General features: G+C 44.0%; 1 protein-coding gene across 1 annotated transcript; it reads left to right on the top strand.

Annotated features, from left to right (window-relative positions):
- The first annotated feature begins 9,069 nt into the window (after positions 1–9,069).
- Positions 9,070–36,148, top strand: UBE2D2 (ubiquitin conjugating enzyme E2 D2). The gene is made up of 7 exons (XM_063130162.1): positions 9,070–9,248; positions 20,399–20,462; positions 23,035–23,066; positions 23,145–23,222; positions 23,316–23,421; positions 33,929–34,022; positions 35,271–36,148. Exons 1-7 carry the CDS (start codon positions 9,225–9,227, stop codon positions 35,314–35,316), a joined length of 444 nt encoding a protein of 147 aa, XP_062986232.1. The 5' UTR covers positions 9,070–9,224; the 3' UTR covers positions 35,317–36,148.
- The last annotated feature ends 30,985 nt before the right edge of the window (positions 36,149–67,133 follow it).

Below are 67,133 nucleotides of genomic sequence, written 5' to 3'. Positions count from 1 at the left end.
TGTATATGCTACTTACATTAGTGCAGAATGCTGCAGCTCGGCTGTTGTCTGGAGCTGCCCCTTTCCAGCATGTAACTCCTCTGCTGAGGGAACTGCACTGGCTGCCTATTCGCTACCGGGCCAGGTTTAAGGTTCTTGTACTTGTGTACAAAGCCCTAAACAACTTGGGACCAGGATACCTGAGAGAACGCCTTCTTCCCTTTCAACCTGCCCGGTCACTGAGGTCATCCAAGGGCCTGCTCCTGGTGGTTCCACATAGATCCATCCTCCGATTGGAATCCACCAGGGGAAGAGCCTTCAGCATGGTGGCGCCCTTCCTGTGGAATTCCCTGCCTCTGGAGGTCAGGCAGGTGCCAACCTTGTACTCCTTTCGGCGCCTCCTGAAAACATCTTTATTCCAAGAAGCCTTTCTTTAACATGCAGCCTTGGATTACTGTTTTTGCTTCTTTTAAATTTTGTTTTAACTGTTTTAGTCTGTTTTTATTTTCATTTTACCTTGTACACCGCTCAGAAATTTTTCAATGGGGAGCGGTATATAAATATTCTAAATAATAATAATAATAATAATAATAATAATAATAATAATAATACAAACAGTGATTGCTTACTCACCTCTCTGGTTATCTCTGGGTCTCTTCCTCAAATATTTATATTATACTATGAAATTGTTAGTGTCCTGCTTTCTTCCTTTCAATCTTTAAAATCTCCTGTAAAGCACATCTCTCCAAAAGCTTTCCACTGCTTGTTCCCATATAATTGAAACATGGATCTTACATTTATTCCTAAAATATGGTAAAAGCATGCTTAAAAGCCTTCATAGCTGCAGCTAATGCAAACAGGCTATAAATCAAGCAGCTATCTTGTCATAATTACACATTTGGGTGAAGGCTGTTAACTATGATATGAATGTCAAAACTGGGTTCTTTGCTTGCTTGTTTGCTTGCTTGCTTGCTTGCTTGTTGTATGCTGCCTTTCGGGGCTAACCCTCCTAAGACAGCATACATCACATTAAAACATAAAAGAATGAAGTATTGCTTTAAAACAATTATACTCCAAAACAACAACAAACCAAAAATAAATCTTCCAGGATCTTTTCAGTTTTGTTTTATGCAACTGAAGCCTTGCTTTCCGCCCCCAGTCAGTTTCTGACTGTATTTAAAGTGAAGTATGGCTATTCTTTGCATGTGTGCGCTTGTCTGGGTTGAGGGTCTGGAGCCAAGCGGGTACCTGAAGCAAGCAGCCGGTACCTGAATAATGAGCTGGTAATTTTAAGGAGTTGGCTCAGAGTCAGGAGCATTACAAGGCTTACGGGTGGGTTGGCAATGTGTGGGCTTGGGGCCTCGCTCCCCACCACATATATCTCTCTGCAGTGGTTTCCTCTCTACAGTGGAAATTAGAAACCCCTAATTTCTTTGGGGTTTTCTTTTTTCTCTTCTTGCAGCATAGTGGTGGGTATGCAGCCCGCAGCTGGTCTGGTGTGGGGTGGGTGGGATTGTCCCCCTGACTACCTGAAGTTGCCTACCCTGGACTAGATGGAACTTGACCCCTTCTAAACTGATAGCTGCAGTGACACACTCTTGTCATCTACAGTGGTGTGGCTAAGATACAAGAACAGGCCAGAAGTTCTGTCCTGCTGGAGCTCGTGGTTTGAGATCCCTGGCACCTTATAGCACCCTTCCTCACTGACATGCCCTTCAACTAACTGTTTCCCAGGGTCGTTCACATCACAGCAAAAAATGCAAAATCAGAATAAAATGAAATATATATATATATATACACACACACACACACACACACACCTGAGCACAATATATAGCATGAGATGTCTGCCATAACCTCTGCTCATTTAAGCCATAACATAATAAAAAAGGGGAAATTCCTGCATTGCTATTGCCTTACCCTATAGCACGGTCTGTTACAGGAGTCTTGTTCTCCTTTTTTAAATTTTGTAACTATTAAGGTCTTTGTGTACTTATTCTCTGCAGCTATAGCAAATGGATCCAACTGTTAAAGGGAGCAAACAAGAACACTTCGCCTTCTTGCAACAATTGCTCCTTTGAAGACAGTCACAACACAGTTACAGCACTACAACCTTTTCCTAGTTTATACTGCCATCTTGTGGACTTTTTTGGGGGAAAGTGTATTTATTTTAAGTAGTTATTCTATTGCCATTAAACTGGTAATACTATGACCTTTCCTATATGAGGCATTTATTGTGCACTTGTAATTCCTTACTCATGGTTGCTTACAGTTCTTAAGATGACATTACGATCCTCCAGTTTCACTTTTTTCCTGTTCTTTTGTAGAGCAGGGAAAATGGGGTATTGAGCTTTTCTTCATAGGGCTGTTGATTGCTGGTTAATCCACTGTATCTACTTGCATTTCCATCACAGAATTGAGACCCACGCACTACACAAGAGCATTTCCTTTCCTGCTTTTCTGCTACATAACCTTCAGGTGGCACTGTGGTATAGCAAAAATAGTGCAAATACACAACTGAAAAGCTATTTCTTTAGCTTTCACAATTAAATGCTGCATTTTCCCTGCTCTCAAAAATTTCCCAAAGTATTTGTTAGATACAGAAGTAAAACTGGAGGGTCATGACATCATCTACAGAACCTGTAAATAACCATGAGTAGGAATGATGAATGCAAGATGCCTTGTGTAGAAAACTTCATTATTTCTGAAAACAAAAGAAAATGTAGCTTCCTACCTGTACATTTGTGCTGTTCTACTATTGCACAGTGCCATCTAGAGGTGATGTAGTGGAAAAGTAGGAAAGGAAAAGCTCTGTGTAGCGTTCTGATCTCAATTCTGAGATGAAACATCAGGTTAACAGCCTCATGTAGAAAAGCTCTGTGTATCAGTCATGTTTATAAATGGTTTGAGAGTTATATATGTAATAACTGAAGTAAATTAGCATCAGTATAAATGAATAATTCCTGTTATAATACTGAGAGGCACTTCAAAATGTTTCCCACTTTCGTAGAAAAATGCTTATTCTAGGAACACAATAAAAAGAGTCTTGTGGCAACCTTAAAGGCTAACTCATTTTTAAGGACTAACGTCTATTTCAACAGATGCATGGCACATTTTCCTTAGTTGGCACATACATATATACATAGGTATATATGTATGTGCCAATATATACACATACGTGTGTGTGTGTGTGTGTGTATGTATACACAATATACACACATATATACAATACATATATACTATGTATGTGTGTATATACACACATACATAGGTATATATGTATGTATACCTATATATACATAGGTATAAAGAAAAAAAATGTGAATAGTGGATGTAATTTGTGACTAGCAGCTCTAGCTTCTATCCACAGTGAATTGTTTTACCAGCACTCTCCAGCGCCAGTGCTGTGTGGAAGGGATGCTGAAGTAATTTATTGTAGGGCTGATCCAATGTTCAATGCACACTTCAAATTCTCCTATGAGTAGATATGTTAAAAGAGGTTTGGAGGGATACTGTGCATTGCATGCTTGCTTGGATAATGTTGAACATTCAAGACCTCCTGCCTCTACCTCTTTATGTTCCATATCTATCATTCATCCCCTGTCCTATTGCATGTCCTGTGGCTTTGGTGCCACCTGAGCGGAAAACAAATTTCTTAAACTGTTTTTCATACATCATAACTCCTTAAACCATATACTTATCATTCTGAAAATTTCCCAGTTTCTTGCCTAGGGACACTTCCATGACACAAGTCATTTTAATACAAATTGCAAAAACAAACAAACCATAAAAGGGATAATGGAGAATGAATCACTCCCACCCCATGAAATCTGAACTCTCCCTTAGAATCATAGAATAGTAGAGTTGGAAGGGGCCTACAAGGCCATCAAGTCCAACCCCCTGCTCAATGCAGGAATCTACCTTAAAGCATTCCTGACAGAAGGTTGTCCAGCTGCCTCTTGAAAGCTTCTAGTGTGGGAGAGCCCACAACCTCCCTAGGTAACTGATTCCATTGTCGTACTGCTCTAACAGTCAGGAAGTTTTTCCTGATGTCCAGCTGGAATCTGGCTTCCTTTAACTTGAGCCTGTTATTCCGTGTTCTGCACTCTGGGAGGATTGAGAAGAGATCCTGGCCCTCCTGTGTGTGACAACCTTTTAAGTATTTGAAGAGTGCTATCATGTCTCCCCTCAATCTTCTCTTCTCCAGGCTAAACATGCCCAGTTCTTTCAGTCTCTCTTCATAGGGCATTGTTTCCAGACCCCCGATCATCCTGGTTGCCCTCCTCTGAACACGCTCCAGCTTGTCTGCGTCCTTCTTGAATTGTGGAGCCCAGAACTGGACGCAATACTCTAGATGAGGCCTAACCAGGGCTGAATAGAGAGGAACCAGTACCTCATGTGATTTGGAAGCTATACTTCTATTAATGCAGCCCAAAATAGCATTTGCCTTTTTTTGCAGCCAAATTGCACTGTTGGCTCATATTCAGCTTGTGATCTACCACAATTCCAAGATCCTTCTCATTTGTAGTATTGCTGAGCCAAGTATCCCCTTTTCTCAAAACACTGCTGCACCTATCCTTCTGAAATTTTGCAGGTTTCTTAACTAGGGCCATATCTGTGCTGTATGTCATGTTTATAGCAATTGCCCACAAAAAAATGTAGAGGAAAAGCACATCCTTTTCTGGAAACCCCCAAATTGTCATACTGCTCTTGCACAAAACTCCTTGAACCTATTTATCTGAAACTTTACAGGCTTGATCCACTCTGAGAGTGCAAAAATAATTGCAAATATCATCTAATTCTGCTAAGAAATAAAGACCTTACTAGAAATTCCTTTTTTTTTAAAATAAAAATGCAAAGTTGTGCAGCTCATCCCCCTACACCCCCATCTATTTGTCTGAAATTTGACAGGTGTAGTCTTATATAAGGGACTATTAAGTCTGCAATGTCTGCAAATGTCATTCAATTCTGACAAACAGACAGTTACAGTCATTTGTTGATTTGCAATGATAGTAAATGGAGGCATGAAGATTTGGATTTCTGAATCGAGATTTGGATTTGGACCCAAGTTGAAGTTGGTGCCCTCTGAATTGGTATAAGATAGATCAGGACAAACTGAACTTTGCAGCTGGTCAAACCCCTAATTTCCACCCCTCCTTCAAACATTTACCATACCAGTACCACTTATTTCCTTGCTATAATGCTCCACCAAAGCATTATATTTTTACGTATATTTACCTGCAGTTAAACCACATAGGAGACCTTCACTGGCTAACAATGCTTTCCCAATACCATCACTGCCAGTGGTGGGCAATGGGGGTTACAACAGTGTTTCCCTGGTGACTGGGTATAACTCAGATTGTCTGGGATAGCCCCCAGCTTCCAAATAAAGGCCAAATGAATGGGCAATGCTCTGTACAGTCCACAAACTCGTGTGGGACTGAATCTCTGGCCTTGGTTGGGTGATGGAAACACCGTGGCTAGCATCCAATCACTAAAGTAGGGGCTCATGATGTATTCCTGTATATGGATGCCTCTAGGATTTTTTTAGTTGTCCTAAAGAGCACACAACTAAAAAAATTAAATAACTGAACTCTAATATGCATCCAAAAGTCGTATAATTTTTTTTATATATCATACACAGAATAAGATCCAAATATCTTATTCTGGATCTTAGGGTGGATTCCTGCATTCAGCAGGGGGTTGGACTCGATGGCCTTGTAGGCCCCTTCCAACTCTGCTATTCTATGATTCTATATAATGCTTGAAGTTTAACAAATAGTAAACCTGACTGAATGATCGAACAATTAAAATATACAAATGTGAAAACATGTAAAATGTTGGAATGAAAGACACCAAGTTCCTAATTCCTGAACAGGCAAGACACCTGCCTACAAATTTAATAGCAGGTGAAATGTTGACATGTATAGGATCCATGTTGCTGCGGAAGCACTTGCAGAATCAATTTTGTGTCCGTCAGCCAAAAATCAGAACAACATGTACATCTTCCTCTAGGCAGGAATGACATGGATTGGGAATTCAAGCCAAGATAAGACAACCCATCAGGAAATGACAGCCAATTTATCCTGTCATTAACGTTTCAAGCCATTTGTGTACCTCTAGATGATTGCTTATATTTGTTGACAGGTGAATCAGGTGAGGTATTCAAAGCAGAGTCTTATACCATTTTGTTGAACGAGTTTCAGTTGGTACAGGTAGAGCAGTGGTTCCCAAAGTGGGTGGTACCAACCCCTTGGAGTGGGTGGGATTGCATAGGGGGCTGTAAAGAGGCAAGGGGGCAGCTGGGGGGCACTAAAAGGCAAAGGGGTGGCAGGGGGGTGCTCGAGGTGGTCTTTTCCAAGAAGGTCTTAAAACCCAGGAACATTTTTATGGGAGAAGGTAGTTTTGTCCCAAGCCATATAGGGGAAGAATACACACATGTACTAATAGTATACTGTTTAAGAAGAGTCCTTTTAACGGTGAATTGAAATGTTTCAAAAGCACCAAAACACTAATGAAGAGACATACGCTGCTTGGTGTGCCCCGCCACACTGGCTGCAAGGCATTCGCTCTCTTTTCCTTCCCTCCCCCAGCAAACCTGCTGTGGATGCTTCCCATTTAAAGGGTCCAAATGAACTACAAAATGTCATTGAGCTGAAGCCAAAGTTTAAGAAATCAAACATGGAGTTTTGGTTACAGAAGGAAATTTCTGATCGCTATCCTCCACTATGGAGAGTGGTTCAGAAGCTCCTTGTTGCATTTACATCATATTTGGTGGAATGTGGTTTTAGTGTGGTCTGCCTACTTCTCTCCAAGCAAAGAAATCAACTCCAGATTACTAAACATGGTGATTTAAGACTCATGTTAAGTGACTTTAAACCAGACATTGGGAAAATGGTATCACTTCATCAAGCCCATCCATCACATTAAGAATTTACAGAATAGCAAGGTACTCTACCCTAGTTACTAAATGTGATGTCTAAAATTCTTGCTAAATGACTATCAGACTTTGAAAAGATGATATCACTGGATCAAGTTCATCAATTATGTTTAATTGAATAAACTAAAAAAATGTAATTGGATTTTGAATAAATGTTCAATTAATTGTTACTGTTTTGAATTTTATTGTCATTATCTTCCTTAGTGGGTCGTTGAAAACCGCTATTCTGAATAATGATTTTTATAGTGTAGGGTAGGGGGCACTGGGCATGAGTTTGTGGGATCAAGGGGGCGGTTACCTGAAAAAGTTTGGGAACCACTGAGGTAGAGGATGTGCTTGGACAGTTTCATATGACCATTTCCACATTGGAATCTTGTAGGGAGGAAACAGTCAGCTGGGCCAGGGAAGTGATTAATACCTCTTTGTGAGGGGGAATGATCCTCAGCCACCTGAATCATAGAATCATAGAATAGCAGAGTTGGAAGGGGCCTACAAGGCCATCGAGTCCAACCCCCTGCTCAATGCAGGAATCCACCCTAAAGCATCCCTGACAGATGGTTGTCCAGCTGCCTCTTGAATGCCTCTAGTGTGGGAGAGCCCACAACCTCCCTAGGTAGCTAAACATGGTGGCAGTAAGACCACTCCTGAAGAACTCTTTCCTGGAACCAGAAAATCTCAGCAACTTTAGGCCAATGGTAAATATTCTTTTTCTGAGCAAGATCCTTGAGCAGATGGTTGACAACTACCTCCAGACTCTTGGATAAGACTGATTATCTGGCACCAATTCAGTTGGGGTTCAGACCAGGTTTTGCCACAGAAACAGACTTGGCCACCCTATATGATGTTCTGTGCTAGGAGAGAGACAGGGGAGTGTGATCCTGTTGATTATCCATGATCTATTAAGAGGTGTTTGATACCATTGATCAGGATATCCTTTTGGGGCAATTGTTTTGAGTTGGCAGTGAGAGGTACTGCATTACTGTGATTTCACTCCTATTTGGTTGGTCAGGTCCAGAAGATGATGTTTGGGGGATATTGCTCGGTCCCATCCCATAGATTCTCCAGTATGGTGTTCCACAGAGGTCAGGTTTTGTCCCCCATGCTATTTAGCATCTACATGAAATTTTTATAGTGTAGGGGGGGAGGGGCTGGGCACGAGTTTGTGGGACCAAGGGGGCGGTGACCTGAAAAAGTTTGGGAACCACTGCTCTAGACGAGGCCTCACAAGGGCCGAATAGAGAGGAACCAGCACCTCACGCGATTGGAAGCTATGCTTCCATGTAGGAGCCCGCCGGACCTGTTTCACGTGAGTGGGTGAAGACTCAAAATACGCTACGACGCGATATCTGAAGCAAAACAGACGCAGCAGCAGCCACCACCTAGACCAGCCTTCCTCAACCTGGGGCGCTCCAGATGTGTTGGACTACAACTCCCAGAATGCCCCAGCCTGGGGCATTCTGGGAGATGCAGTACAACACATCTGGAGCGCCCCAGGTTGAGGAAGGCTGACCTAGACGGATCCACAGCCCTCCCCTTCTATTTAAAGTGTGAGGAGGCTCCCTAGTCAGTGTAGGGTCGGCGGCGAGCGCCTGCTGCTCAGGGAAGGCGCCGCAGGAGGCTCCCGGCGTCCGCGTCCGGCCCACCTTCCTCCCACCTGGCGCAGCTCAGCCAGTTCCTAGAATCTTTTCCGCAACGTCTCTTCTCGCGATAACAGGTTTAGGCTTCCCTCACAGAAAGGAATATCCTTCCGCCTACCTCCATACGCTGGGGAAAGTACCCGCCAGCATAAGAAGGCGGTGGTTCGGACCCCGGGAGCCCCTTCCGTGGATCGGGTGGCTTCTGCCCGCCGACCGCTCGCGTAACCACGACGCCGCTTCGCACATCATTCCTGGCCCGGCGCGCATGCGCGTCCCAGGTGGCTCGACTCTGCGTGGCGGAGGAATCCTATTAACCTCACGACGCTGTAGCGTCATAAAGAACTTCTCGTGGGTGTGATGCGGCCACAGCAGCCGCAGCGCTGAGAGGCAGGCAGGCAGGGGAGGAGGGAGCTAGTGCGGGTGGGGGGCGCGCCGCCGCCGGGAGGGGGGGCAGTGCCGCTGAGGAGACCGAAGAGCCCCGCAGCGGGGGAGAGCGGGAGCAGCCGCCGAAGGGAGGGTGGAAGAGGACGCCGGGCCTCCCGCAAGGCCGGCGCCTCCGCCCGCTTCCGCCGAGCAGCCTCCGCGCTTCCTCCGCGGCCGGAAAGTAATCCCCCCTTCCTGCCTGCCTGCCTGCTCGCGCGCCGCCCTCCACAGGCTCCGCCGCCGCGATGGCGCTGAAGAGAATCCACAAGGTAAGAAGAGCCCCGCAGGCGGAGCCCGACCCGGAAGGCCCTCCGCGCCCAGGGCCGGGCCGGCCACAGCTTCCTCTCGCCCACCCTTTTAGGCCGCCGCCGGGCTGGAGGCCCGAGTCGTGGTGATGGTGATGAAGATGGTGGTGGTGTTGGCGGCGGCGGCCTCCTCCTCCGCAGTGGCCCTTCGCCGTCGCCGCCTTACATAAGCGGCTCCTCCCCCAGGAACTCCTGCCTCCCTGGCGAGGCCTGAGAGGCGTCTCTCTGCCCGAGGGCTGCTGTTTCCCCTCGCCGAGCCATCGTCCGCCTCCTTGCGCACCGGCCGGCGCCTTCTCCCACCCAATCCCGGGCTCCAGCCGGGCCCTCAACCCAGGCCGGTAGGCGTTTCCTGGCGCGCCCCACCCCACCCCCCGAACAGGGCGCGCTCAGTTTCATGCGCCTTTTGCCCCTTTTCCCCCTCTCTCGATGGGAAAAGGGGCATCCTTTGTGTGGGGGCAGTTCCTCCTCTCTTCCTCGTACAACTGCCCTTTTCTTGGTTTTCCTGGAGGCGAGATAATGGCTGTAGTTTCTCTTCTCCCGTTTGCCTCATCCGATAGACCTTGGTTATAAAAAGCACGTCTAAAATTGAGCCCCCCTTTGTTTTGCATCAGTGCTTAGCTTTTGGGGAGGTGTGAAATGGGAGCTGGCAAATAAGTTTCATGTATTCCTAATCTTCCACAGCATTAAACAGATGATGCCGATGGTAGATGCCACAACTACAGGGGGTATATATCAGGTCTAATTAGGAATGAGATAAGCCACAACCCTAAAATCATCTGCATGTTTTCAGTAACCATTACTTCTGTTGGTCTTAGACCAAGGCCTTGGTAGGAAGAGAACATTTCTCTACACAGGTTATACACCAGGGATAGGCAAATCCAGTGTCCTCCAGATGTTTTGGACTACTACTCTCCATCCGTCCCAACTAGTATGGTCTATAGACAGGGAATATGGGAGATATAGTCCAGAACATCCAGAGGGGACATGGTTGCAAATAAGGCAGTTATTTCTGACTGGATCCTTCACATTTCTCCATACATATCCATGGAGTGAGCCATTCCATTGACTTAAATGGACAAAAGGAAAATGTCTGTAGAGAATAAATGAGGGGTCACACTGCCACCTGTATCAGCTGACCTCAAGTCTCTCTTACCAGTTTCCCCCTTTTTCTGTTGTCCTTATTACTGCTTTGTGCGTGTGTGTGTGAGAGAGGGAGAGATGCCTCAGCATTCTTTGCTAATAGCATCTTCAGAATTCCTCTGGTTCTCAAATTATTATGGTTTTAACTTTTGTGAACCGCCCAGAGAGCTTCGGCTATTGGGCAGTATAAAAATGTAATAAATAAATAAATATAGGAGAAGAACATCCAGCCTGTAATCCTAAGAGTGAGTTAGTCCCATAGAACTCAATAGGGTTTACTTCCAAATAAACACTTATAAGAATAGCTTGCCAGATTTGTTTTTTGCTACTTTTTCTCCAGTTCAATATTATTGGTTAGTATTCTATTTTTTTTTCCTGTCAGAGTAAAAACTGGCAAAAATAAGGTTTGCATGTGGAAGCCAAATGTGTTATGCATCAGTGCATAACTTTTGAGGAGGTGTAAAATGGGAGCTGGCAGCCATGTCCCCTCTGGATGTTCTGGACTATATCTCCTATATTCCCTGTCCATAGACCATACTAGTTGGGACGGATGGAGAGTAGTAGTCCAAAACATCTGGAGGGCACTGGATTTGCCTATCCCTGGTGTATAACCAGTGTAGAGAAATGTTCTCTTCTTACCAAGGCCTTGGTCTAAGACCGACAGAAGTAATGGTTACTGAAAAAATGCAGATGATTTTAGGGTTGTGGCCTCTTATATCTCATTCCTAATTAGACCTGATATATACCCCTGTAGTTGTGGCATTTATCATCAGCATCATCTGTTTAATGCTGGGGAAGGTTAGGAATACATGAAACTTGACAGTATTGATCTTGATTACAAATTTTGGCAGGTGGTACTCAATATTGTGTGTGCATGCATACATGCAGGGAGAACAGGGAACCCCCATCTGGTTCTAGCAGTTGTAAAAGATGGTGGAGATTCTCATAGAAGATTCTTGGTACTTATGGTCAGGATGCAAGAGTCATAAGAACTTAAGGTCGGGAGGCAAGAGTCATAAGAACTTAAGAGGAGCCATGCTGGATTGGACCAAGGGTCCATCCAGTCCAGCATTCTGTTTACACAGTACCAAGCAATTGTTGACAAGGAACCCATAAGCAGGGCACGAGTGCAATAGCACCTTCCCACACATGTTCCCCAGCAACTGGTGTACATAAGCATACTGCCTCTAATATTGGTGATTGTACATAGCTATTAGGACTAGTAGTCCTGGGTGATGTAACAGCAGCATTGATGTTTCTGACTTTTATAGTACTGTACATGGCTGTTAGTTATGTAACAATATGTAGTTTGCATTTAAGAAACACAAACCTAATAAACAAGTCAAATATTGGCTGTTGATTGCATGGAATATTTGATCATGGTCAATTATTAATCAATCAAGGAAGAGACCTTATGTAAGTGTTAGCTTTCTTCTTAACTCTTTTGTCATGTCCTTGGACAGCAAAGACCTTTAGCTCACCAGCTGTGCAGAAAATATCCCAAGAATAGATTTCCTAGTGTACTTTTTTGGTTTCAGGATCTTCTTGCTTTTCAGAAAGAAGACTTCGTGTAGTCACTTAAGTCTACATCCCTGGATCTGTTTCTGCTGAAACATTTTTCCTCAACATTTTACATTGACTGGGACAGTAGACTTCTTAGAATATTTTATGTCCTGGGTGCTCTTTTGTTAATGGAAAGAAAACTAAGGCTGCAGTCCTGTATATGCTGATCTGGGAGTAAGCCCCAATGAACTCATTGTAGGCATGCTTTGGATTGCGCTGTAAATTGCTGAAATTTGGGATTGAGTTGAATGTAGTTATACTTAGTGTAGACCCATTGAAATCAATGGGACTTAAATCATGGCTGCTTTATCAGCAAGACTGGATCCAACCCATTGTGTACTACCATGCATGTGACAGTGTCCTATGAAGGCTGTTGCAGGTCTATTTCTGTCTAAATTCTGCAATGAACGGTACTTTTGGGGGTTGAATTTTTGACCCCACTATTTGGACAGGGGTTTAAATAGGCAAGGGTTTAAATAGACAATCCTTGGAAAAGTTTTAAATATATTTGTAAGCCACCTCAAGCTGTGAGAGAAAAATGCTTAAATAATGAAGATTGCTCATAATAGATGCTGAAGCAATTTCCGAAAGATTCTTAGCCTGAGCTTGCGTAAGTGCAGGTGTTCCAAATCCATTGGCTAGGGAGTGGCCTAACACTCTGGTGAGAAGGAAACCCCACAGCACACAGATCCCCTCCCGTGCACTCTTTTGTACTCTGCTGTTCAGAGAGGGCAGGAGATTGCAGGAGTCTCTCCAACGCATACGTGCTCCCTTGCTACTGGCTTTTTTTTAAAGCAGAAGGGATGTGGCGAGTTTTGGGGTTATTTCTAGAGAAAGGGAGTATACTGAACTGGTTCACATGTCATGTCAGCCCACTGCAGCTCAATTTGCCCGTTTTGGCTGTCATGTGCTGGGCGCCCAACTTGCCATGGTATGCAAAACTGGGTGGCAGGGTTGTTTGAGGGTTAAGCCACCCTCAAATAACCCATGGCTCATTTTAGGATTATTTGAGGCTTGTCTAATCCTCAAGCAACCACTGTGGTTTGAGTTCACAGGACGCAGCAAGCTGGGCACTAAGTACAATTTGACAGCCTCTGCGGGTAAATTAAGCCTGTGGACAATTAAAGTTGTTCGTTAGCAGGTGCAAGTTAGCATGCTGGTTCCTGCCTGCTTCTGCTTGCAGGAACAACTGTTTCATGACATCTGAGCCCAAAACTCTGGTTGTTTAGGAATTAAATAGTCCAGAGTTAATCCAGCAACCACCCATGAGTTTCAGGGTTCACACAATGGGGTATTCCTGGGTTGATAATTGGAAGTGGATATGGCAAGTGGGCAGAAGGCAGTGTATTTGCTCACTTCCGCCTCCCCTCCCAATGCCTGGGATAAACCGCCCAGGAATTTGCCATGATATGCAAACTCGGTCTTTATCTCTTCCCTCTCCCCTCCATGGTGGGATTAAATATCTGCCATATTCTCTTCCTAGTCTAAGAATATGAAATATATTGGGTTATATCCAAAGTAGTGCTTTCACAAAGGAAAAATCTCAACTCCACTCCTTTCTTCTGCAGCCCCTCCTGAGGCTTAGGGAACACTTGGGAAAGTTTTATTATACCTTATTTCTATGCCTTTAGTTTTATTCAAACAACTATATACCCTGTGTGAGAGATGGAGCTGTAAGCTGTTGCACAGTAAGATACCCAAACATATAGCATTACTCTTGAAAAAGAGGAATAAAACTACAATATTTATGGTTTCTATTTTGAAACCATAAATATTGTAGTACACAAAAGGATATTATCCTGGATTAAAAACAACTTTTGGATCTCTGGGTTTAGATGTAGCAATAGAAGAAATTCATATTTTTAGATAAAAAGCTCAAAGTCCCTATAATGTGGTAAGGGAGTAGCAATTGAATTTCAGTTACACTTGATACTGCTAATGCATTATAATTCATCCTGGTATACAGCAAAGTATAGTGTACTGAAGACACAGTAACTGATAACATATAATAACAGAAGATAGACAAATTAGCTATTGTTTGTTTGATTTGTATTCTGCTCCCTTACAGTAAATAATATCCTTGGAAATAATGGCATAAATGTGTATTTTGCTAAGCAGAATTAGTGTCTGAAAGGTCCATAGCTGTTTATTTTGAACTTTACTTCCATCTTCATGAACTTCAGAAAATGGAAGGTTCACATGTTAATTCATTCCTTGATTGCATGTGTGTATTTTGAAATATTCATCAGCTTTTCACTTGATGTGGAAGATGGAGGAACCTGAGACAAGTCAAAAGCAAGAGACTGTTTAGTAGAAAGGCTTTGCCATCACATTGCAGGAGTGATATGCTTGGCAAACACCTTCACGAAATACCTCAAGATACACTTTCATATGTTGTAAAGTGTGGAACTTTTCCAAGATCAAATCACAAGACTGTGTATTACTCCAGTCATATGGAGTAATAATGCTATCATCATTAACATTACTACCTTTGAATCTTGGTGATTTGCAACAGTAACTATAGCAATATCATTTTTAAAGGCTGCTATAAACGATATTTTACATTCTATTCTGAAAGAAAGAAGATTTCAGAAGAGTTATTTCCATTTATACTTCCAGTTTGCCCATTTTAGCCTTACTGGGTGTGGCAGACAAATCAAAGGGTTTCTTTTCTCCAGAGCCTTTGCGTCCCTTGGATAGGGTAGTAGCAATATGGCTCGTAGGGATTAGGGCTGGTGGGGGCGGACTCAGGATGGTCTGATTTTAAACTGAGGTTTCCTAGTGAAAAGATTGTCATGCATGGAACTCCCTGTGCAAAAGTGCACAGACTGATTGGAATAATCATAAAAATCTTGCTTTTAATGAAGGCTTGCATGAGATATATCCGATGGTGTAATTCTGCCAGTGGGAGGGAATTGCTGGCGGAACGGATTCCCCCCCCCCTTTCACTGTACAGCCTCCCGCGCATGCCCCAAATCTGCTACAGAGGTTTGGGGCACTGATTTGTGGGGTACAGTTTTTGTTTTTTTGCCAATGTGAGGAGAGGACAGGAGAGTTCTGTTATGCAAATAGATTTCTGCTTACATGAAGGGTTGGATCCAACCCTATGTATTTCTTAGAAAATTTTATCTACCTTTCAACTGCTAAAAATGGTGTTTAACCCTCAAATAACCCCTGTTTAACCCCTGCCGACCAGGGTTGTAAAACACAACTTCTGGTTGGGGGTTATGCATTCATAATGGCTGGTATGTGCCACAGCTCCTTAAGGGTAAATTAACTCTCAATGGGCTGTTATGTCATGTGAACCAGCCCATAGTGTAGCGTGATGTAAATAAGCATAGGCAAGCCTTGGGCTTCCACTTCCTGCATCTGACGTGACTGTGAGCAGGAGTTTGCAAGTGTTCACTTTTGATAATGACTGTTTGTCTTTCATTCAAGCTGACAAACTGTGGTTAGTGTTTCATTCAAGCTGCAAACTGTGGTTAGTATTAACTACGGATTGTTCAAAGCAAGCCAACTTGAAACCATGCAGGCAAATAGTAAGATGCTTACCATCTCATGTAGATTTAATGTCTGTTTAAGTTATCTCAGTGTCCTTACATGTATATAAAGAGCAAAATGGAAATAAAAACCTTTAGATTTCACAATTACATGTGCAGTGTGGATTGCACTAAAACAGGTTGGATTATGCTTCTAGGTAGTCTAAAAATGCTCTTTGTTGCAAATCAATGCTTAATTCTGAAAGCATCTAAATAGTATGAATACTTGTTCAGAAAAACATTTAAATTACAATTTGGAAACCATGACTTAAATAAATTATTTCAGTGTTTGCTTTTTTTTGTTTGAGATTTAAATGGCCTTGAGATAATTCTGGGTAAGGTATATAGCCAAAGTTACTGGAGATAACCAGGTTAAGTTGTGGCTGCCTTGCAGCTACAAGATAGCATTTGTAAATGAGGTTCAGTGCACATTATCATGGTGAAGACACAGCTGATCATACCCAAAGTGGTTTTATACGCTCCACAAGTGGTACCACTTGGAAATTATCATCTGCTTCTATGGCCAGGTTTGCATAATCACAAAGGGGAAATAAACCATGGTGGCTTATTTTCCCTCCCTGCCTCATGAATTGCCTAATTAGTATAATTACCCTCATGGGACATGGGTTATTGTGATGTCTGAAACCAGCAAGGATGGCTGGCGGGGTAGTTTTACAAATGTCTTGAAACCCATGGCTTATTCATCCACTATTATTTATTTATTTATTTATTTATTACATTTTTATACCGCCCAATAGCCGAAGCTCTCTGGGCGGTTCACAAAAATTAAAACCACAGTAAAACACCCAACAGTTTAAAACACAATTACGAAATACAGTATAAAAAGCGCAACCAGGATAAAACCACACAGCAAAGTTGATATAGGATTAAAATACAGAGTTAAAACAGTAAAATTTAAATTTAAGTTAAAATTAAGTGTTAAAATACTGAGTGAATAAAAAGGTCTTCAGCTGGCGACGAAAGCAGTATAGTGTAGGCGCCAAGCGGACCTCTCTGGGGAGCTCGTTCCACAACCGGGGTGCCACAGCGGAGAAAGCCCTCCTCCTAGTAGCCACCTGCCTCACTTCCTTTGGCAGGGGCTCACGGAGAAGGCCCCCTGTAGATGATCTTAAGGTCCGGGTAGGTACATATGGGAGGAGGCGTTCCTTCAGATAACCTGGCCCCAAACCGTTTAGGGCTTTAAATGTCAATACCAGCACTTTGAATTGGGCCCGGACCTGGACTGGCAGCCAATGAAGTTGTAAAAGGACTGGCGTAATGTGATCTCGCCGGCCAGTCCCTGTTAATAACCTTGCTGCCCTGTTTTGCACCAGTTGAAGTTTCCGGACCGTTTTCAAAGGCAGCCCCACGTATAACGCATTGCAGCCCCACTAAATTCCAGTGTCCAGGTTTGCATGACAACAGGGTACTTAATAAGCCACGGTGGGTTGCTGGCTGATTTCCCTAATTGGCTTTAATGGGTGTGTGTTGTTGTGATGTCTAAACCTAGTGGGATGGGTAGCTAATAAACCAGTCAGAACTCACAGTCTGTTGTGGGGTTGCTGGGTGGTTTGCTAACTACCCCAGCCAGCCACCCCTGCTGGGTTTGGAAGTCACAACAACCTGCACCCAGCAAGGATGTGCAGCAGGCGCACATGTAAGGGTGGTTAGCAAGCCACCCTGGCTTATTAATTAACTTTGTGTCATGCAAACTTGCTCAGTTTCTAATATTGGGTAGAAAAAATTCCGCTGAGAATTTTTCACTGCCGTATTTTTCTGTGGAATGTTTTCCATTTTTAGTAAAGCCTTGTTTCATAAAACTGGTGACATATTGAATGGACGCAATGACTGGGTTGGGACGATGGCTTATTTGCCTGAAATAACCTACTCTGGTAAACAATGGTCTGCAAAAGGGATAATTTAATCCACCATGTGCTATTGTGTCATCTGTCTGGCACTGTGGGTCAATTTGTTCACCTATAGAATCGTGCAGCAAGATGGAATCATATAGCCACTGCCGCTCTATAATCCTTTGGAGGTTTTCAGAATCAGGACCACATTTCATAGGCAGCCTCCCCTAGTTAGGAAGCACCCAATCCACCTTCAAAATCCTGTACAGTTTCACCCAGGGAAGGGAAAATTCTGGGTGCACCAAATCCTGGGTGGCACAAATAAACTTTTGCAAAATAAGCAAAACTAAAGAAAACTTCCAAAAATGTGCATTTCATCCCACAGCCTAAAGTGCACACTGGTGCAGGTATGAATTCACAGTATCTTATTAGCCTGTTTGTGTGACGGGGGATTGTGGACTATTCTAAAAATAAGCTACTGCATGTAGCTTATTAATCCGTCATGGGCTATTGTGACATCCAAACTTGGCTAATATAAATTAAAATGGGACAATGGGCAGAGTAATCTTAACTGGATTTACAGAAATGGTGAGAGATCTGGCAGAGCAACCCCCAAATCCATCACCCTGCTTTTCTGCTGTGGTTAGTGTGGAAGTTAGAGAGGCTGCTTTTTCTTTTTCTCTCCCTCTAACTGGAGTGGGAGAGAAACAACCCCATTCACATCAGTTTCTGTGGGGCGGGGTGTCAGGAAAGTGAAGGCGTTGAGGATGTAATGGCTCTGCCCCCGACCTCCCCTTTGCACATCTGGTTTCCCCTCCACTCTACGAGTAGAATAGCACTGACAGAACACCACTACTAGCAGAGTATTCCATGGGTAGACCAGGGTCTTCAGAATTTTAATTACTTAGGTGACTGCCCTGGAAAACACAGTTCTTCCATCAGGCATGCTAAAATTTATATGATAGATTTTAGTACCTTCATTTTTTCTTAAACTATAAATTTTGTAAAGAAGTGTGGTATTGAGTTGTCATGTCTTCTAAAATATTTTAAGTCTCAATTAAAATAACTTCCAAGTAGAGCTTTGAATTATTTTTGACTACAACACTTAAATTGTACTAAGTGTGCTTTAGTGACTCCCCCCCCTCCCATATTTCAGTTCAACTATCTTTGCAGCAGGGTCACTCACATAAATCTCTAGATAGTTGGCTGCTAACTCCTGATGCAATTGTAGGTTTTATTTCCTAAAGCTGGGTCTAGAACAGATATGGACACATTTCAGCCTTGTGGGATATACTTATTGTTTTACTAGAAAGGCTGGCTTATGAGGGACCCCCTGGCCTCCACAACCTCCTTTCCTCCTCCCACTGACACCTCAGCTAGATGGGCAGAAAAGCCCATCTTGTTGAAATGCAGAGTGAGAGGAGCACAGAGGCGAAGATTGGTTTTGTTTTTTTAAGGGCACAATCTAAATCAAGCTTGAGTTACGTGACTACATCAGACAGTGGCTCAGTTCAGACCATGTTTCTCAATGGTGGTTTTAGAACTCCACAGTGGAGTCTTTACACCACCGTTGAGAAGTGTGTTGTCTGGCGGGAAAACTCTACACAATGGTGGAGTTTTTTAAAAAACACACACACTCCACATAGAATATCCACACTGTGCAGAGGAGAGTTCCTGCACAACCGTTGTGTGGTGGGCTCCGTGGAGATTTTTGTGTATTGAGTTGACTTTTCCCACTGGCTGCAGAGTTCTCTGGCAAGAGCAGCAAAAGGAGTGAGTGCCGCTCTAGGAGAGCCGCTGGAATTGTTTTTTTGTTTGTTTTTTGCAGTAATGGCTGGTAGGATAATATCAGGAGGATGGCGGAGGAACTGTCAATCAAACATCGTGATGGATTTTACTCAACTCCACGGTAGTCCACAGTCACACTATGGTGGAGTTAGAACATGTTGTGTGGGGAGTTCCCTTAAAAACTCAACCACTGAGTGGAGTTTTCATACTGCGTTGACTAATGTGTTGACTGAACTGAGCCAGTATCTGTGTTGATAAATGCATATAATATAGTTTCAGAATGTTATGTTGATTTTTGTGAACTTCCCAGAGAATTTCCCAGAGTATTAAATAAAATAAAAATAAATTATATTGCTTAGAGTTTAGTCACAGCTGATTAGTAGAAACTACAGTTGGCTACCATGTGCAGCCATAATTTGTTGGCCTCTGGTATTCATGGTATAGCCTACAGAAGGTAGGGGAAATTATGATGCTCACTTTAGAGGAGTTGGAAAGATAAATTCAAAGCAGCTTCTACAATCAAACTTCAAATATATAATAATAATAACAATAATAATAATAATGAGGGGCATAAACTTTCAGATAAATAATTAAATTATATTGTGATAGTTAATCATATCTGATTAAATGGGTATGAAATTTGCTCTATGTACTTTTTTAGAATGATGGTCACAGAGAAAACAGTGAGAGAAATGTTGGAAATTAATAATACCAAAGTATTTCAAGAAAAGTAATAGAAATGATTGCCCATAATGTTGGAAGTATAAATTCTACATTTCTACATTTATTCTTTATGAGCCTTTTGGAAAATACTACAATTTAACTGAGATGGGGAATCAAGCTACATTTTTTTACTACTTTTGTTGATTAAAATGAATACAATTCAGCACAAGGTGTTTGCTGCATACATGATTGTGACAGTTTTACATGCGAAATGCTGGAAGCAAATAGTGTAACCAATTATGGGACTATGCTTTGATGTTAAGCTAACACGCTTCATTTGAGTTGCTAAATGTAAGTATACTCCAAAACTGAATTGCTTTATTGGCTTCTTTTTTAAGGAGCATAAATACAGGCATTACTATAGAGAACATTTTCATAATTCTTCTGTAAATATGTAATTTGCATGTTAGTAAAATTAACAGTAAAAGAAAGCTATAGTAGAGTGTTCTTTGCATGACAATTGTGGGGAGATAGTAAGCATATTTTGAATCCACTCTGTGTTTGTTTTTAGGAATTGAACGATCTGGCACGTGACCCTCCAGCACAGTGTTCAGCAGGGCCTGTTGGAGATGACAGTAAGTACCTGTGATATGGAAAAGTCTCAAATGAGCATTTTCTCGGCCAGAGAGAAGAATTGACCTGAATAGATAAAAGTTGCAGTTCTGGGTAGTATCCAATAGTGATAGTAACCAATGACGTTGTGATAGTGTAAACCAACGGTAGCCCAACATCATTAGTGTTTAACTGGTGCAAAGGGGGAAAGTGCAGTTTGTTGCCAGATATCATTGCAAACTCACTGACTTTTCCCTTTGCACTAGTAAGTGCTAAAGATGTTCAATCGCCCTACCATTTTTATTGTGAATATCAACAAAACAGAACAGAAAATACATTGTGTAAAGAAAAAAAATCCACATTACATATATAGGAATATCATTATTTTTCATCATGTGTACCATTCATTTAAAAAAAACAAGGAAAAAAGGGGGAGAGTGTTATACATAAGTTTCAAGAAAAGCAGACCAGATATCCAAGTATTTATCCACTCACAAGTTGTGCCTATATAACACCTGTTCAAAAGTTGATAGTGTTATTAGGTCCTCAGTCCATTGCATTATGGGAGGTGAGCATTAGTCTTTCAAAATGTGATAGTATAAGCGTCAATGCTGTTGCTCTACCATTGGTTTACATTAGTGCTGTGTCACATTCGATACTATCCTATGTTTTAAAAATGCAAGGCATTCTAAGTAGACAGATGTAGTAAACTTAGAATCAAAGCTATATAATATTTAGTTTTAAGATACAGTAGTAGTCAAAATAAAAACAGTTGCTGCAGCGCAGCATACCCTAATTACTCGTGGTGCAGGTTGCTGTGTCGTCTGATCCCAGCGTGTGGTGTGGGTGTAATATCTTTTCATCTACCCTACAATCCCTACTGCAAATGTATGCGCAGATATGGGGGAAACAACTGATGCTGTGTTGCCTCCGCTGCTGATCACCCAGCCTTTCTCTCTCTGTTTCTAAAAAAGAAAAGAAAAGAATAAAGAAGACTGGGTTTACTGGGCAACATGGCAGAATCCTTACTTTTAATCTCAAGCAATTACAACCAGTGATGTGGGGCGGAATTTTTTGCAGTGCTTTATTTTTCTAAAGCAAATCATCTGTTTTATAAGTTTATAAAACATTGCAAATACAATATTAGGCAAGTTTAGCCATTTCAAAGTTATAATTAATATTTTTCAGGTGATTACTCTTAGCAAGTATGTGAGAGAACACATATGTGTCTCAGAGTGAAATGAGACTAATAAATAGTGACAGCAAAACTGAAGGTGCCCCAACTACTGTAGTGGAAAAGAGTTTTATTCTGCTGAAAGAGATGAGTGGTTGTCAGCACATCATGCACAGTTCTTTGTGTCAACAGTTTACAGTATTTTATAAGGAGAACAATATAAGGGAAATACATGCTATTGTTTTCACAATTTTATAAGTATTTCAATAAAAGCAATTCTACATAATATAAATTTTAAATCACGTTAAGTGTCCTTTAATACCCCCACCGCACAAATATTTCAGGTCAAATACTTGTGGTATATTGGGACAAAAAATGAATAGGCACTTTTTTTGTCTTGTTATTTACTAAGTACAAGTACAGAAAACTTGCTAAATTAGATTTCTCTAGGGCATGGGTGGGCAACTTGTTTTGGCCTACGGTTCCCATCAGTTCTAGCCAGCATGGCTGGTGTGGTGTTCTGGTGAGAGTGTTGGGCTGGGACTTGGGAGATCCAGGTTTTAGTTCCTACCTGGCCATGATGCTCATTGGGTGACTTGGGCCCAGTCATTGACTCTCAGCTTAACCTACATCACAGGGTTGTGAAGATAATATGAACAGGAGGAGGACTATTTGAGCCTCCTTGGGTTCCTTGCGAGAGAGAAAAAGAAAGTATATAAAGGTAATAATACATAAATAAAATCTGCCCACAACTGCTATAGGGCATCAGAACAGTTTTGAATGCCAACTGAAAATTTTCTGGAAAACCCACATAGTTGATTACAAGTTTACCTGCGTTAATAGGTCAATAAGACCTCTACCAAAAAATGAAAACAAATGCCTGTTAAATGAAGCTTTTACTGAGTACTTTGAGCAAACGTTAATTTATTGGAAGAAATACTTTGCGTATTGTAGTAAAGTGGCAGTGCTTGTACTTCCACAGTAGTCATCTGTATTAAAATGCCAAATACTGAACATTTGTATGTTTCAGAAACAGTGGGGTACAACACAAGGGGAACAGTAGAACATGCACTTACATTTATTGAGCCCTGAACCTCCTATGAGGCTTGTCATTACAGTGGTATTTTGAGGTATTGGCGCACTGTAAATACCATTACAGTGGTATTTTGAGGTGGTGGCCCACATACATGCCACCAATAGTATGCTTTTAAAATAATTTGACAAAGTTGAGTATGAAACCAGACCTTTGACTGGAATACTAAATCCTTTCTACTAGAGCTAAGAGTGAAATATTGGTGCCTGGATTCTACATTTGTTGCACTGCACTCAAGGAACACTACATGGACTGATAGCTGCAGCTAAGTTAATTTGTTCAGTGTTAAAATATCTTAGTCAGTATCTAATTTTCTTTTCCCTTCCAGTGTTCCATTGGCAAGCGACAATAATGGGACCAGTAAGTAGCCCTTCAGTCTTAAACAATATACATTTAAACTTATTTTTAAGCTTCCTTCTAATAGCTTTCTTTTTTCAGAATGACAGTCCCTATCAGGGTGGAGTGTTCTTCTTGACAATTCACTTCCCAACAGATTACCCTTTCAAACCACCTAAGGTGGGTATCTTGTTTGCACCCCAATACTTTTGATGTGGCATCTACTGATTGGAATAAATACATGTGCATGAGGTAACTTTCTTCTTTTAACAGGTTGCATTTACAACAAGAATTTACCATCCAAATATTAACAGTAATGGCAGTATTTGTCTTGATATTCTACGGTCACAGTGGTCTCCAGCATTAACTATTTCAAAAGGTAAGCAAACTGACTTTGAGTTTAAATTAATAGTAACTCCTCTCTGATGTAAATCATAGAATAGCAGAGTTGGAAGGGTCCTACAAGGCCATCGAGTCCAACCCCCTGCTCAATGCAGGAATCCACCCTAAAGCATCCCTGACAGAAATACAATAAAACATATTGTATATTTCTAGTGATGGTGTACTTCTTATATATGCAAAAGCCTTTATTGTTCAATTCCCAGTTATACTTCAGGATTTAAGGCTATATGATAGATTCTTGGCCCAGCTAGGTTACTGAATTTCAGGCTGGTTAGTCTGCTGCTTTCAAGTATTTGCCATGGCTGAAATCCTAAATTTGTGTGTGTGTTGGTACAAAGTAAAAATACATGCATCAGAAAATATCTTTATCCTAAAATATAAGATTTTTGTTTCTAAATAAGCATCTGAACTGCATATACAGATTTAGGTATATAATGTTAATAAGGGTCAAAGAGGCAGCTGCAAACTTATCAGTTAAGTTATGAGTAGGAAGAAGGTAGTTCTGGGACTTTTGGTAGATCTAAGGGAGTTTTGCAGGAGATTGGAAAGGATTTCTTCTTCCCAGTTGTTCATCAATAGCAACAACAAAATGAACTTCCCCCCATTGTACTGCTGAGTTAGAGAAAGCTTGTGGGTAATCATGTGGAAGGTCTCTGAGCTCTTCCAGTACTCAAAACAACATTCCTTGATCCTAAGTGTATATTGATGGATCTTGAGTTTCTAGTAAAAAACAAAATAGATCGCAGAAGCCTTAAGTCTACCCAGTGATGGTGGTTTTCTAGGAAATTCTGCTTTCTGAATTCCAATTCTGAATTGGAAACTTGTATTTAGTAAACAAAACTAAAAAAGTGGACTGTATTAAATTGTAATGTGCTGTCTAAATATCTCAAACGTTTCTCCAAAAGCCAAATGTATTTGAACTGAAATACTTCTTTTGGGTGAAATAAATAAATTGTACCCAAATTCTTTTGGGTGAAATAAATAAATTGCATTTTAGGTGGTTTTAAGTGTTCTATTCAAATAAATTCAAAGCTGTATTCGGAAATTATTTTATTTGGGATACTTATAATTATTTTTGTTTAAAGAAATATGAAGGCTTCGGAACTCTGAAGCCTAAACAGTTTGATTGGTTTATAACATTTTGTGAAACATTCTTTTCCTGTGGAAAAATACAGAAGTCGATTATTTTTCTACCGAACATCACTGGTGACATTCAACTCACTTAAAGACCCTGTTCAGACGACATGCTAAACTATGGTTAGGCTGCTAACCCTTATGCAGCAAATCATTAGTGAGAGTATTTAAACCATGGTTATATAGCCACCATGGTTAAGAATGGTTCGCATGACATGCTAAGTCATGGTTTACATGACACACTAATCCATGTTTAGCTCAAAATGCTTAATCACTGTTGCTTAGTGTGAACAAGGTCTATATGTGTAAAAGAGCTTGGACAAGAAAGAGGTGGGAAGAGCAGAAGCACATATTTGAGGTCTAGAAAATGATTGTGTGTGCATATGCACATGTGTGCATGCAAACAATGAGGAAACCTTTACACTTAAATATAGACACTCGGTTTGCACATTCACTGCAGCTTAAAAAATCCATGGTGGCTCTTTAAACTTCACTGTGTGCTGGGAGACATTTGCTTAATTAACCACCCAGGTACAGCTTGTCATGTTGGCCAAACCTGGGCGGCAAGTTTGTTTGACAGGGAACAATCCATCTCCTGTTGTTGGGTTATTTGAGGGTTGTTTCCATCTCAAACAAGCCGTGCTGCCTGGGTTTAGATGACAGGACAAGCCGTGCCCAGTCAGGTAATTAGACAAATGGTGTTTGGCATACAGTGGCCGTTGTGAACTGAAATTGATAAACAACTTAAGTGATGAAGTTATGGGGTTTTATGGTAGTCACTGGCATAAATCACTTTTAAAGAAACTTTTACAAGAATTTATGGGAAATTATGGAAAATAGGTTCTTCTTCGTGGTCTCTGTGCATTAAACATATGGGGGGGGGGCCTCTGCGCCTGCGCAGGGCCAGGTCGGAAACTTCTCAAGCTGAAACATTTTTAGGCGGGAACCCCTCCCCCACCATCCACTGAGCATGCTCGGGGGTTCCCGCCTAATCCCCTCTGTGGGCTAACAGCGTTTGGAGACTTCTCTGTGGTATAGTGTGTTCTTATTATACCAGAGCTGAAAAATCTATCTATTTTTCCTTCTTTTTCTTACCTCTACAGTTTTCTATTCTTTCCTATCCTATATATATACCGTATTTTCCGGCATATAAGACGACTGTGCGTATAAGACGACCCCCAACTTTTGAGAAGATTTTCCTGGGTTAAAAAGTCATCTTATACTGGGCGTATAAGACGACCCCCAACTTTTGAGAAGATTTTCCTGGGTTAAAAAGTAGTCTTATACGCCAGAAAATACAGTGTGTATATATATATATATATATATATATATATATATATTTGTCTTGTCTTGTCTTGGTGCCTATGGCCCACCAAGGCCTGTTTAAGAAGTGTTCCAACTGCGGACAGAAGATTTCGCAAACGGATGGGCATTCCTTCTGCCTGCTCTGCTTGGGGGAGACTCATGTCGTGGAGTCCTGTGCTTTTTGCCTAAAGTTCTCAAGGCAAGCACGTAAAAACTGCGTAGATCGCCTTCGGGCTATTCTCTGGGAAAAGGCTTTGGAGGCAGTAGATAAACCGAGAGCGGCTCGCGTTTCTACATCTCCATACAAGATGGAGTCTATGCCCCAAAATCCTCCGACAAGGAGTGAAGCCTTAGCGGTTCCCCCCTCCTCCTCTCAGTCTGCAAAAAAGGCGGCAAAGAAGATCTCTAAGAGAGCGAGAAAGCACTCTGAGGCTGAAAACCCTCAGAGGAAAAAGAGCAAATTGAAGGGCAAAGATGGAAAGAAAAAACCATCGAAATCGATCTCGTCGGTACCGAGGAGCCTGGTACCGAGTACTTCGATACTGAGGTGCAAGACGGGGCATAAAAGCCCGATAACGAGTCTCGCATTACAGAGACCTTCCTCGCATGCTATAAGCCCAATACCAAAGCTTTCGCTACCGACGCCTTTCTCAATACCGAGACGGACGACTCCATCCTCATCGCCGGTACTGAACCCTCCACCGCCGGTTGCTAATTCACCAGTCCCGTCGCCACTCCATATTGTTACGGTCCCGACGGAAGAACCCAGTGTGAGGGCATCAATTTCTGAAGGTGAAATCAGAGGTTCCTCGTTGGATAACACCGTGGCGGATCAGATACCTGTTTCCCTTCGGTACCGAGCAGAACCCATCGGTACCGACGGACGTCGGTACCGACAGCAACCATACGTCGATACCGAAGGCTTTCGATACCGACAAACACCTCCGTATGGTTACAGCCATGATGGTTCACCAGCTTCACTTCATTCAAGTCGACAATACGTCGCGTATAACAAAAGATCAAGGTCCCTACCGAGGGGTCGGGACCATTACGTTGATTGGTATCCTCCACAATTTCCTCCACGTTACTATGAGGATTGGAGACATAGAGGGCACCAAGAATACTACTATCCGGAATGCCACTACGACCCGTACCTGCGTTTCCGGCAACCCCCTTCCGAGACGGTCTCCCGTCCACCGCCTCCGGAGGATGTCACAGACAAGCCTCCACCGCCTCAACCAGCGGTACCGAGGCGCACGTCATGACCGACACAAGCAACGGTACCGATCACTATGGTACCGACTCAATCGTCACAACCACATCCGAGCCTGGACCTGATGCCACGTGTTTTGGACGTCTTATCAGAGGAGGACTACCAGTCTGATTCCTCCCGAGAAGCTTCACCGGTACCATCCATTCCCTCCCCTGATGACATTGTAGGGACTTCGGATGTGGTCTCCCCTTCAGAAGACCTATCGCACTTTGCCGATCAAGTGCAAAGGATGGCGAGATCATTGGGGATTGAAATGTTTCAACCCATTGAAAAATTGAACAACCCAGTTTGTGACGACGCATACTGTGAGTCAGCTATTCCAGCAGCTATTCCCTACTTGCCCGTGCTATTTCGCACAGCACAACAGTCGTGGAAGCTGCCCGCCTCTATGCCACCAACGTCCAGGAGGCTAGATAATACATACAAAACACAGGAAAAGTCTGCTCCTTTTCTTTTTACCCATCCCAAGCCTAACTCCATAATTGTAGAGGTGTCTCAGGGACACACTCATAAGAGGCACAATGCGTCGGTAGGTAAGGAAGGTCGTCGGCTCGATGGCATAGGTCGAAGAATTTATTCTTCAACTGCACTGTCATTACGAGTGCATAATTACCAAGCCACCATGGCTAAATATCAACTCTTCTTATGGGAGAAGATGGCATCCCTGTCTGGTTATCTGCCAGATGACCAAAGGGAACTGGTGACTGTCTTTTACACTGAGGCCATGGCACTATCAAGGCAACAGCTTAACACAGCTTGCCATGCGACAGACTGCGCCTCAAAAGCCATGGTAGGGTCCATAGCCCTACGAAGACATGCATGGCTAAGGTCAGCAGGTTTGTCTCAGGAGGCACGCTCCCATATCAAGGATCTGCCATTTGATGGAAACGGTCTATTCCATTCTTCCACCGACGAATCGATGGAGAAAATCCAAAAGGCCAAGAATACGGCTAAAAGGATGGGAATTGGGCAGCAGCAACAACAACAAATTCAAAGAGCATTCCGCCCAAGACGCTGGCCTAGGACTCAACAGCAGTTCCAGCCCAGACAGCAACAGCAATTTCAGGATGGACCTCCTCTGTACCAACCCCAAGGTCAGTACAAGAGGCAACAATTCCCGGGACGCTTCAAGCAAAACAGAGGCAAACCCGACCAGAGTCGAAGACGGCGTCTTTGACTGTCCTAAAAAATTAATTTCCACACCTAAATTTGGCGACATCCTTGCCCCCTTTTATAATAGTTGGACCACCATTACCACCGACAGGTGGGTCCTTAATATCATCTCCGGGGGTTACAAAATTGAGTTTACCACCCTCCCTCCCTTAGGAACCGTAAGGTTCTCTCCATCTACAGACACTTTAGTGCAAGAGACATTGTCTCTTTCGGAGAAGGGTGCCATAGAGCGATTACCAACCCATACCCTAAGGTGCGTTTTCTACTCCCGCTGCTTTACGGTTCCTAAACGGGATGGGGGGCTAAGACCTATTTTGGACCTTAGAGACCTGAACAAGTTCATCAACCCTAAAAAATTCTGGATGAACTCCTTAGCAAGCATCCTACCTTTCCTCTCCCAAGGGGACTGGTTTACTTCCATTGACCTTAAAGATGCTTACTTTCATGTCTCAGTTTACCCTGACCATCGCCAATTCCTCCGCTTCATAATAGGGGACGACATCTTCCAATTTAATGTGCTTCCTTTTGGTCTTTCTACGGCCCCCCGAGTCTTCACAAAGTGTATGGCACCAGTTTGCGCCTTTCTGAGGACTCGAGGGGTAGAGATTTACCCCTATCTGGATGATTGGCTGATAGTGGCTAGTACGGAGCAGGAAGCTACCCGTAACACCCACCTCACCATCAACCTCAACGAATTAGGCCTGTGCATCAACAAAGAGAAATCAAATTTTCAACCAACTCAAAAAATTAAATTCCTTGGAGCAATTCTGGACTCAACCCGCTCCAGGGCTTTCCTTCCGGAAGATAGAGCTACAGCATTAATTAGACTGGCACTCAAACTCTTTCACTCCAAGATAATATCTGCCTTCCAGGTGCAAAGACTACTAGGTCTCATGGCAGTGACTGTCAGCGTCGTTCCTTGGGCGCGCTTGAACATGAGACCTCTTCAATTGTGTCTTCTGCGGGAGTACGACAATACAATGGACGCTCATCGAGTGAAATTGTCGCTCCCTGCCAAAGTAAAGGACTCTCTCCTTTGGTGGACAGATCTACCCAACATTATACAGGGCCTGGACTTCAGACCTCCATTACCATCGCATCATCTGATGACAGACGCCTCCCTTTTGGGCTGGGGAGCCCATTGCGGAGATCTCACAATCCAGGAATGTTGGAGCCCTTCCGACAAGAAGAGGCATATAAACGTCCTAGAACTGATGGCCATTCAAAAAGCACTGTATGCCTTTCAGCAGACCTTGTCAGGACATGTCATCCAGATCCACACAGACAACATGGCTGCTGTTTGGCATATAAACAAGCAAGGTGGAACACGGTCTATGGACCTGATTTCCCTAACATTGGACATTTGGCACTGGGCTATCGCCCACGGCATGATTTTATCGGCCATTCATATCGCAGGCTAGGACAATATTCTGGCAGATGACCTCAGCCGCTCGTTCGTGGACACTGGTGATAACCATCAACCTCCCCCAACACCAACCCTGAAGCTGCTTCCCCCTCCCCCCAGTGATCTTGTTCAGAATCGCTAGGATGGGGGCAAGGTTAAAGCCTTTCTCCCATGCCTATGTGGGAAGAAGGTAGCGCATCCCTCTTTTGGGGCCATCATCGGAGCTTGCGCAGAGGCAAAAGCAAGAGGTGGCGATGTTTTAACTTTGCACACTGTTCTCCCCAATGACAAAAAAATCCTCATGGAGGAGAGAATCAGTGACTATTGTGTTGATGAAGAGTTGTTTATACTTGAAATAAGTTAGACACAGCTGCAGAAACTAGGAATGCTTTTCTAAATATATTGTACTATTTCTTTAAGCACTTTGTAAACACCTCCCCCCCCCACTTTCTTTTTCTGGTGTTGCCCTCTTTTTCCAGTTCCCCTAATCCCGCATTTCCCCACTTCACATCAGCAATCCTTGACATAGATTTGACCCGGTTTTGTCAATCTAAGTTCATGGGTAACCACTTTGAGTAAGAGGCATATAACGTGTTGTGTACATTGCTTAGCGCATGGTAGAAGTGTTAAGTAACTAGTTATTTGGTAGATGTTACTTAAAAGGAATTGGGAAGAAGGTGAAGGAATAAGAGGAATGTTGCATAACAGTGGCAAAAGTGTGGGACCTGTGGATAAAGGGGGAGTTTATGTACAGGTTCTGTCAGCCATATCAGATCCTATACAGCTAATAATTCAAATTTAGCTAGTGGTACATGTGTGATTTTACATAACCAGTCTGTGTAAGCAAGACATCTGTTCTCGAACCATTTAAAATGTGGGCAAGTCTTAAAACTATTAAAGCAAGTTGCCATTTTAAAGCATTTTTTGTTTCATTGCCAGATAAATTCTTGGGTTAGGGAATTATGCTGTAAAGCAGAGATAGACAATCTGATGCTCTCCAGGTGATTTTAACTATGACACCTATAAAACCCTGCCAGCATGGGCAAGTACTCAGGGATTATGGGAGATGTAGTCTGAAACTTCTGGAGGGCATTAGGTTGCCTACCCTGTTGTAAAATATGCTCTCATGAGCCAGAGCTTGAAGTACTACTTCTTGATTGCAGTTATGGCCTTACAGTAAATTCCATTCCATATGTGAGTTGTCGTAGAAGTGAAAAGACTTCTCCCAGTCATAAATAGTGCCAGAAATTTGAAGCAGACTTCAGTTTTGTAGACGAAGTAACAGTCTACTTGAAGGACCTAAGCAGTCTGTTTCATTGTCTTCGTTCTGTAATCTTGTTTTTAATGTCTTGTATTTTAATTGTATATTTCTGTTATTGGGCAGTTTGAAAATGAAACAAATTTATGAATACATGATTGATAATTTTATAGGCAGGCTATGGAACATCTAATGTAGAAGTGATGGTCATCATGCCTTTAGTTTTTTGTTACCTGTATGTAATTATAGGGTAAAGGAGTTTTGGTTTGAATTTTTAAAAAAAGGCAATAACATTTTGTTGTGTTTGGCACTACTCATAGAATCATAGAATAGCAGAGTTGGAAGGGGCCTCCAAGACCATCGAGTCCAACCCCCTGCTCAATGCAGGAATCCACCCTAAAGCATCCCCCACAGATGCTTGTCCAGCTGCCTCTTGAAGGCCTCTAGTGTGAGAGAGCCCACAACCTCTCTAGGTAACTGTGATTCCATTGTCGTACTGCTCTAACAGTCAGGAAGTTTTTCCTGATGTCCAGCTGGAATCTGGCTTCCTTTAACTTGAACCTGTTATTCCGTGTCCTGCACTCTGGGAGGATCGAGAAGAGATCCTGGCCCTCCTCTGTGTGACAACCTTTGAAGTATTTGAAGAGTGCTATCATGTCTCCCCTCAATCTTCTCTTCTCCAGGCTAAACATGCCCAGTTCTTTCAGTCTCTCTTCATAGAGCTTTGTTTCCAGACCCCCGATCATCCTGGTTGCCCTCCTCTGAACACGCTCCAGCTTGTCTGCGTCCTTCTTGAATTGTGGAGCCTAGAACTGGACCCAATACTCTAGATGAGGCCAACCAGGGCCGAATAGAGAGGAACCAGTACCTCACATGATTTGGAAGCTATACTTCTATTAATGCAGCCCAAAATAGCATTGGCCTTTCTTGCAGCCATATCGCACTGTTGGCTCATATTCAGCTTGCGATCTACAACAATTCCAAGATCCTTCTCGTTTGTAGTATTGCTGAGCCATGTATCCCTCATCTTGTAACTGTGCATTTGGTTTCTATTTCCTAAATGTAGAACTTGGCATTTATCCCTATTAAATTTCATTCTGTTGTTTTCAGCCCAGCGCTCCAGCCTATCAAGATCACTTTGAAGTTTGTTTCTGTCTTCCAGGGTATTAGCTATCTCACCCAATTTTGTGTCAGTCTTAACCAGTCCAGCATAGTGGCAATTCTTTTGTGTTCTTGATAATCCAAAGTCCTTAGGCATCAGGACTGGCTTAAAGAACAGAGGTGGGGCGGGCTCCAGTGTGTACAGTGGGGATTATCAGGGCCGAAAGGATATGTGATGAGAGGATGGTGAGACCACTCCTAAAGAAATCCTCTCTTGACCCTGTTGATTTTCCTTGCTTTCTCAGTGGCTTTGATACCATTGACCATGGTATCTTCCTGGGCCAATTGTTTAAGTTGGGCGATGGAAGCTACTGCATTGCAGTGGTTTTGCTCCTACTTGGAGGGTTGGTTCCAGAAGGTGGAGCTGTGGGAACATTGCTCTGCCCCTGTGGTTTCTCTAGTATGGGGTTCCGCAGGGGTCAGTTCTGTCTCCCATGCTGTTCAACATCTATGTGAAGACATTTAGTATGGTAATCTGGAGTGTGCTGTGAATAGTATGCTGAGGTCACGCAGCTCTACTGCTTCTTTTGATCAGGTGAAGCTGTGGATGTGTTAGATGGATGAAGGCTAATTAACTGAAACACAATCAAAACAAGACTAAGATGCTGTTAGTGGATGGTAGGAGGATGCTCAACTTGTTTGGATAGGGTTGTAGGAGCAGGTTCAAAGCTCAGAGGTTTTTCTGGAACCATCTTTGTCACTTGAGGCTCACGTGGCCTCAGTGGCACAGAGTGCCTTCTACCAACACCCCTATCTGGGCAGGGATAACCTGGCTTCAGTTGTGCTCTGGTAACATCCAAGTTAGATTACTGCAATGCACTCTACCTGGGGCTGCCTTTGAAGTCAGTTGGGAAGCTGCAGCTCATGCTCAATGTGGCAGCTAGCTCTGGCCCACTGGCACTGGCTTCCTCTATGCTTCCAAACTCTATTCAACATGCTGGTTTTAACCTATAAAGTGGCCCAGGACTGCAATACCTGATGGAGCATCTTTCCCGACATGAAACCTACTCTATGTTCAGCACCTAAGGTTGTCCTCAAGGTGCTTATTCTGAGGGCTTCTCAGGAGGTGGCAACAAGAGAGAGGGCCTTCTCAATGGTGCCCCCTCCCCAACTGTGGAATGATCTCTCTGGCAAGACCCACCAGGCGCCAACGTTGTTATCTTTTTGGCACAAGCTTAAGACCTCCCTTTTTTCTCAGGCATTAAGCAGCATATGGTGATTTCTTAATGATTTTTTTTAATGGATCCTGGATCTGTCTGTCTTAATGATTGACTGCTCAAATTTGTGTTAGGTATATGTTGTCTCCATGTATACTGTTGGTTTGTGTGTTTTACGTAAATGTTTTTTAAACTTTGTATACTGTATTTAAGTGTTTTTTAATCTTTGTAAACCTCCTAGAGGTCTTCTGCTCAGCCGTATAGAAATGCAAATAATAAGAATAAGAATAAGATGAGGATGTCAGGTGGGGAGGTGCTGTGTTTTCCCTCAGCCTTCCTCACAGGCTAGTTTTCCAGTCACTTGGGGAGAAACCAGCATGAGGGAGCAGTTGCAGAGGAAAGTGGCAGGGGATGGATTAAACACTTCCTTCTTGCTTTGCATAACAGAGAGACAGGTAACCTTCTTAATGGCAGGTGACTTAAACCAGCGCAGGCCATACTTCAATACTCAATTATAAAACCAAGTTGAGGAGGCTAAATGAAGATTAGGATTGACTTGCTTCTTATAGGAGGTTAAATGCACTTAAATCCTAATGTAGTGTGTTTTCTTTCCTCTAGTACTTTTGTCCATCTGTTCTCTGTTGTGTGATCCCAATCCAGATGATCCCTTAGTGCCTGAGATTGCACGGATCTACAAAACAGATAGAGAAAAGTGAGTATGGAAGCCAAACATCTTAAAACCTAGCAATGAACAAGCAACTGGAAATGTTATAGAGGAAGATGTATGCCTTAAACTGTGACTAACTCTGTGCACTTGGCACCAGTCATTTCTTGTTAAAGAGTACCATCTGCTTCTGTTGGCAGCCTTGCATTTATATATTACCAGGTTTAAAATATTTGATATATATTAGTCAGTAATAAGGTTTATTTCTCAACTGGACTGGTTAATCCACTAAAAGTCTGGTTAATTTCAACTGTACCTTTACATTACTATTTTGCAATTGCCTCTCTTAGGCACTTCAGTTTCTGCTTTTAGGCTGCAGAGGGAGGAACAACTTAAACTTCTGCCACAAGAGAACCTGATTCGGGTGGTGGTAGGTGAACAAGAATACCTGAGTTTGGCTTCATGAGTAGCTGCAGGCATAATAATAGATGGATATCATTGTTAATTGTAGTGAGAAATTCTTGAGGTTCAGTTGGTTCCATCTTTTCTAGTCACTTGTTGCTATAAATGAATCATCCAGCTTGAGACATTTCTGCTACAGCATTGAACAGTAACTTCCTTTAACAGACTGAAATGAGCAGCATATAGTATCCTCTGAATAGGCCAAGTGAGGCTTGAGCACACTGAAATTCTGGATCTTTCAACACCAGATCACTAGACACAAAGAGAATCATAAAGGGACAAGTCAGCGTTAAAATTGAGGGCTCAGAATCAGCTCTGAACATTTTGCGCTGCATTAGAAGTGCAAACTCAAGGAGCAGGTGGTTGCAGTGTAAAATGTTTCCTTGACTCTTCCTGCCATACTTACTAATATTAAAGGAAATTGAACAACTACTACATGAAATAAGTTTTCAGGTGGTGAGAGGAAGTGGAAGCGAAAACTAAAACTCTAGGAGGAATTGCAAGGCTATTGCTTGTGTTCAATTTCTTTTTAAAAGGTCCCTTGGGCACCATTAAATGAACTGTAGGGCTTTTTGAAGTTTTCCATGAACATTCTCTACTGCTTATATGAGAATTCAAATACACATTTCCATGCTGGCTGGAGAATGCTGGGAATTACAAAATCCTCCCCCCCTAAACGTGCATAGGATTGTGCTCTTAACGTGGTCATTTAATTTTCTGTATAGACTGCTTGATTCAGTCCTAGAAATAACTTATGACTACATGACTTTAGAAGTGCATCTACTATTTAGTGAATTTTATCCCTCATTAATCATCTTTTTTTTATATATACAGGTACAACAGAATAGCTCGAGAATGGACTCAGAAGTATGCCATGTAATTAAAGAAATTATTGGATAACCTCTACAAATAAAGATAGGGGAACTCTGAAAGAGAAAGTCCTTTTGATTTCCATTTGACTGCTTTCTATGAGCCCACGCCTCATCTTCCCCTGTGCACATGTTTACCTGATACAGCAGTGCTGCGTGTTGTACATACTTGGAACAACGAAATACTGTATTCCATACCAACATTGACTCCTAGCAAAGAAATATGTGTGAAAAGCCAGTTCTTCAGTCAAAGTCTAGTTGTGAGCATAAAAGCATTCCTAAGAGATTTATATTGGCCACAAAAACCAAGGGTGGGAGGTGGGGGAAAAGTAAAAGGTTTCATGTGCTTCTGCGGACTTTCAGTGATTCAAAAGGAGACTTTTAAAAAAGTGGAATCCTTTTAAACTCATAACTGTTATGAAAAACTGATGTGAAGAACTTTAAGCTGTTTCTGTATTTTATTCTGAAGGACCTACTAAGGTAAATGTATGACCAACAAGATCAAACTGTGCCCACATCCTGTGTTTTAAAGGTCTAAGTTTAACTGGTCAGCATTTAAATGAATTGGAGCTATTAGTGCATCAAGTGACCATGATTTATTTTCAAGTCTTCTCCCCACCCCTTCCCTTCAGAATTTTGGTTTGTATGTGTTTTCTCAGTTAACATAGCTAATAGCTCTTATTTTCTTAAGTTTTTAACTGCTTAGGTCTTTCTGGATGTAAGGGTAAAAATTCATTTGACAGACTTGTGTATATTTAAAGACCCAGCTGCTCCTTTGGAGCTTGTACGTTCAAGAATGATTAATCTGTGTAATAAACTGATTACTACAGTCATTACGTATAACTGTGTGAATAGGCTTTCTTTTTTTTGTGGGCTAAGGGTTTCACCTCAAGTTCTTATTTTTTGGATAGTTGCATCTGAGAATTATGAATTTTCAAAGCTCAGTTTTAAGAGGCTGTGCCTCAAAAAGACAAATCAGTGAGACAGACTTCCAAGTAGGGTTGTGAAAGTAACAGGTCCCACATTAAGGTAACGTATTGCAGAGCTGGGTATTCAGAGGTCAGGAGTTAACGGGTAAACCCAATGTCTTGCTGACTGGCCACCATGTCAGTAAATTCTGCTTTGCATGGAACTAAGTCCATCCTTATGTACTGTACCTTATATAATTTTTTAAATGGGTGCAAAAAGACAAGTTTGCCAAATGCAATCAGCACAAACTGCCACAAAATAGCTTTTTACGATTGTTGCGCAAAACTCTTGGAAATGTTCAATTTACATGTATAACTTTGAACAGCCTTTGTTTTAAACTAGTAAAATGTAGTTTGAAGTTTATTTGTTCAAGCAAGTGTGGTCCCCTCACCCAGCTTTCATGGGAACAAGCTGAATCTGCAGAGAAGACAGAGCTCCATCTCTTTCAGCCACAGTGCTCTGCCCCATCTATTTTAAAATACATCTATACACTTTTGCACACTTGAGGAATAAATGTCCACTACTTTTGTTTCATATTTCTGCCATTTGTGTCCTTTCTGAATTTTCTTGCTTGTAGATTTGACATGCTTTTGGAGTTTCCTACTTGTGCAGTTTGTGTGGAAAAACTGTCAGCAGTTTTAAACTGTTACCAAGAATGCATTAGGCAGATGTATATATCAACAGTTTTGTGCTGATATTTCAGTTCTTTCAACATTTATATCCTGTCTTTCAAATCCACCAAGGGCCCTTTGTTTGGAGTTATTATGTAAATCTCAATCCACACAGCAGCCCATCAAGAATCCAGTATTTCCCCATATTGCTGATGAGGCTGAGAAATAGTGGCTTGCCAAAGGCCAAAGTGACTTGACAACTGGGCTGAGACCTGAACCAGAGTTCTGGGCTTGCAGTTCTTTCTCTTTTATCATGCAGTGAGTTGCCTGTTGAATTTTTCCATGAGTTACTGTTCTAGTTATAATGAGCAGGGGTAGCGAGCAGTTTTCTTACTGGCAGCTGAGATTGTTGTAAAATAGGTTTCTGTAGGTGCTGAAAACTGGGTTCAAAAGAAATTAGTGTATTGGTACTCAAGTGACCATGATGGGTCCAGGTCCCATGGCTCGGGTTCAGGTTATTTGAAAGAACGTATTCTCCCTTATGAGCCTACACGTGCTTTGAGATCTTCTGGAGAAGCCCTTCTCTAAGTCCCACCATCTTCACAGGTGCGCTTGGTGGGAACATGGGAGAGGGCCTTCTCGGTGGCTGCTCCAGTGCTTTAGAACTCTCTTCCCAGGGAAGCTAGGCTGGCTCCCTCCTTGATGGGCTTCCGGAAGCAGGCTAAAACTTGTTTGTTCCAGCAGGCCTTTGGAGAATAATCTGGCCTTCCATCTATGTTAATGTCTTATTATTTTGTTGTGTATTTTAAACGTTTATGATTTTGTTTCCCCACCCCCACCCCCATGTATGTTTTAAACTTTGTAAGGCCGCCTTGAGGCCCAGCATTGGGCAAAAGGCGGGGGTACTACTAATTATTACTACTACTAATAATAATAATACTCAGACCTCACCTCTACTCTGGATTCAGTCTTTTGGGCAGGTTACTTGTGTGTCTATCCATGCTTCTCATGGCAGACATTTTGTGGTTTTGCCCAGAGCAGTTGCTCAAATTGCCATGTGCACCCAGGCCCCAAAAGGTTGTCTACCCCTAATCTAGTTAGTAGTCTAACATTGTCCATGAATATGCCAGAACGATACCCAAACATTTGTCCATTATGCTCTATATGGGCAGAACTACATGTTATGGGCTACATAGGTATTCCACCATAAATGGCTCCTCTCCTCCATCCTCATGCCCCTGTCATAATGTATACAGTGCTACCTGTGTACATGGCACTTTTCAGACAGTGACACAACAGATCCCCTATCCAAGGGGGTTTACAATCTAAAAAGAGATAAAAGGGGGCAATGGAGGAAAATTGAGATGGAATAAATGGGGAAATAATTATTTATTTATTGCATTTCTATACCGCCCAATAGCCGGAGCTCTCTGGGCGGTTCACAAAAATTAAAACCATTCAAAGTATAAAACAACAGTATAAAACCATAATATAAAATACAATATAAAAGCTCAACCAGAGCTTTGGAATTATTTTATAATGAAAAGCAGGTAAGAAATTCCTTAAACATACTAATAAATAAGCTGAAGCAAGATGCTTGAGATAATCTTGGAAATCCTATTTCTTGAAGACCACTACAAACTAGAAGTACGCAAAGTCACCCTATCAGCAGAAAGCATTTTATTAGACAGACCTAAGGCTATCTACCTGTACTCTTGTCTATATGTACCTTATAAAATATCCACATTTCAGCAAGAACTTCATAAGATGTTTGTTTTCAAATTATTTCTGCAATTATTTCTGTTACATATTCATAGAATATGTTATATAGGATATTGAGACAATGCTAATTAGCAGTCCTAATGCTTTCCTGTGTTATGTTGTCATTAAATTATCTGATTCCCTACATGTGTCAGCAAAATATGCCAATGGGCAACTGTACAACACTGGTAAGTGATATTAATCTCCCAAAATAGCAACAGGATGTTCGATATGTAAGAAAACTCAGGTTGGACACACTGCAACCATTGACTGACACTACTGAGTTTTCAGAGCGCTCCTCTGGCTTCTAAAATTTTACCAAGCACACTTTTAAGTCTGACTTTTTTTTAGCCATAATGTTTAGAAACTTGCTTTTAAAAAACAGGTGCAAGAAAGCTGATATCTGCATTTTCAAGCCCTAAATGGCTTAGGTCCAGGATATGTAAAGGAACGATTCTCTCCCAGAGAATTGAGCTTGCTTGTCTTCACCTTCCAATGGAATTCCCTTCCTCAGAAAGTTCAGTTGGTTCCCACTTCCTTCATTTGTTTAAGACATTCTGTTTTGTTTTGTTTTGTTTTGTTTTGTTCTGTAGGCATTTACACTGTTGAATTGAGTAGTTCTAAAGAACAATTAACCAGGTTTTTAACTTGGTTCTGTCTTGTTCTTGAAGGTTTTATGGTGATGATTTATGTGTTTGGAGAATGTTTTTAAATTATTGTAAGCCATCCTGAGCATAGAGACTGCAGTGGAAGGTTGAAGTATAAATATTTTAAATAAATAAAATCATTAATTGTCCAAATGGCTGAATCAGAGGGGGAGGGCCCCTCCATGGTCTGACTAGGAACATCCACCATTGGTTTCTGTCCTTCATGAACTCTGCAGAGGAGTCCCCCCAGGCCCTTTCAGGGGCAGAGGTGAGACAGTGAGGTTCCTTGCGTATGTCTGTGATCAACTAGCTCCTCTCCCACAATTGTTCCATGCAGAGGCCGTGGCACCTGAATTAACTTACTTTTCTCTTTCTCCCCTGTCCCTTTTTATTGTGTTTATTAAATTGTAAACTGCGAACTACCTTGATTACATTGGCAGAAAGGTAGCATATAGATCTGGTAAATATAAAGATTTGAGTGACTGGATGCGTGAGAAGCCACATTTGAAAAGCCCGCTATATTTGGAAAGATCACCAACAGAATGGTGCAAGATTACAATAAGAAACAACAGAAGGTCTCCATGTCACTATATATGTGGAGCATAATGTAAGTCTAATAAAATGATCATGGGTGTGGAACATTTTTCTTTTACTATGGTGCTTTACAGCCTTGATCTTACATTCTTTTAGGTCAAAGGAACTTGACCCTCAGTCATCACCCCCAGGACAACTCGATCCCCTCCTTTTCAATTGTTGTGTGTTTGTAGGGGAAACACCAGTTAAGTAGGTCTGCAGTGTGTCTGTTTCTTCTTCATACATAAAGTTGGACATATTGAACAATGCCGTAATTCAGGTGTGCCTTTTGAAATACATATTTTGTATCTCATCCTTAAAAGGACCTGCCGTTGGTCTCCCAATTCAGATTCACTGTCCCTTAGTTTCAGAAATCTTTCAACATAAGATGGTCTCAAACTAGGTAATGAGCAAAAATGTCCTTTGAGGTTCTCCCCCTCCCCGTCCCACAGCACCTTTTAAGAAGGAAAGGGTTCATTTAAAAATATTCCTCAACAAAGAGCAAATGCTTGGCAAGGACCATGACAACGCTGGCCAGAGTGCGCTGCCTCCCCAAATTCTCTCCTTTGTGCTTTAAGTGAATGCCTTTCAAAAACAAGTAAGGCTGGAATTGAATGTTAGCGGTTTTGCAGGGCAGCCTTGTGTCTTCTGCTCCATTCCCTGGTAATGTTTAGAAAAACAAGCCATGTAATGTTGCATCATCGTGCTCTGAGTGGTTCAGCCTCCACCCTATTTCATTGGCTACCGCTTTTAGGGGCAGGAAAATGCAGAACATGTTAAGATCGTCTTAGATGTTTTGCTTTACTATATGCTACTGGGAGAGAAAAGTGAAGGATTTGGTGCTGCAGTTTTCAGTCTGATTCTGCCTTACTTGTACAGAGGTTTTGTTTCTGCCTAGTCAGTATCTGAACTACCTTTGCTTACTAAGGTATTGCAACTTCTTTTTGAAGTCTGCTCACTGTGTGCAGCAACTGTGTGTGCAGTGGGCTGGGGTGGATAAATGTGTCCGCCTAATTTATCTATATGGAAACATCCCATCTTTGAAGGTTGTGCAGGCTTGAAAAGGGCTGCAATAGGTACAAAGCAACACATGATGGCACCGTTGACTAACAAATCTGGCATGCAAACTTCAAAGGGACTTTGCTTGCCCTTGGTGTGGGGAGTGTGGAGGAGGAGTGAAGCGAGCGCTTTGTTCTGGCTAGACTTTCCCTGACTACCACAGGCCCAGCAAAGGAGGCTCGTGAACTGAAGGGCAGGCTGGAGAAGCGCCAGCCAGGGCTCAACCCAGGACGTCATCTGATGTCATCTGACCGGGGCTGGGGGCGGAGGCAATCTAGTCCCCACACAGTTCCTCCACTCCTGATTTAGGGCCTTAATTATGGTCAGGGGTTTGTCTCTGTCCTTCAGCCTTTCAGCCCCAATCCTTCTGTAGGTTGAAGCAACATTGCAGCTCAGAATACTATAGGGAAAAAGGGGGGCACCGATCTGTATGCCAACAACTCTGTTTCTCCTACATGCTTTATTTAGGCCAGAGAGAATTCTCACTGACAGGCTGTATGGTGGTGGTGGAGATTGACAGATGCAGGCTGCAGAGGAAGACATGGTGCTAGGGGCATAGGTGTCTTGTCATCATAAGGCATCGTTCAAGCCAGCAAGAGGTAAATCCTACATGCATCGGATTGGTTTTTGCAATGGATTGTCTGTTTGAAATAAATGAATATTATCCTTCACATTTACATGCAGATCATAACAAGTTTGGTATTCTGATAAAACATGAATAATGTGCTGTTTTTACTTTTGGTGAGATATGCACAAGATTACACACTACGCTGCAGCTTATAAGCAAGTTTGTAAGAAGTTAGTTGTCAGAATTAAAAGTTTAGAATTTACAACCACAGCAGACCAAGTTGTATTATTTCCATGTGTATGCATGAGTCTCTGGAACAAAAAGCAAGCTGCCAGAATCAAAGGTTTAGCATGTGCAAGCATATCTCTTTACGCCTTCATATGTCACTGACTCCAGCTTCAGTGTTACCTAAAGAGAAAGAGGACTGGGGCCGAAAGGGAAAATGTGGGTGCACTTGGGGGGTAAGTAGTAAGTGAGCACAATATGTGGGACTGTAGAACATGTTTACTGTTTACATGATGTGAAAGTTAAGGCCAGGTAGCTTAAGTTACAATTCCCATATTTTTTGGTGCATCAGTGAATTTGCAAATGTCTTAACTCAGGGGTCCCCAACCCCCGGGCCACGGACCGGTACCGGTTGGTGGCCTGTTAGGAACCGGGCTGCGCAGGTGAGCTGCTTTCACACACACACCCCAGCATACCTGGGCGTGGGGCACCATCTCTCCTGCCCAGCCGAAGCGAAGCCAGGACACGGGTGGGGGGTGGGCAGCTTCAGAACGGCGCACCCACCCCCATCCAGCTGAAGCGAAGCCAGGATGCTGGAGTGGGGTGGGGGGTGGGGGCTTCCCAACCCCAAAACCATCCCCTCAACACCCTCCCCCGGGTCCGTGGAAAAATTGTCTTCCACGAAACCGGTCCCTGGTGCCAAAAAGGTTGGAGACCGCTGCGCTTAACTCTTTTATCAAACTTTTTTTGTTTGTTTAATGCTAGAGTTTTCTTGGATTTCTTGGGCAATGTTAACTTCACAGTTGTTCTATAATAGTTAGCATTTGTACTGCTCTTTAGTGTGTTGAGTTCACATCACATATGTTATTTCAGTAAACTTTACATCACCCTTACAAGATAGGCCATTTTTATTACCCGCTGTATATATTAAATCTGGAAGATTTAACCTGTCAATTGGACATGTGCTGCATTTACCAGCACTTTTGAGCCAAATGTTATACCAATAGGACAAACTATCATGTTTCTGTGATAGATAGAATTTTCAGGCTTTATAAGGCGAGAATGGTGTAAACGCCAGCCCCCTTCGGTAGCCCACCATGCCTCCAGCTGTACTAGATCCACCCATTTCATGCATCTGATGAAGTGTGCAGCGCTCCACAAAAATGCATGCTAATTTAAGTCTCTAAAACTGCTGTTTTGTTACAGCAGACTAACATGACTGTTCTTGTGAAATCTAGCAAAAGATGCTGCTGAAGCTATTGCTAGGAAAGGCACAAAAGAAATGCATATCTTCCAAATTTTCAAGCAAATTTAAAAATTTGAAAACGCTTGTAAGAAAAAAAAGCTGCAATTCCTTGATTCTCAAGTTATTCAACAAATAGAAAAGTTAAATGGGCCCAGACTCCATGAGGTGCAAGAGATCTGTTATGAGACGTCCCAGCATTTCTGTTTTTGTCGTTCCTGTTAAAAGGAGCTGGGGGACTGACTCTTTAACTCTTTCGCCACGCCTTGTTTTCCCAGCCTGAATTGCTCTGCTCCCAAAGAAGCTATCTAGCCTGCTGGGGGAAACCTACAGGTTAAGGATCAGTATTTATAGCAGCCTTCCCCCACTTGACGCCCTCTAGATGTTTTGGACTTGGGCTCCCATCAGCCCCAGCCAGCATGGCCCATGCTCAGGAATGCTGGGAGTTGCAGTTCTGGAGGGCATCAGATTTGGGGAAGACTGACTGAAAGGACGCAACCCTTGAACAGTTGAAGGCAGAGGGGAAGATCACTTTGTGTAAGGTGGATTTGCAGCTACGATCATAACGAAGCGGATGCTGGAACCCAGGATAATGAAAACAGCAGCCCAGTTGCCAAACACCCACTGAAAGCCCACTGTGACCCTTAGACAGTATCTTATCCACAATGTAAGAAGCAAGGTCCTGTATTCCAAAAGCGGAAGAAGAGTGTTCCAGCAATTCAGGTTTGTCCTGGTCTGCTGGCTAGATGCCCACTGTTGGGTTTTTTGGGTGCTTTTTAAAAATTTACCTGACTGAAGAAATTCTCACTTCTCTTTGCTATTTATTGCTGCAGACAGCTGTAGTATCCCTGTGGGCAGGACTGCTAAAGCCCCCTCTCTGCAGAAGAGCATACGCCACAGGATTTGACCAGAGGGACGGCTGGCGCTGTCTCCTTCCAAATCTTACCTCTGCCGTTGCATTAACAGGGTCTCGTAAGCCATGGCTAATAATAGCTCAGCTCGCCCTCTAGGACATGGCGTACAGCCGAGTGTAATCAAGCAACTCTAAAATGCGGCATTTCTCCTGACGTGCGGGAGCATGTGTGTGTGCAGTGGAAGGGAGGGAGGCGTGGGGCAGGCTGGGTGACAGAGCTAGTGCACATGCAGTCAGGCAAGGACGGTTCACCATCTCTGTGCCTTGCATCCTTTCACTCTGCTGCAGGGTGAAGGAGGTGGCAATCTGGGGGAGAAGGCGGAGTGCGGGGGGGGTCCCTTCCAACGGAAAGGGGGGAGCCCTTTCATCTGTGAACGTTTGCCATATACTTGGGGCCAAAACAAAGCTCCTCCAAAGGGGACTTTGGATGATATGCCAAAAAACGCCTGCCCAACTCTGTCATGCTGCCAGGGAATGCCCAGGGCTACACACTGGCAGGATTGTCTTGGCTCAAGGAGCTGCTGAGCAATAGTGGCAAGGCTGGTGCAGGGAGGTCTTGGGCTCCAAGGGCCCCTTGCCCTTTCGGTGGGGAATTTGCAGGGAAAGAAAACAACCTTCCTCTCTCTACTGGCCCTCTCTGCCCCCCGCGCCCCCCCCATTCCTCATGATTCTTGACTTCTATTCATCAATAACATTTCAATACTGCCTTCCTATAAATACTCAAAGCAGTGTACATTAAAACAATATAAGTGCATGATAAACAATGTAAGCACATAACAGCCGTAGATCCAGGCCCTGTGCAAGGCCGTTTGCCAAAATAGGTGAGAAAGGACATGTATCAATGCTGCCACATGGCACCACTGCCACCCCCTGCCCTCCTTCCCTTTGCTTCCTCCACGTTGGCTCTATGGAGAGCCATGTGGCTGGCAGAAGTCGCTGCCTGCAGGGCTCCCGCAAGGTTTCGCACAAGCCCACAGCCACTTCGCCTGCCCTTGTGCAACAAAGGAAAGAGAGGGCAAGCAAGGGCTCTAAAGAGCCCTGCTGCCTGCTCTCAGGCCGTGACAAATGCCATGGTGGGAGAGCGGCTGGTAGAGCGCTCCAGAGCACATGCGGGAGGTTGCTGCTGGGGTGGGGGGGAGGCAGAGCCGAGTGGTGCAACGCAATTTGCCACTCCACCGTCTGATGTGGGGGCTTCCCCCTGCTTTATGGGTGCACTGGCTCTGCATAGAACAAATATATTGAAAAATAAATCACAATAGTTTAAAATTGTAGCAAACAATCAGGGCCAGTGCTACCATAGAGGCCACTCAGGCGGCTGCCTAGAGTGCCAAGCTAAGAGGGGTGCCGGGCACAGCACTCACGCGCGTTGGCTGTGAGCTGGCCCGGCCCAAGGATTCAGCTGGGCCTGGGCAGGCGAGATGGCACCCCGCGCCCGCCCAGCTGAAGTGAACCCAGGGACGCTGGGGTGGGGGGTGGGGGTGGGGCTCCACGTTCGGACTTCCGCCCGGAAGCTGCAACATGGAGCCCCAGCCCCACCCCAGCGTCCCTGGCTTCGCTTTGGCTGGGCGGGCGCAGGGCGACGCAGGGCAGGGCTCAGTTCGCTTGCTATCGTGAGCGGCTGGGCCTGCCCCAGCCACTTGCGATGGCGGCGCCCTGGCCATTGCCTCGTGTCGCCCTCATGCTCGTCAGCATTAGGGTGACCAACTGTCAGGATTTCCCCGGATTTGTCCTGGTTTTTGTTCTTTCCATGGTGTCAGGGGGGATTTTCTATAATTTTCAATAATGTCCTGGAATGACACACCTTCCTCTTTAAGGCTGCCATTAGCATGGCAGGAGGGAGTGACATGCTTTCTTGAGGCACATCATTCCCCCACCCTGAGCTCCAATTGAGGTCTTAAAGGGGAAAGTGGGTCATTCGTGGACATTATAGAAAAGGCCCCAATTGGAGTGGATGGTGGTGGTGCAGAATGAAATCCTTTCCCCTCCTCCACTCCAATCGGGTTCTTTAAGGTGGCGGGGGAATAACGTACTTTCTGCAGGACTCAGAAAGCTGCTTCCCCACACACACACTAGGTGTCCTCTTTTTTGGTTTCCCAAATATGGTCACCCTAGTCAGCATGAGGGTGATGCGAGGCAGGGGATGGGGCTCAGTTCGCTTGCTGTCGCAAGCAGCTGGGCCTCCAGCACTCCCACCCACAGCACTGAAGAAGATGGGGGGGGGGGGGGGAAGAAGAAGAAAGAAGCCAGCAGCAAGCACCAGGAGGTGGAGAAGAAGAAAGAGAAGAAGCGAGTAAGGTAAGACTGAGGGGTGTGTGTGTGTGTGAGAGAGAGAGAGAGAGAGTATGGGTGAATGGGGTCTTTGAGTGAATGCATGTGTTTGTTTGGAGTGAGTGATGCTGAGTGTGTGTGTGCACGCGCATGTGAGTTGGGGGGATGATTTGGAGGTGATATTCCTATTAAATAATGCATTTTAGACCCATAGACGTTCCTTTCCAATTTGTTTGCTGTAATTGGCATGACGTATTTCTTGCACTTTAAATAAATTTAGCAGTTTCAAGTTTTGTGCTTCTTGTTTTTTCGACGAAACATGTTCTTAAAAATCAAAATTGGCGTTTTGGGGTGGGGTGGGGTGAAAGTAGCTCACCTTGCCTAGGGCGCAAAATAGTCTGGCACCGGCCCTGCATACAATTATTTTAAACTCTTCTGTATCTATTATATATACTGTACCGAGAGGGAAGCCAAGTGGGCTTATTTTGTCTCCCATGTTTTTACACAGTTACATGTAGTAGTAGGTTAATGCAATCATCATCTGAGCATTTGGAGTGAGACATAATTAGTAGACTGATGGCAATGGCAGCTTCCCTCCTGAAGGGAAATTGCAACTTTTGGGGAGGATTTACACAATTTTTGTCAGGACCACAATGGGAGGGGGGAAAGTTAACCCCCTCCTTCCTGCACACCATGGTTCTGATCCTGATCAGGCCCCATCATGGCTAATATTTTAGAAGCCATGTAATGGCAAGCTATGTGTTTAACATAACAGGTTGTTTGCCCTTAAGAATGCCAGTTTACTTAGGCATTATATACGTCTATAAACTTCCTAAATATGCCTGGCATGCCCAAAATCAAGCATGTATATTCACACCATAAATACAGCATCATATGCTTAATAATTAACACCATATTGTCCCAAAGGGAGACACACACACACTCACTATTAATATTTATTATGCACTACTCAGAGCAGTTCACAAAAATTAAAAGTCACAATGCACTATAAAACTATACATTCAGTAAAAGATACATAAAAATACAGACTCAATTAAAACACAGAGGCAGAGGCCATAGATAAAACAACATTTAAACAAAACAAATGCAGCATCTAGGAGAACCCCAAATTGTGAGCTTGTTGTTTTTGAAGGGGAATTTGTCTTATTTTGTCTTAGGTGTTATGTATGCAAATGGCCTATGGCTCAAGCAAGAAATAATAAATAAATTAAACCCATTCAAAACAGATTGAATCCCTAACCGTGGCTCACCTCTTCCCTCCGCTACCTTCGCTCTTGTTCCAGGGCAGCTGAACGCCTTTGGCGTAAGACCAGGGACCAGGCAGACTTTGTCCATTACAAATTTGTACTCTCCTCTTTCTCTTCTGCCATCTCACTGGCCAAACAGCAGTACTACTCAACACTGATCCAGTCAAATGCTAGGCATCCTCAGCGGCTCTTTGCGTCCTTCAATTCTCTTCTGAAGCCTAATCCGCCATCTCTCCTCGCCTCTCTGTCTGCTAATAACTTTGCCTCTTTTTTCAATGCTAAAATCCAAACTATCCGCTCTGATCTGGCCAGCTCTGCTCCTCTTCCAGTTCCTGTTCCTCATCTGTCAGCTCCTCCTGCAAATTTCTCTGCGTTTCCTTCGGTCTCTGCGGATGAACTGTCTACAATACTGCGCTCTTCGAAGCCTTCCACTTGTTCTCGTGATCCGATTCCTTCTCGCGTCTTTATTAATCTTATTCCTGCTATCCTCCCTTCCTTGCTACATATTATACTACATATTATAATACTACATATTATTAATCTTTCTCTGTCCTCTGGTTCATTTCCTTCTGCTTTTAAACATGCTACAGTCTCTCCCATTCTCAAGAAACCTACTCTTGATAGGCTATCTCTGTCTAACTACCGACCTGTCTCTTTGTTGCCGTTTGTTTCAAAGATCCTGGAGCGTGCGGTCTACTCTCGCTGTCTTGACTTTCTTTCTAGTAACTCTGCGTTGGATCCATTTCAATCTGGATTCCGTCCTCTGCATTCCCCCGAAACAGCCCTTACTAAGATCACCAGTGATCTCCTTACTGCCAAGTCTAAAGGCCATTATTCCGTTCTTATTCTCCTTGATCTAACTGCAGCCTTTGACACGGTTGATCATGATCTTCTCTTAGATTCCCTTCATGACCTTGGATTTTGTGGCTCTGTCTATAACTGGTTTGCCTCCTATCTAGCGGGTCGCTCTTTCAGCGTGTTGGCTAATGGCAGCTCGTCTTCCTCCTTTCCCCTTTCAGTAGGGGTTCCGCAAGGCTCGGTGCTTGGCCCGTTGTTGTTTTCCTTATACATGTTGCCCTTGGGCAAGCTTATTCAATCTCATGGCCTCCAATATCATTTGTACGCCGATGATACACAACTATATCTGTCATCTCCGGTACTTTCTCCTGATGTTCACGATCGTATCTCGGCATGTCTTTCAGATATCTCAGCTTGGCTGCTTCATCGTCGCTTGAAACTTAACATGGCAAAGACTGAATTGCTTGTTTTTCCTCCTAAACCTTCTCCTCATCTCTCATTCTCTCTTACTGTCAATGATGTCACGCTTACTCCGGTCAAGGAAGCTCGTAGCCTTGGCTTTATCTTCGACTCCTCGCTCTCCTTTATTCCTCATATTGAGGCAGTAGCTAAATCTTGTCGATTTTTCCTGTATAATATTGCCAGGATTCGATCATTTTTGTCTGTCTCTTCTGCCAAAACGCTTGTTCATGCACTGGTTATTTCACGGTTGGACTACTACAACCTTCTTCTCTCTGGCCTTCCTTCTTCTCACATCAGTCCGTTGGTTTCTGTTCACCACTCTGCCGCAAAGATCATCTTCTTGGCTCGCCGCTCCGACCATGTTACTCCGCTTCTGAAATCTCTTCATTGGCTTCCAATTCACTTCAGAATCCAATATAAACTTATCCTGTTAACCTTCAAAGCTTTTCACGGTCTAGCTCCTTCCTATCTCTCCTCTCTCATCTCACACTATTGCCCCGCTCGTGCTCTTCGCTCCTCTGATGCCATGTTTCTCACCTGCCCAAAGGCCTCTACTTCCCTTGCTCGGCTTCATCCATTCTCTTCTGCTGCCCCTTACGCCTGGAACGCTCTTCCAGAACATTTGAGAACTACAAGTTCAACCGCAGCTTTTAAAGCTCAACTAAAAACTTTTCTTTTTCCTAAAGCTTTTAAAACTTGATGTTGTGCAGACTTCTACTGTTACTTTCTACTGTTAGTTTTACCCTACCCTGTGCCTGCTTACCCTACCCTGTACCTGTTTGCATTCTCTTCCCCTCCTTATTGTTTTACTATGATTTTATTAGATTGTAAGCCTATGCGGCAGGGTCTTGCTATTTACTGTTTTACTCTGTACAGCACCATGTACACTGATGGTGCTATATAAATAAAATAATAATAATAATAATAATAATAATAATAATAATAATAATAATAATAATAATAATATTCAGAGTCCATCTCCCTCCTGACCAGGAGCATGTCTGGATTAAGCTCCAATAAGTTAGCCCTCACCCAGTCCAATATCACTTTTAGAATTCCAAAAACTTCGTTGGTCTGAGATGGAAAAAATAACTTAGTTGCATATTGGTGAAAATGCATCCCAAATCCATGGATGGCCTTTCCCAGTGACTCCATCTGAATGTTAAATAATATGGGGAACAGAATCCATCTCTGAAGGACATCATACACCAACAGCTAACACATCAAACAAGAATCATAGAATCATAGAATCATAGAATCATAGAATAGCAGAGTTGGAAGGGGCCTACAAGGCCATCGAGTCCAACCCCCTGCTCAATGCAGGAATCCACCTAAAGCATCCCTGACAGATGGTTGTCCAGCTGCCTCTTGAATGCCTCTAGTGTGGGAGAGCCCACAACCTCCCTAGGTAGCTGATTCCATTGTCGCACTGCTCTAACAGTCAGGAAGTTTTTCCTGATGTCCAGCCGGAATCTGGCTTCCTTTAACTTGAGCCCGTTATTCCGTGTCCTGCACTCTGGGAGGATCGAGAAGAGATCCTGGCCCTCCTCTGTGTGACAACCTTTTAAATATTTGAAGACTGCTATCATGTCTCCCCTCAATCTTCTCTTCTCCAGGCTAAACATGCCCAGTTCTTTCAGTCTCTCTTCATAGGGCTTTGTTTCTAGACCTCTGATCATCCTGGTTGCCCTCTTCTGAACACGCTCCAGCTTGTCTGCGTCCTTCTTGAATTGTGGAGCCCAGAACTGGACGCAATACTCTAGATGAGGCATAACCAGGGCCAAATAGAGAGGAACCAGTACCTCACGTGATTTGGAAGCTATACTTCTATTAATGCAGCCCAAAATAGCATTTGCCTTTCTTGCAGCCATATCGCACTGTTGGCTCATATTCAGCTTGTGATCTACAACAATTCCAAGATCTTTCTCGTTTGTAGTATTGCTGAGCCAAGTGTCCCCCATCTTGTAACTGCATTTGGTTTCTATTCCCTAAATGTAGAACTTGGCATTTATCCCTATTAAATTTCATTCTGTTGTTTTCAGCCCAGCACTCCAGCCTATCAAGATCACTTTGAAGTTTGTTTCTGTCTTCCAGGGTATTAGCTATCCCACCCAATTTTGTGTCATCTGCAAATTTGATCAGCGTTCCCTGCTCCTCCTCGTCCAAATCATTAATAAAAATGTTGAAGAGCACTGGGCCCAGGACTGAGCCCTGCGGCACCCCACCTCCTCGTCCAAATCATTAATAAAAATGTTGAAGAGCACTGGGCCCAGGACTGAGCCCTGCGGCACCCCACTCGTTGCCTCTCCCCCAGCAACATCAATTTCTGCCACTGAGGAAAGACCAGAACCACCATGAACTACCTCCTTCACCCATCCTGACTAGGTGGTCCAGGAAGATGCCATGGTTGATGGCATCAAACACCACTGAAAACTCCAGCAGAACCAACAGGAATACACTCTCCCACTTAGTTCATGGGGTAGATTGACCATGAAAGTGACCAAAGCTGTTTCAGTCCCAAAACTTAGCCCGAAGGTAGGCAGAAATGGGACTAGATAATCCATTTCATCCAAGAATATCTGGACCTGAGCTGTCCCCACATATTCAAGTATCTTTCCTATCAATGACAAATATCAGCCTGGTTGGGAATTATTTAAAATGGTGGCATCCAGAGTGGGTTTTTCCAATGAAGGTTTTTACTATAGAATCATAGAATCATAGAATAGCAGAGTTGGAAGGAACCTACAAGGCCATCGAGTCCAACCCCCTGCTCAATGCAGGAATCCACCCTAAAGCATCCCCCACAGATGGCTGTTCAGCTGCCTCTTGAAGGCCTCTAGTGTGGGAGAGCCCACAACCTCCCTAGGTAACTGATTCCATTGTCGTACAGCTCTAACAGTCAGGAAGTTTTTCCTGATGTCCAGCTGGAATCTGGCTTCCTTTAACTTGAGCCTGTTATTCCGTGTCCTGCACTCTGGGAGGATCGAGAAGAGATCCTGGCCCTCCTCTGTGTGACAACCTTTTAAGTATTTGAAGAGTGCTAAGCATGCCTCCCGTCAATCTTTTCTTCTCCAGGTTAAACATGCCCAGTTCTTTCAGTCTCTCTTCATAGGGCTTTGTTTCCAGACCCCTGATCATCCTGGTTGCCCTCCTCTTAATGCTGGATGGAATTACCCCCTATGTTAAGGAGGCATTCACCACTCTCTTCACCCACTTGACCAAGATTCCTTAGGCTGCTCTCATTATCTAAGTAGGGCAAAAGTTACGTGCACCAGTAGTTGATCTCACACACCACCATGGATCTTGTCCACATCCTTGAGCTACACAAACTAAAACCTGTTCAAATGAACCCAACAAGCAGATGCCAGGGTCACACCATTGGGAACAGCTACAACCATGGTGTATCCATGTGTAGATCATATTCTTTCTTTTTCTCAAATGTTGCACTTCCTCTTTTCCTGATTCATTCAGCCATTTTAGAATAAACTGATGAATTATAAATACATGAACTCAAAAGGGAGCAAATTCTGTTCTAATCAATGTCCAAACAATGCTTCCTGTGTAAACATTTTCTCTGAAGAATCATAAGACATAATAAGTATTAATATTTATTTAAATCTCCAATATTGAAAAGGTCAATTTTCTTTCTCCTTCACTGGAAATACTAATGTTATCTAATCTATGTAATCCTGAAAACATTTTGGATGAGAAACAGTAAAAGACTGTAAATTGCAGATACTATGATTCTTTTTTAAACATGAAACTAGAAAGGGGATAATGTGAATTGATGAAAAGTTCAACATTACCCAATTGAGTTTTTTTGTATCAGATGGTACGAGCTATGAGTGAAGCAAATGATTCTGGCAGGAGAGGTTTGGACAGAGGTGAAGGGTGTGATACTGAAGGCTAGGGAGGCGTTGCAGAGCATGAACCAGAGTTTCAGCCAAGGGGATGGAGAGCAACAGACAGAATTTTGCAGTGTTAAATATGGAAAGCAAAAGTGAGGGTGGAATCACAGGAGTCATGTTTGGTCAATGAAGCAGACGGCAACATTGTCAATGGTTATGGAAACTAAATTAAGGATTAAGAGAAGAGTTTGAGAGAAAAGAGTTGTTCGGTCATATTGACCAGGTTTGCATGATCACAGAAGGGGAAATAAGCCACAATGACCTATTTCCCCACCGTGCATGCTGGGGGATTTGCATAATTAGCCTCGCTGGTATGGCTTGCTGTGTTGAGTGAACCCGGTAAGGGTGACTTGTTGCCATGGGTAACAAGCTATGTGGAACCCATGGGATGTTTTAGGGTTCTGAGGTGGCTTCTTAACCACAGGACATAGATGGCAATCACCTTGCTAGAAGTATTTCTGCAGACATCTTTTAACAACCCCATGAGGAAGGCCTTTGAAAGAACACAGGCTGCAATGCATCGGGCTTTGAAATAAAGAATTTCTTGCATCTTGAGAACCTGATTCTCCTTTTTTCTGTCCTGACTTAGATGCTCTCCTCCATTTGTTTCCCCCCCCTCCTGTTAAGCATGGCAACAACCCACCCTCACCAGGTGTGTATGACATCGCAAGCTGTGCCAGTGAGGTGGTTACGCAAATAACTCTTGGCATGTGACTGACAAGGCAGTTTATTTCCCCCTCCATGACTCTGTGAACAGGCTCAATGAGTCTGAGATGACAATGAGCCATCCATACTGAAGGGCAACAGCCTGGGGGTAGAGGGGTCCTTGTACTGGTGAAATTCTGTGGCACAATGAGTTCATGTTCTCAGTTGTCCACTCCAGGCATTGTGGTGATGCAAGTAAAAATGTTGCTAGGACAAGGAATCACCAGATGGCACTGTTGCTCCATGTAACCCCACTGTATCCTTTACTCCAGTGAGAAGCAGCATCAATCTTTAGTCCCTGTAAAGGCCTTAGTTTTGTGAGCACGTGGGGGTGGGGGAAATCTGCAAACAACAGAAGGGGATGGATCGCTCGCCTTAAATTCTCTAAAATTTAGAGAGTTTAAATCTGTCATAGGTTTATGCAGAATCTCTATCCATGACATCTGCAAAACCAGGTTGTCAGAATGCAAAACAAGTTATATATTTATTTATTTTAAAAAGCAACAGGTGCTGCTGGCCTATAAAGAGTGCTGAATTTATAAAGCCATGGCCTTCCCTGTGCACTCACTGCTGGCACTGGGGCACTCCTTGTGAGTATTCAGTTGTAAAGGAAAGGGCAGAGGTGATCAGAAAAATACTCTCTTTGCCAAAATAGCCTGCAGATGCTGATAAAAATCATGTCCCACCTAGCACTGAGCCACAGGTTCTTCAAAGATTTTTTGGGCTTAACATTTTGTTTTTTGTGGTGAGTGGGGAACTGTCCCCCAGATTAACTTTCCTCAGCATCTACCACCCATTTTGTTGCACTCCTCCCTGCAGGGGACAGTGGTTACTATTTCCTCTGCCAAAATGCCCCTTGGAATAACACCATGGTAATGTGTGTGTAGCCTCATGTGGCGCAGAGCGGTAAAGCATCAGTTTCTGCAGCTGAAACTCTCCCCACAGCCTGAGTTTGATCCCAGGGGAAGCTGGTTCTCAGGCAGCCGGCTCAGGTCGACTCAGCCTTCCATCCTTCCGAGGTCAGTAAAATGAGTACCCAGTTGGGGGAAAGGTAACTGCGACTGGGGAAGGCAATGGCAAACCACCCCGCTACAAAGTCTGCCAAGAAAACGTCAGCAATGACTCAGGTGCTTGCACAAGAGGTTCCTTTCCTTTCCAGTGTGTGTGTGTGTGTGTGGGAGATGGTGGCTGACAGGAAGAACATCACTGGTAAGGTCCTCCTTTTGCCACCTTTTCCACCTGCCCTACCAAATCTCCTCCTAGTTTCACTGACTACAAATGGGGCGACAAAATGTGCAGAGGGTATTTGGGTCTGCCTTGGTTTGTAACTCCTTAGGTTTGCAGTGGCTCCTTCCTTCTGCAGGGCTGGTTGACCTATTAGAATGGTCCAGCTTAGAGGCTGATGCAATCTGAGGGCCTGACGAAGACCTAGGCAGGATCTACACTACTGCTTTAAAACAGGTTATAACAGTAGTGACAACTGGACACACTCCATAGACAGTTTTCAAACTGTTTTCGAAGTGTCCTGCTTCATGTAGATCTGGCACTAGTCTATCTGTAGGATCCAGAGATGACTCAGGCAGTAGACATAATCACTCCTCTGGTGTGCCAGGGATGTACAGGTGAAGCAATTTAAGAGATGGCGTGAATGTAAGGGGTAGAAAACTCAGATTTAGATTATTGCTTTATATTTGGGGCTGCGTTTGAAGACCTTTTGGAAAGGTTCAGTTAGTTCAGAATGCAGCTGCTAACCAGAAAATGCCATGCTTTCGGATCATCCCTGGAGGGCATTTGCTGGGTTCCCCCATAATCAGAATTTAGACAGGTGTTGAGAGGTGAGAAGGCCTTCTTGGTTCTGGCTCCCCCTGCCTGTTGCATGCCCTTCCCAAGGAGGCTAGCCTGGCAGCCACACTCCTGTCCTCCATAACAATCCCTTTGATGCCAGACAAAGGCCTTTTTATTTTCTCAGGCCTTTAAAAGGTTAGCTGAGTTGAGTATTATTTTTGTGGTGGTGCTTATGTGTTTTACCTTTTTTGCTGTTATGATGCCACTATTGATTTTTGTTTTTATTGTAGTAATTGTTTCTGTGGTTGTTGTCCAGGCAGAACGCTATGCTAATCACATATATTTCAAAATAAATTAAATAAATAATGCACACTATTGAGCTTCCAAGTTTTAGCATCCACCATTGGCCTTTGAAATGGATTTTAAGATCCAGTCGTTTCCAAACCTCAACTAAAATTCACAACTGAAGCTGATTTTTTTTCTTGTTCTAAATGTACAGTTGATCCAGAATGCTTCCAGATGAGGCTTTTATTGTACAATGGTCCTGCCTCATTCACAAAATTGTTTAGGGGGTCCAGATGACAACATCTGGACAGTGCGATATGGCTGCAAGAAAGGCAAATGCTATTTTGGGCTGCATTAATAGAAGTATAGCTTCCAAATCACGTGAGGTACTGGGTCCTCTCTATTCAGCCCTGGTTAGGCCTCATCTAGAGTATTGCGTCCAGTTCTGGGCTCCACAATTCAAGAAGGACGCAGACAAGCTGGAGTGTGTTCAGAGGAGGGCAACCAGGATGATCAGGGGTCTGGAAACAAAGCCCTATGAAGAGAGACTGAAAGAACAGGGCACGTTTAGCCTGGAGATTGAGGGGAGACATGATAGCACTCTTCCAATACTTCAAAGGTTGTCACACAGAGGAGGGCCAGGATCTCTTCTCGATCCTCCCAGAGTGCAGGACACGGAATAACGGGCTCAAGTTAAAGGAAGCCAGATTCCGGCTGGACATCAGGAAAAACTTCCTGACTGTTAGGGCAGTACGACAATGGAACCAGTTGCCTAGGGTGGTGGTGGGCTCTCCCACACTAGAGGCATTCAAGAGGCATCTCGACAACCATCTGTCAGGGATGCTGTAGGGTGGATTCCTGCATTGAGCAGGGGGTTGGACTCGATGGCCTTGTAGGTCCCTTCCAACTCTGCTAGTCTATGATTCTATGATCTGCAATTTGTAATCCACCATATTTCCCAATGCTTCTTCCATCTTTTTTTTTACCAGAACAAAATATCTGTTAAGGTGGGAAAGATGGAGTAACTGCACAATGCCTTTTGACTGGTGGCGCTAGGAGCCTACTATCTTGATGTCACAAAAAAGTCTTCTGGGGGTTATATTTATTTGTCCTATGGTAGAGACCCTGTTTTCCTTTGTAGGACAGTTAATTCTAGGTTGTGACTGTTCTTGGAAAAGCTAAATTGTCCTCCATGGGCCATAAGTACCAATGTCAATGCATTAACAATTCGCTCCACATGTGCTAATACCGCTGTGTCTTTCCATGCCCTGAATTTCCCTTTGAGGATGACAGAGAAGTGCTGTTACCCCCCACAGAATAGATGGGGAGCCTGGGATACAAAGAAAACAAGCGCACAGGCCTCTTCTTCTGGAGCATTCATGGAAGTTGTGGGACTTCCTTTAAAGCAGGAGTGGGGAGACTGTGGCCCTCCAGGTGTTGCTGGACTCCAACTCCCATCAGCCCCAGGCAGAATGGCCGGTGGTGAGGGGCAATGCAAGCTGGAGCCCAACAATGCTGCAGGGGCCCACCTTCCCCACTCCTGCTTTAAAGCAACTGAAGGCAGGTGAGGAGGCAGGTCAAGTCAGCAATGAAGCACTGTGGCATTTTTCTTCCTCTATTTATTTATTTATTTATTTTATTTATTTATTTCATTTCTATACCGCCCAATAGCCGGAGCTCTCTGGGCGGTTCACAAAAATTAAAACCACTCAAAGTATAAAACAACAGTATAAAACCATAATATAAAATACAATATACAAGCTCAACCAGATAAAAACAGCAGCAATGCAAAATTACAAATTTAAAACACCAAGTTAAAATTTATGTATAGACTCTTAAAATGCTGGGAGAATAAAAAGGTCTTCACCTGGCGTCTAAAAGCATATAATGTAGGTGCCAAGCGAACCTCCTTAGCAGAGTGAAAACCTCCACAGCAGAGTGAAAATCTGCATGCAACATAAGAGCAAAGAATGGGGATTTCTGATGGTTTGGAGAGGGGTGTCAGGTGTGATGTGTGCCGTGTGCACCAAAGTGTCAGGAGTCAGGTGTGAGAGTAAGAGGGTGGTCCATTTGAAGGACTGGTGTCTGCTGCTGCTTCATCTACACCTACAGGTGTTACACTTCCAAAATCCTCAGAGGGGTTTCTGAAAACTACTGAATTCAACAAGCAGCAGAATAATAACAATCTGAGCACTCAAACGGAAAATGCAAGTCCCAGAGCCTGTGTCCTTTCCTGCTGCCTCTACCTCAGACTCCATTGCCTCCTATCCTGTGCTTGACAGGGTGTTGATGCTAGAGTTGTGCACAAGTGGCCTCTCAAAATTCTCCACCCTATTTGTGGGAAGAGAAATTGCGGGGACAATTTCATCAAATTCCTCTGGGGGGCGGGGAGAAATCCTCCAACAATTTCTCACAGGTGGGCATCACCATTGGCAAGAGCTGTAGAACACTTCCTTTCCTTTCTCTCTCTCTCTCCCCCTCCCTCCCTCCCCTGCAAGTGGCAACATCATTAACTGTGTTTTTATTTATTTATTTATTTCATTTCTATACCGCCCAATAGCCGAAGCTCTCTGGGTGGTTCACCAAAATTAAAACCACGAAGAGCATAATAAAACAACCAACAATTTAAAAACACAAATACAAAATACAATATAAAAAGCACAACCAGGACAAAACCACACAGCAAAAATTGATATAGGTTAAAATATGAGATTAAAACAGTAGAGTTTAAATTTAAGTTAAATTAGGTGTTAAAATACTGAGAAAATAAAAAGGGAAACAGCTGGCGACGAAAGGAAAACAATGTAGGCGCCAAGCGAACCTCTCTGGGGAGTTCGTTCCACAGCCGGGGTGCCACGGCAGAGGGAGCCCTCCTCCTGGTAGCCACCTGCCTCACTTCCTTCAGCAGGGGCTCACGGAGAATTCTCCACAATGCCCCATATACCTAGCATCACTCCGGGGCACTGAGGGGAGGGAATGCAGCCACCACAAAAAGTAATGGTGAAGAAAATGTGGAGAAAGTTCTGAAAATAGTCCTTTTATTTCTAGGGAGTAAGAAAAGAAAAATCTTAGGAATTTTCAGAAAGTTTCTTTCCCCATGCAAGGGCCTTCCATTTTTCTGTCTCATTCTCTGGGCGTTTTATGAGCTCCATCACACCAGAGATTATCGCACACTCGCCATTCCTGGAATGTGGATTTGCAGTGCGGTACTCACACAATGTCATCCCTGTCCTGCATTCATCTCGCCCCTTGTTGCGTTATGTTTTCGTGTGGGGAATGTCTGGATTATTTTCTTCTCTTGTTTTTTCCTTTGTTGGGGACGTGTGTTAATGGAGTCTTGATGATGAAAGGGGAGGGCGGGGCAGTTCTCCTCTTCCAGCATAGTTGTTGTAGGAACTTGTTAGTTGGTTGAATGGACTTTTTAGTGCTCCAACTGCCCCCTCCTCATTGCCTGCAGAACTGAGTCCAGGGGTGATTGCTAGATAACAAAGCCAGAGTGGGGGAAGCCCACACCCATCAGAGTACTACAATCAATGAACTGGAGGAGGAAGGAGAAGGGGCAGGATGGAATGGAAGAGCAAACAAGCGAAAACCCACATGAAAGGGACCCTGTGTGAGGGAGCCCTTGCAGTGCTTATGAAACAGAGTTAAAAAAACAACCTTAGATACAAACCAGAGGAAAAAAATAGGTGTGATGGAGTCCTCTGTTTTATATTGAATGTGGGTGGGTGGTGTTTTTGACCTTAAATAATCACTGTGAAGTGGCTTAGGGTACTGTCTATATTTTTCTTTCTATTACGCACCTCACCATTGCTCTACAGTTTCCCAGGCTGCCTGCACTTCCTGACATGAAACAGCCCCCTGGAAGGAAGGAATTTATGATGTCTTCCATTGGGCAGGAAATGCAGGAAGACAAGGAGCCTACAGCCTGTCAGAGAGTTGATTGACAGTGAAGAACAGGACACTCTCACACACTGCTCAGCCATCTCATAAGTAAGGTAAGCACAAGAACCCTGAACCAAACTTATGAGAATTTCTCTGAAATTTCTTCTCCTTTGAATCCCCCCCCCCGAAAGCAATTCATTTTCTGTCAAATTTTGAATGAGAATGGTTGAAATTTTCATGGGAGAAATTTTTGGCACAGCTCCTACTTTCAGAAGCAAACCTTTGGACTTCCTGAAGCACGCAAAGCCTTCTTGGTGCATGGCTGGTAGATACCAGGGGCCTTGCTAGACCAGGCCTTAGCGCGCCTTCCAACCCGGTTTCATAGAATCATAGAATCATAGAACAGCAGAGTTGGAAGGGGCCTACAAGGCCATCGAGTCCAACCCCCTGCTCAATGCAGGAATCCACCCTAAAGCATCCCTGAGAGATGGTTGTCCAGCTGCCTCTTGAATGCCTCTAGTGTGGGAGAGCCCACAACCTCCCTAGGTAGCTGATTCCACTGTCGCACTGCTCTAACAGTCAGGAAGTTTTTCCTGATGTCCAGCTGGAATCTGGCTTCCTTTAACTTGAGCCCGTTATTCCGTGTCCTGCACTCTGGGAGAATCGAGAAGAGATCCTGGCCCTCCTCTGTGTGACAACCTTTTAAGTATTTGAAGAGTGCTATCATGTCTCCCCTCAATCTTCTCTTCTCCAGGCTAAACATGCCCAGTTCTTTCAGTCTCTCTTCATAGGGCTTTGTTTCTAGACCTCTGATCATCCTCGTTGCCCTCTTCTGAACACGCTCCAGCTTGTCTGCGTCCTTCTTGAATTGTGGAGCCCAGAACTGGACGCAATACTCTAGATGAGGCCTAACCAGGGCCGAATAGAGAGGAACCAGTACCTCACGTGATTTGGAAGCTATACTTCTATTAATGCAGCCCAAAATAGCATTTGCCTTTCTTGCAGCCATATCGCACTGTTGGCTCATATTCAGCTTGTGATCTACAACAATTCCAAGATCTTTCTCATTTGTAGTATTGCTGAGCCAAGTGTCCCCCATCTTGTAACTGTGCATTTGGTTTCTATTCCCTAAATGTAGAACTTGGCATTTATCCCTATTAAATTTCATTCTGTTGTTTTCAGCCCAGCACTCCAGCCTATCAAGATCACTTTGAAGTTTGTTTCTGTCTTCCAGGGTATTAGCTATCCCACCCAATTTGGTGTCATCTGCAAATTTGATCAGCGTTCCCTGCACCTCCTCGTCCAAATCATTAATAAAAATGTTGAAGAGCACTGGGCCCAGGACTGAGCCCTGCGGCACCCCACTCGTTGCCTCTCCCCAGTTTGAGAAGGTTCCATTGATAAGTACTCTTTGAGTCCAATTCTGTAGCCAACTGTGGATCCACCTAATAGTTGTTCCATCTAGCCCACTTTTAGCTAGTTTGTTAATCAGAATGTCATGTGGTACTTTGTCAAAAGCTTTGCTGAAGTCAAGATATATGACATCCACAGCATTCCCACAGTCCACAAGGGAGGTTATCCTATCAAAAAATGAGATCAAATTAGTCTGACAGGATTTGTTCCTGACAAATCCATGTTGGCTTCTAGTAATCACTGCATTGATTTCAAGGTGTTTACAGATTGACTTCTTTATAATCTGCTCCAGAATTTTCCCAGGGATGGATGTCAGGCTGACTGGTCTGTAGTTCCCAGGTTCCTCCTTTTTGCCCTTTTTGAAGATAGGGACAACGTTAGCCCTCCTCCAGTCGTCCGGCACCTCACCCGTCTTCCATGATTTTGCAAAGATAATAGACAAAGGTTCTGAGAGTTCTTCCGCTAGCTCCTTCATTACTCTTGGATGCAGTCCAGATGACACACAGGGGAATCCGGCGGCAGGCCGCAGTGAGGCCTGGTCTAGTGCGCCATAAGCGAATGCGCTTATGGCGCGCTTTTTCCCCAGCTCTGGCCTCAGGCCGGGGCTGGGGGAAGTGTGGAGACTTCCACGGCTTTTCGCGGCTCCTCCCTCGCGAGGAGCCACGAAAAGCCGCGGACCTGGCACAGCGCTCATAGGAGCGCTGTGCCCATCGGCGGGGGGGGGGGGGGGAAGAGAGGGGAGGGCGAAGGATGGGAGGGTGGGTGGCACAGGGGGAGGGCGGCTGCGATCGCGCTGCCGCCGCCCGAGCAAGCAGCCGAGCGGCGCTTGCCCGGGCAATGCCGCCCCATCCCGGGTATTGCCCGGGCAAGCGCCGCTCGGCTGCTTGCTCGGGCAGCGGCGGCGTGGTCGCACCCGCCCTCCCCCCCGTGCCCCCCACCCTCCCATCCTTGCCCCCCCCCCCCCCCGGTTTTAAAAAATAAAATAAAAAAGCCACTTACCTTCCCAGAGTCTTCGGGCTCCTTTAAACAAACAAAAAAAATGGCGGACGCCGCAGGGCTTGCGTCCTCCCTGCGGCTCCGCCGTCTGGAAGCCTGGGTGAGGCGCGCTAACATTAGCGTGCCTTGGCCCCGCCTCCCTGCCGGCGTAAGCCGGCAGGTCTAACAAAGCCCCAGGTCTGGCTCAAAGTCAATCCTGGGGATCACAGGGATCTCATCCTGCCAAGTCTCCTAACTGTGACGGGGGAAGTAGATGGCTCTTGTGTGAGTATATAATTGTTTGTGAATTTATAGCTTATCCACTGATTTAACGCAGACCCCTGCATCCTGCTAATGAATTTGGAATGGTGCAATGTGGCTTCATGATTGATGGTGCAGTCAAAATGGGAGTATAGACTGGCAACCTTGTCAAGACAAAGCTTTAGCTACGTGCACCAAGCAAAGTCCTTCAGATGGATTTATGTGGCTCTACAGACTATGCTTGACAGCGTTCTAGAGACTTCATATACCTTACTTATGACATGATTCCCCAGCACAGCAGAGCCTCTTCCTGACTGCTCAGTGTAGAAACCAAGTGGGCTGGAGCAGGTGAAGGGCACAGGGAGCGCCTTCTCTGCCAGCCTGCTGCATTTATAGCCCACAATTCTTATTATCTTTACTACCCTGCTTTCTACTCATAAGATGGATTGGCAAAAGAGGGCTCCATCAGCCTCTATAAGCTAGTAACTTTGTGAGGCTGCATTACTTTGCAGGCGGGGCGAATAATTTAATAGAAGTTTATTTAGATGTGATTTGGGGGGTAATGATTGAATGGGGATAGTTAACTGGAGGGCAATTGATTTGGAGCAGGATCTGGGTGGGAAATTAATTGGGGGTAAATTAACTGAAGAGAAACTGATTTGGGCTGATCTGGCATATTAAGTTGGGGTGGGGTGGAAATGAATTGAAGAATTTATTTGGGGGGATCTGCATAGGTGAAACATGAGAAGTAAATTTATTGGAAGAGGATTAATTTGGATGGGAAATTGATTGCCTTCCCTTCTGCAACATGTGAGATCAAAGGAGTGTTTTGGTACTAACAGTAAATTTGCAATATTCCTAATATGCCCAGCTTTGCTTTATACTCAGTTTCTTGGGCAACTTTGGGCACAATCTTACTGATCGTTAAAGCCCCTGAACGTTGAGGCTTCTGATCATCCAGTGCAGCATGGGAGGAGCAGTGGAAGTGATCTCCGCCTCTCCATCTTCCCACCCTGCACTTTTTGCTAGATGGGCACTTCAAACTGGATGGAAGGAAGCTGAAACTCTGTCAGGATAGCTTGTATCCTGGGCCACACCAGACTCCTCCGCTGCCTGCCCACTGGAACACCCACTTTCCCCCCTCTTCGAGGTCAATTTCCCTACCTCAGAGGCCAGTCACTGTGATTCTTTCCACACCAGCTGCAAGGGAGAAGGGGGCAGATCTCCACCTCCCCTTTCCAAGGTCAGAGTCTTGTCTCTGACCTCAGAGGGGGTAATAACCTCTCATTTGGATTACTGCAATGCGTTATACGTGGGGCTGCCTTTGAAAACGGTCCGGAAACTTCAACTGGTACAAAACAGGGCAGCCCGTTTACTAACAGGGACTGGCCGACGAGACCACATCACGCCAGTCCTTTCCCAGCTTCACTGGCTGCCAGTCCAGGTCCGGGCCCAATTCAAAGTGCTGGTATTAACATTTAAAGCCCTAAACGGCTTGGCACCAGGCTTTCTGAAGGAACGCCTCCTCCTGTATGTACCTGCCCGGACCCTAAGGTCATCCTCAGGGGTCCTTCTCCGCGAGCCCCTGCCAAAGGAAGTGAGGCAGGTGGCTACTAGGAGGAGGGCCTTCTCTGCTGTGGCACCCCGGCTGTGGAATGAGCTCCCTAAGGAGGTTCGCTTGGCACCTACATTATATGCCTTTAGACGCCAGGTGAAGACCTTTTTATTCTCCCAGCATTTTAACAATCTATAAATAAATTTTAACTTGGTGTTTTAAATTTGTAATTTTGCATTGCTGCTGTTTTTATCTGGTTGAGCTTTTATATTGTATTTTATATTATGGTTTTATACTGTTGTTTTGTATTTTGAATGGTTTTAATTTTTGTGAACCGCCCAGAGAGCTCCGGCTATTGGGTGGCATAGAAATGCAATAAATAAATAAATAAATAATCCCCACTCTCCTGTGGCCCCCCAGACAATGCCTTGCTCCCTTGCTTGTCTCCCTTCTTTGGCTGTTCTCTCCATCCATTTGCCTTCTGTGAAGTGATTCCTGCCTTATGGAAGCTGTGGCTGTATTTTAGTCCCCTTTTGTATAATCATATATTAGGCTGGTATTACAGCTGGCTCTGCTGTACTTAAATGTGTTGGACGAATTGCACTTCTCTTTGCGTCATTTTGTTGTTGACGTCACCCTGTTCAGTGTTGTTATTTAAAGAAGAGATACAACATAATCTCTGGGCTTTTTTGTTTTTGTCTTTTCATTGATGGTGACCGTATTATAGTGCATTGTAGAAGGTGCCTCTTAATGGAGATATTTTGTTTTCTGTCAGTTTCCATATCAGTAGCTTGGAAATCAGACTGAAATGGACCCAGTTAACCAGTTTCATCTAAAGTGCCTGGAGCTACATTGCAACCACCCTCTCAATCACCTTGCCCAAGAAGGGGTTATTTGGACCTGGCCAATAGTCACTGTAATATTTAGGTCCCGAGGAGGATTTTCTTAGGAGCAGTCTCATGGCTGCCTCTTTCCACGATGGCTAAGATGATCCACAAAGAAGCACTGATTGCTTCCTAGACCAGCTAGCTAGACCCTAGGCCAGGTTCTGGCTGGACGTCAGAAAAAACTTCCAGTACAACAATGGAACCAATTACCTATGGAGGTGATTTACTGCCGAGGGGGGGAATTTTGAGCTCCTTTCTTTGCAGTCATTTTTGGAGGCCCTTCTCCATGTCCTTCCACCATCTGAACTTATGCACACCTCCCTGGGGACGGCATTTCACATGTAGTAACTGGAGGAGGGCCTTCTTGGTCATGGCAACCCCTCTGTGAAATGCCCTCCCCAGGGAGGGCTGGCTAGCTCCAACTCTGATGTCATTTTAACATCATGTAAAGGTCTGATTTACAAGGACTTTTTGTCTGCAAAACTGCTATAGATTTGTCTGTGTTTTTACCCTGTCATAAGCTGCCCTGGAACAGTAGCATAAACAGTGACATTAAAGCATTTTACACACATAGATAAAAGGTGTGAATTTAAATTGTGGCCCACACCTTATAAGATGCAACCATGTCAGGTACCATGAAGGCTTTGGCCTATTCATGAGATTAGGCTACAACTAGAAACACCCTGGGCTCCACAATTCAAGAAGGATGCAGACAAGCTGGAGCATGTTCAGAGGAGGGCAACCAGGATGATCAGGGGTCTGGAAACAAAGCCCTATGAAGAGAGACTGAAAGAACTGGGCATGTTTAGCCTGGAGAAGAGAAGATTGAGGGGAGACATGATAGCCCTCTTCAAATACTTAAAAGGTTGTCACACAGAGGAGGGCCAGGATCTCTTCTCGATCCTCCCAGAGTGCAGGACACCTAATAACGGGCTCAAGTGAAAGGAAGCCAGATTCCAGCTGGACATCAGGAAAAACTTCCTGACTGTTAGAGCAGTACGACAATGGGATCAGTTACCTAGGGAGGTGGTGGGCTCTCCCACACTAGAGGCTTTCAAGAGGCAGCTGGACAACCATCTGTCAGGGATGCTTTAGGGTGGATTCCTGCATTGAGCTCGGTTGGACTCGATGGCCTTGTAGGCCCCTTCCAACTCTGCTATTCTATGATTCTATGATTCTGTGTCCATTCAGGTACTAGACATCAGATGTGGCCCCCGTATCTGGCTCTTGTACAAAGAGTCTTTCAGGAATACAATGCTGTTTATGGTATCAAAGGTCATAGTATAGCCCCCTACTTCAGTTCAAAATATGTAGACCAGCCTCCCCCAACCTGGTGTTTTGGAATTTGACTCTCATCAGCTACAGTCAGTGTGGCCAATGCTCAGGAATACTGGGAGTTGTAGTCCAACACAGCTGGAGGACACCAGGTTGGGAAAGTCTGATGCAGACTGAGAAACGCACCTATCAGAATAAGGAAAGAACACAAACATGCCAGTTGATATTCAGAGTCCCACGTATATACGAGCCTCAGGGAAAGAACATGCACCAAGTAGACATTCTGCAAAACGTGGAAACAAATAGTTCACAGAGAAACATGCACACTTGTGAGGAAAATATTCTTGATATAGTCTGCATGCTAATTCACAAATTGCTGTGGCAGATCCTGCGTACAATGTCACAGTGCTTCCTGGGCCAAAGGATGGTGCCTCCTCCATTCCATGCTCCAAAACCAACCAGACCAGCAGCTGGATCTTTCTTCAACACTGACAATGGGATAAGATTCTCCACAGCACCTGAGGGCAGATGGCTAGTTCAGGGAGCGCAGGGCAGATTGCGCGGCACACACTGCTCAGCAACTGCCACCAGAGGTGGTTGCCTCAATCTGCCTAATGGTAGGGCCAGCCAGGCCTGTGAGTTTGTGCAATGGTTGCGAGCTTTGGTGTAGACATTCACACACACTTTAAACCATCCATCTCCCCTTGTGACAGGCAGTTCTCTGTGGTCTCTGCCTGCCCTCATAGACATGCTGCACTGTTACATACCCTATTTCTTCGATTCTAAGACGCACTTCCCCCCCCCCATATAAACATCTCTAAAAACGGGGTGCGTCTTAGAACCGCGGATGTCTCTTAGAGTGTGTTTTTTTCTGTTGGTGGTACTGAAATTAGTGTGGGTCTTACAATCGATGGCGTCTTACAATCGAAGAAATACGGTATGTAGCAGACACAAAGAGCGGGCGTTCTTGTGTGAGTGAAACAACCTTCTGCACAAATTCTTTCTCTGTTGTGTGTCTGTTCCAAGCACAACGGTTGCGTATGAATCGGCTGTCGTATATGTGCCACACATTCTCTGGCGTAGGTATCCACCTCTATGCACATGCCTCTGTGCGATGGGCTGCTCTGTCAGAACGTGCTTCCATACGTTGCAAGAGACCGCAGCGCTCCCCAACCCCAAGCACAGCGTGTGGCCGGCTGTTTCTCATGCTTTGCCCCCAACTGGTGCGGCTGGCTGTGGAATGCTGTTCTTGCTATCTTGCTCGACTGGACAGGACAGCTGGGAGGCCCACACAGGATGTGCTTTGAGTGTGTGCTGCAGGTGATCCAGACAGGCCCAAGAGGAGGGGAGGCCTTTGTTGCTCTTCCTTCTGTAACGCTCCGCTTCCCAAAGTCGTGAGGAATGAGTGGGTGCTGAGCGGCAGGCACTTTGTGCTTGGCTAACAGCCTCTCTCACCCCAGGAGGCGAAGATAGATCTGGAAAGGTGCCCAGCACATTGCAGCGTCCCTGACGTGACCTATCACTGTGCT

Source organism: Elgaria multicarinata, chromosome 7, assembly GCF_023053635.1.
Source record: "Elgaria multicarinata webbii isolate HBS135686 ecotype San Diego chromosome 7, rElgMul1.1.pri, whole genome shotgun sequence".
In the NCBI taxonomy this organism is placed as follows: domain Eukaryota; kingdom Metazoa; phylum Chordata; class Lepidosauria; order Squamata; family Anguidae; genus Elgaria; species Elgaria multicarinata.
This window is presented reverse-complemented; position numbering and strand designations above follow the sequence as displayed.

Coding starts and splice junctions, on each gene's coding strand:
- UBE2D2 (XM_063130162.1), top strand. CDS start 9,225: ATGGCGCTGAAGAGAATCCACAAG. Junction 9,249..20,398: donor CGCTGAAGAGAATCCACAAG/GTAAGAAGAGCC, acceptor GTTTGTTTTTAG/GAATTGAACGATCTGGCACG. Junction 23,422..33,928: donor AGCATTAACTATTTCAAAAG/GTAAGCAAACTG, acceptor TCTTTCCTCTAG/TACTTTTGTCCATCTGTTCT.